At 39.7% G+C, this 72,089-nt stretch overlaps 1 protein-coding gene across 1 annotated transcript; it reads left to right on the forward strand.

Moving 5' to 3' along the window:
* The first annotated feature begins 376 nt into the window (after window positions 1-376).
* Window positions 377-59,068, forward strand: LOC134207694 (mitochondrial coenzyme A transporter SLC25A42). Its single transcript, XM_062683494.1, has 7 exons — window positions 377-975; window positions 36,187-37,220; window positions 56,580-56,814; window positions 56,878-57,063; window positions 57,133-57,398; window positions 57,684-57,870; window positions 57,935-59,068. The coding sequence occupies exons 2-7, from the start codon at window positions 37,049-37,051 to the stop codon at window positions 58,080-58,082; spliced, it is 1,194 nt and encodes a 397-aa protein (XP_062539478.1). The 5' UTR covers window positions 377-975; window positions 36,187-37,048; the 3' UTR covers window positions 58,083-59,068.
* Window positions 59,069-72,089: the final 13,021 nt, after the last annotated feature.

The following is a 72,089-nucleotide window of genomic DNA, read 5'->3' on the forward strand; positions in this document are numbered from 1 at the left end:
ACATTAGTGATTCAAATGCTTACCAAACACTTGAGAGATTGATGTACGCTGTCGCCATATTAAATCAAAGAAAACGACGTCGCTTCTGTGAAGTATTGAAACTCCCGTTTAGTATGGCCACCCGTTATTCGGGCCTTTACCCATTGCAATACAAATGTTGGGCCGGTCTAAAAGATCACGCAACAAAACATTTCCCATTTGACATCCATCATCAGCAGCAACACTTCGCGCAACACAACAAAACTTTCATTCAACACCTCGCCGACTGACGGCGGTCCACAAAAGTAGCGGTGGTAGTTGTAAACTCGGTGTAGGCGTTTCCGCGAATTCGCAAACAAAGCCAACCGTAAAAACGGCAAGGTATCAAAACAAAAATAGAACTGAGTCCTCGTACGAAATCCATTCCGAAGCGTAAAATTGCTGTTAGTCTATTTGTGTTTGTGTAAGGCTTTGTGTATTGAGGAAAATTTTATTATATTTTGCGACTTGTGCCGTTTCAGGCAATAATCACCCGTCACGCAATCAGCACGTACTGTGGCTTGTCTCGTCGTAGTAAATCGCAGACAGGTAGTGTGTCAGCAACATCGAATAGTAACGGGTCGTTTGGTGGATGGATTGTGATGAAGTGATTGTGATTTTTATTGATATCAACACACCAATGGTGGACGGATAGTGGAGTGAGACAATGGAATTAGCAGCACAAACAGCAGGTTCGAAACAGAGGGGACAGTGTGAATCTCGTTAGTTTTTTCCGTGCCCTTTGCTAAAGTGCCGAGGCGCCAGTGTGATTGAGAAGTGGAAGTCTGGGTTGTGAGAAGGGAGGTGTTCTACGTCGCGGAATTCATATATCCGACTCCGAGTCGGTTTCCTGTTGTTGGATATTGGGGCGAGTGTGTAGAGTTTGCTATACTGATCAGGTCCTTGGCCAGTCAGTCAATCCGTCAACAACGGCAGCAGTAGGTGATTATCTAAGAGGTAAGTCGCGCTTGCTTTTCTGACTTTTGCTCCTCAATAATTATGACACACAGATTTGCGAATATTATGAGGGGCAGTATATAGCTGCGAAAGTGGGTACCGTTAGGTCGACTGATAACATCATCTCGGTCTTCATCATCGAGCTTGATGAAGAGGCCTAAACTGCTAGTCAGAAGTCGAGTTTATGTAATCGACTAGCTCGGCATTGGCATGAGCGGCTGAAGGGTGGCAATGTTCAGTTTTTCCATTAGAATTTTATTAAATGTAACATAATTCTTTATTTGTAGATCAAGTGATGATAATGAGGAAAGGTCAAGTGGTGATGTCGTGAAAGTTTCACATACGAAAATTTCAAAAGTTTGACAGCACTTTCAAAATTATCTCCTAGCTACGTCAATGTTGCTCCTGGCGATAATGAAATCGGTGGCTGAGTTCAAGTTTGGCACTGTACCTACTAAAGCGCCAATCACCATCTCAAATCTTCGATTATTGTTTTTTTCCCGTGCAAGCCCATCTTTCATATAATAATCGCTTCGTTTCACGCTGATAAGCCAATATGTATGTAGCTGCACTTACTTGGCCGGACTCCGCTCCCGGTTCCAAAGGGCACCCATTTTCAGCGGTGTCACGTTTTACTGCCTTTCGTTGGATATCGCATAAATGCCGACTGGATATGGATTAATGGAATCAGATAGGCAGCAGTGGATTCAAATGTCGTTTTATTGTACGAGAGTTATTAGGACGCACGACGGAAGGTAATTTTTCAGTTATCTCGTTAGTGTTGCATAAAACGACAGTAAATAATACGTTGCTCGCCACAACAAGTGTAGGATGTGTCTCCAATTGTGGGATAATTTTGCAAGTTATTTTTAAAACCCGGTGTCGGTTGAAATGGAAAATGGAATGCTCTGTTTATCATTCTTTCCACTTTCGTTTAATTTCATAAAGTCTGTATTGACATTTGGTTTATTTTTGTTCTCATGGCAGAAATTTACGACAATGATTTTGCATAAATGAACTCTTCTTGACCTATGCTTATACAAAAGAGCATATAATCCTTTTTATCTTCCATTTCAATCTTGATTGAAAGCTTATAAAAAAGATCTAACTTAATCTAATCTTCATATTCTCGTTAACTTTTTTTACATTTATTTTTTTACGTGTGCATACGGTTCAAATTTTACGTAAAATGGTTAATGAATAATACATTTATCTTTTTTTTTTGTGAAATCAGTAGTATGGAGTATCTACATATAACCATTCATGTGCGATGTGTTATTGAAATATACGAGAAAGGCAAAAAATGTTGTTTTGTTTTATTTTTAAACATATTGAAGACACTGCAGTGCACTGACTATTTGAAACAATGTTGGCAAATGCTATTTTATAAAGGAAACTTCTATTTAGATTTGCTTCGATTAGATTTTTATTTTTTATTTTGCATTTGCATAACAAACAAAATTATATAATTAAGTAATCTAGAATGCCATGGAAGAAGCATAGTAAATGTCGTGGGTTCGATGTCGCACGCTGGTGATGAATTTCAGGAGAATGGAACGACAACGGATGTAGTAGGAAACGTTCATATTGGTGGAAGTTTGGTTATATTGGTGGCTATCAACGAGTTACGAGATAGGAAGAACTGTTTGCAGTTTGGTGTTGAATGCGACTGCAGCTGCACGTGAAAAAAATAGAATCGGCATTCCTTAACAACTGCATGAATAGAAAAAATGGGCTTTCTTTTCTTTAATTAAAACATTTAAAGATCCGGAAAGCAATTGTTTAGTACCGCGACCTGCCCTAATTCCGCGCATCGCCTCAGAATCAGAAAATCAGAACCTGGCTATCATGGACCTTACATTACTCAGGGTTGTTACGACTACGCGGATTTCGCGGTTTTCGCGGATTTGGCGCGGATTTACATAACTATTTTAGGGTTTCGCGCGGATTTGGCGCGGATTTAGTTTTAGGTCGAAATTTCTAAAAAAATCTAAGGAAGTTTGTTTGAAAATTAGTTTTATGCCTATATCTAGATGGGCTTAATTTCATTACAAAATGTTGTTGAGAATAAATTTACGTTTCAAGTTTATTAACATTATTTTTCGTATATGTCCAAGTCCTTATTTAATTACACTCTCAAGCATTATTTAAACAAATGTTATGAGGAGTGATACTCCACTTGTTGTCATTTTAATCCATTCTAAAACACGACGCACACAAACCATGCCTATTGAAGGACATGAACGCCCATTTTCATCTTGTCAATTTCTTCGTAATTCCAAGATATTTGTCAGTTTCTGATTGGTTGTTTCTTTTACGATGAACCTGAGTGGTTCATATCATTTTTCAATAGTCGTCAGGAATTCTTTTATAATATTGGAACAATTTATATTTGCTTTATAACTAGTACGAATAAAGGTTTATACAACAATTGAAAACATAAACATATTCTGTGATTTAATGCAGATGCCTAATTTTAATAAGTTCTTCCGCAGAAAGTCGATCAAAAATTAGAAGATAATTCTCAAAAGTTATTTCTGGCCTCTGGCGGGTTGATATTTTCGGTTAACTCCGGTGGTATTTCACAGGATTACCAACAGAAAACGAAGAAACTTCCTAAAGAAATTTCCACAAGGACCCCATGATGATCCTTGTATAAATTCCTTGCAAATAAATTTCCACAACGTAAAGAGGATTTCTGCAGCATTAAAAACCCGGAAAATTATAAAGACATTTTTGGAGGAATTTCCTGGAGCGGTGACCGCAGGAATGACTATAGAAAATCGGAAAGAATGCCGCCTTGAATTTACAAAAGAGTTATAGCGATGATCACAGATATGTCTTTAATAAGTGCTCAAAAATAGAACCGGGAGTTTTTCCGCAGGAAGTCACCAATCAATTTTTGCAAGAATTTCTTAAGCGATTTCCGTAGGATTTCATAAAGGGATTTCTGCAAGTAAGCTCTGTAGATATACCGCAGGTTATTTGTGGAGAATTTACTTGAACTCACGACAAAATTCACAAATGAATTTCAAAATAATTTCCCAGGGGAATTTTTGTAAGAATACTCGGAGGAATTCCCACAGATGTTCTCGAAAGAATTTCCACAGACAATTTGGAGCAACTTTTGAACGTCAGCAGATCCAAGGGCAGTTGGATTTCTGCAAACATTTCCATGAAAATTTCCGGGAGAATTTCCGGAGGATGACCCGCAGAAATCTTTGGGATGAATCGGCGCTCGAAAGATGGATTTCTACAGGAGTTCTCAGAGTTATTAAATGAAATTCCAGTAAGAATGGTCAAAAAAAATTCTGCGTGAATTTTTAGAAAAGCTTGTTACAAGAATTGAAGTAGAAATGACGGACTAATTTCTGTTGGAGTTTACGCAAAATATTCTGCATATTTCCAAAGAAATTTCTTCTGAAATTTCTAAAAATATTCCTCTGGAATTTTTGAAGGAATTTACGCTTGATTCTGGCTTAAAAATCAACGGAGCTTGAGCAACTATGTTAGATTTTGTATTATTTGTTTCTTGATATGAATTCAAATATTTGTTTCACAGAAGTTTTGTTTTAAAACGGAGCTTCATTGTCTAATTCCTCAATATCTAAGCAAGCAATTAATTACTTTAAAAGAAATTGCGGTTTTGGATATTTTAATATTTTTAATAAATTATGATCAAATCTGGCCTTAACATTCATTTGTAATCAACGTACTTTGTGCCGAATTTTATAAAGTATGTACTATCAACAAAAAAACTGATAATAACAAAACATGCCAAAGCCATCATCTAATCCAAAAAGCAATGCTTATGCAAATAGTTTTGATTGTTTTGTTCTTGTTCCCTTAGATTCAGTACTTCTAGTGGCCATTTAGATACTTACTGCCGGTTTATTAGTCCTATTAGCATTTTGATACAAACATATGTGGCAGTTTAAAATCATATTTGAAATCAGTAATAATTGTAAAAAAAGAACTAGAAGAGAAGACGCTCAATAAATTGTTATACAAAAATTGACTTTCAACGTGTATTTGCTTAGAATTTAGATCTGGATCGCGCGGATTTGGCGCGGAATGGATTTCATGTCGCGCGGAAATGGCGCGGATTTGATTTTAGTCGGCGCGGATTTGGCGCGGAAAATATTTCAGGATCTCCGTAACAACCCTGACTTGGTGAAATGTTCAAACATAATATGATTAAAAAATTTAAAATCCGACCGTCCGAACAAAATCAAAAATTTTATATCGAATTACTTCGGAATGGCTTCCTCTCCCTCGAAAAATGACCAATGTTTGTTCTGCTCAATGTCGGAGTCGATGTCGGAGGATGTGAATTGAGTTCAATGTGGGAAATGTAGGCAGTGGACTCATTTCTCCTGCGCTGGCGTAGACCAGGAAGTTGCGAAAGCCGATTGGTGCTGTCTAGTGTGTGTTTCCGCTGGTGCTCAGCAGTTGAAGGTTCCGGACACGAGGAGCAAACAGGGGGCGTGAAATCCATCGTATCTCGAAACGGCAGCTAGCCGCTCGCAAAGCGGTGTCTCAGCATCTTTCCGAAATTTCGTGGAGAACCAGAAGTCTGGCCGTTGTTCATCAGCAGTTTCGAGCACACGACAGCGGCGTGTGGGTTTTCGAACCTGGAAAATTTAAAACGGCTGCAAGACTGTCTGCAGGGTGATGCACTCGAAGCAGTCAGGAGTCGGCTCGTTCTGCCAAGCTCGGTACCAGATGTGATAAACGACCTTCGAAATCTATTCGGGAGGCCGGAGAATTTGCTAAAGACGCTTCTGACCAAAGTCAGAAGTGCCCCTGCACCGATAAGTGATCGGCTGGAGACCTTTATCAATTTTGGTATCACGGTGAAGCAATTGTGCGACCATCTTGAAGCTGCACAGCTCAGAGACCACCTCAACCAGACCAGTTGGTTGACAAGTTGCCACCGAGCTACAAACTGGACTGGGTCCGGTTCAAACGAGGAAAAGTGAACAGTCCGCTTAGGATGTTCACGAACTTTGCAGCTGAAATCGTTTCGGACGTGTCCGAGGTCACAGAGTTCAAATTACTATCCGTGAGCGATCGAGTGCGATTGGGGAAAGAAAATCGTCGGCAAGAGTTTGTACATGTGCATGAGAATGAAAAGGAACAAAGCGAAGCTTGCAGCAATGAGTCATTCGGCCGGAATTGTTGGATCTGCGGAAGGACGGATCATTTGATCAGTAATTGTAGACAATTTAAAGCAATGAACATTGTGCGTAGACTTAGGGAAATCAGAAGGAAAATAATTTGTGAGGTCTGTCTAACAGGGTTAGTGACAAAAGGTCGAAAGACAAAAGGTCGAAAGAACAAAAGGTCGAAAGACAAAAAGTCGAAAGACTAAAGGTCGAAGGGACAAATGGTCGAGAAGGACAAAAGGTCGAAAGGGACAAAAGGTCGAAAGGACAAAAGGTCGAAAGGGACAAAAGGTCGAAAGGACAAAACGTCAAACGTGACAAAAGGTCGAAAGAGACAAAAGGTCGAAATAAACAAAAGTTCGAAAGGGACAAAAGTTCAAAATAGACAAGAAACTGAGACAAGTTTAATCTATTTCTTGAATCAATAATCATTTTATCTCTAACAGAACTATCTAGATATTCATAATATTGTTTTATATTCATAGTAATTACTCCTTCTTTGAAAATTGCTCATTCTTCAACTTTGATTGATGAGATAAGTGTATTACTTCCGCTTGAAGTTGAAATGCATCACAAATTCCTTTGGAATACACTCAACTTGTTATCAACTTGTTCTTGATCGATCTTTTGTTTCTTTCGACCTTTTGTACTTTTCGACCTTTCGTCCTTTTCGACCTTTTGTCCCTTTTGACCTTTTGTCTTTTTCGACCTTTTGTCCCTTTCGACCTTTTGTCTCTTTCGACCTTTTGTCCCTTTCGACCTTTTGTCCTTTCGACCTTTTGTCCCTTTCGACCTTTTGTCTTTTCGACCTTTTGTCCCTTCGACCTTTTGTCATTTCGACCTTTTGTCCCTTCGACCTTTTGTCTTTCGACCTTTAAGGTTCTCCCAAACACACGCGACGCGACAGTCGCGACGCGATTCTATCGCTTGGCGACAGCGATTCTGTCGCCGTTGGTATGAAAGCGTAAATAGGACATTGCCTGCAGCGACCCAACGACAAAATCGCGGCGACTAGTTGTCGCCGTCGCGGCGATGAAATCGCTTAGGTCTGGGGGAGCCTTAAACACAAATCGTTTGCTAATGAATCGCTTGCTTTGAGCGTGCTTACAGCGGCACACTAGGAGTTAACTTTCTGAAATCAGTATGGCGAAAGGCATCTAAGGTTCGATTTCTCAATATTAAGCACCTCAATCGAAAAAATATTTGGTAGGCGTGGTAGTAGACACCATCCTTCATAACCGGTACCAAATAGTTTTTCGTGAAAAGTTCCTAATTATGAGAAAACCCGCGTTAGATGTCTTTCGCCATACAAATTTCTGGTGGTTAACTCATGCTGGCTATTTTCGCATGCATTCCAGGCGCTATATTACAGGGGATGTCCAAAATAACTGGGATAGGCAAATTTTGGACATAATTAGATGTGTTGCAACTATGTCAATTATTATCCGATTTGGACAATTCAGTGATGCCTGAACTAGGAATTTAATGTAGTTTCACCATATGTTGATGGTACCGACCGTGGCCATCGGATACCGGAAATATTCCGGGTTTTTGGAAAGCTGGTTCAGAACCGTAAATTTGTGGTGGGTATTAGGATAAGTTCTGATTGAAAACAGAATAATATTAGTAACCATAAATAAAGTAGGGCTCATTCTGATTGGAACCATATGTTGAAATTCGAAATCGGACCATAATCAAGTGAGATATGGCCATTTATTTAGAATCGGTGCCAAAAGGGAGTTTTAAAAGGGACCAGGCCACAAATTCATTTGAATCCAGCTTTTTGACCGATCTTCCATTATATTTACATTCCAGGAGTGTTCTGTCACGTTAAGAATGAAAAACCAACCAAAAAGACGGATTCTGAAGACGCTGGGGGCCCCCGGGGAACCCGTAGAGGGGACACTTCAGTTTTGGCACCAAAGCTAGCCATTCGACGGTTCGTTTTTCATGGTTTTCTATCAGGAAGTGAGGTATGAATATAAAATGGACCATGATGACTCTGACCGCTTCCGGGACCTACGGATTGCCCCCCCTAGTCATTCGACGACTCGTTCCTCATGGTTTTCGATCGAAAAGCGAGGTATGAATATAAAATTGATCAATGACGATTCTGACCGCCAGGAGAACCTTTAAAAAGGGACTTTTCGGATTCAGCGTCAAAACTAGTCAAACGATTAATCTTTTTACATAGTTTTCTATCAGGAAGCGAGGTAAGATTATAGAATGTATTATTAACAACTTTGTCCGCTCTCAGGACTTACGGATTGTTTCCGGGGAACCTGTAGAAGAGGACATTTCACATTCTGCGCCTGAAAAAGTCAAGGGACAATTCAGCTTTAGTGCAAAAATAAGTCATTCGACGTCCAGAAGTCATTCGAAAACCATGAAAAAAGAACCGTCGAATGACTAGATTTGAAGCCAAAACTTAAATGTCCCCTCTACGGGTTCCCCCGGGGACAATCCGTAGGTCGCGGAAGCGATCAAAGCCTTCAATGGTTCATTTTTCACTCACTCCTTGCTTCCTGACAGAGAACCATGAAAAACGAGCCGTCGAATGACCAGTTTTGGCGCCAAAACTAGAATGTCCGCTCTGCAGGTTCCCGGGGACAAATCCACAGGTTCCGGAAGCGGTCAAAGCCGTTAATTGTCCATTTTATACTCATACCACGCTTCCTGATAGAAAACCATGAAAAACGAACTGTCGAATGGCTAGCTTTGGTGCCAAAACTGGAATGTCCCCTTCTACAGGTTCCCCGGGGACAATCCGTAGGTCCCGGAAGCGGTGAGAGCCGTCAATGGTCCATTTTATAATCATACCTCGCTTCCTGATAGAAAACCATAAAAAACGAACCGTCGAATGGCTAGCTTTGGTGCCATAACTGGAATGTCCCCTTCTACATGTTCCCCGGGGACAATCCGTAGGTCCCGGAAGCGGTCAAAGGCGTCAATGGTTCATTTTATACTCATATCTCACTTCCTGATAGAAAACCATGAAAAACGAACCGTCGAATGGCTAGCTTTGGTGCCAAAACTGGAATGTCCCCTTCTACAGGTTCCCCGGGGACAATCCGTAGGTCCCGGAAGCGGTCAGAGCCGTCAATGGTCTATTTTATACTCATACCACGCTTCCTGATGGAAAACCATGAAAAACGAACCGTCGAATGGCTAGCTTTGGTGCCAAAACTGGAATGTCCCCTTCTACAGGTCCCCCGGGGACAATCCGTAGGTCCCGGAAGCGGTCAGAGCCGTCAATGGTCCATTTTATACTCATATCTCACTTCCTGATAGAAACCCATGAAAAACGAACCGTCGAATGGCTAGCTTTGGTGCCAAAACTGGAATGTCCCCTTCTACAGGTTCCCCGGGAACAATCCGTAGGTCCCGGAAGCGGTGAGAGCCGTCAATGGTCCATTTTATATTCATACCTTGCTTCCTGATAGAAAACCATGAAAAACGAACCGTCGAATGGCTAGCTTTGGTGCCATAACTGGAATGTCCCCTTCTACAGGTTCCCCGGGGACAATCCGTAGGTCCCGGAAGCGGTCAGAGCCGTCAATGGTCCATTTTATACTCATATCTCACTTCCTGATAGAAAACCATGAAAAACGAACCGTCGAATGGCTAGCTTTGGTGCCATAACTGGAATGTCCCCTTCTACAGGTTCCCCGGGGACAATCCGTAGGTCCCGGAAGCGGTCAGAGCTGTCAATGGTCCATTTTATACTCATATCTCACTTCCTGATAGAAAAACCATGAAAAACGAACCGTCGAATGGCTAGCTTTGGTGCCAAAACTGAAGTGTCATTTGGCATAACGCCATTTGGCATAAGGTCATTTGGCATAAAGGCCATTTGACATAAAGGCCATTTGGCATAATGGTCATTGGCATAATTTTGAACTGTAAGAAAAGAGTGGGTCATTTGGCATAACGGACATTTGGCATAATTTCGAGCTGTGAAAGCGAAAGGGATATTTCATGTAATCTTTAGCGTAGATAAAGTAGGTCGAGGCTGTTTTCTGATGAATTTAGATTGATGGTAGACATTTTCCGGAAGAACGAAATAACAAAACGGCAAAATTAATTCCGAGAGAGGGATCACATCCATCAATGACTTATTCCGGCCACATGCCTACTTTTAAAGTAGAGATTCGCCCACCATTGCTTCAATCCGAGCATGCGCCGTAAGACTAGATCAAATCCACCATTGCCTTAATCCGGGTAAGCGCCTAGCCTAACTTTAAAAACTCAAGCAACACACTTGTCGTAGACGAGTTACTAAATCCAATCAAGTCACATATGAGTTATTGCAACCAAATCAATCTGATTTGTGCTTTTCGGGGAAGAGATCACATCTACCATTGATTTATTCCCGACAAGCGCCTACTTATAAAGAAGGAGTCACATTTACCATTGCCTTAATCCAAGAAAGCGCCTACTTTCAAAGAAGGGATCACATCCACCATTGCATTGCCACAATTCAGGCCACACACCTGCTTTTAAAGAAGGGATTACATCCACCATTGCTTCAATCCGGACAAGCGCCTATTTTTAAAGAACAAATCAAATCCTCCATTGCCATAATCCGTACAAGCGCTTATTTTTAAAGAAGGGATCACATCCACCATTGTCTCAATCCGGGCAAGCGCCTTCTTTTAAAGAAGGAATCACATCCACCATTATCATAACCCGGGCAAACGCCTTCTTTTAAAGAAGGAATCACATCCACCATTATCATAATCCGGGAAAGCGCCTTTTTTAAAGAAGGAATCACATCCACCATTGTCATAATCCGTGCAAGCGCCTATTTTTAAAGAAGGGATCACATCCACCATTGCCTCAATCCGGGCAAGCACCTTTTTTTTAAAGAAAGAATCACATCCACCATTGTCATAATCCGGGCAAGTGCATTCTTTTAAAGAAGGGATCGCATCCACCATGGCCTTAATCCGGGCATGCGCTTACTTTTAAAGAAGGGATCACTTCCACCATTGCCTCAAACCAGGCAAGCGCCTTCTTTTAAAGAAGGAATCACATCCACCATTGTCATAATCCGGACAAGCGCCTAATTTTAAAGAAGGGATCACATCATCCATTGCCATAACCCATGCAAGCGCCTACCTTTAAAGAATGGATCGGATCCACGATGACCTTAATCCGGGCAAGCACCTACTTTTAAAGAAGGGATCTCATCCTTCATTGCCATAATCCGGCAACACGCCTTCTTTTAAAGAGTGGATTATATCCACCACTGCTCTAGTCCGGGCATGCGCCTACTTTTGCATTGCATTGCAAATGCATTCTTTCCACGAGAGGACAATGTCTTTTTAATATTGTTATTGACGGGTGTTATACTTACTATTCCGGGGTGTTTCCCGCACCACTTAGTCACCATTTAGCGAACGCAAAGAAAAATTATGCCAAATGTCCGTTGGCCCAAAAGACCCTCACTTTTGACGTTGTTTACAATTATGCCAAATGTCCGTTATGCCAAATGACCATTATGCTAAATGGCCTTTATGCCAATTGACCTTATGATGCCAAATGGCCCGCTCCCCCGGGGGCACCCCAGCGTCTTCAGAATCCGTCTTTTTGGTTGGTTTTTCATTTTTAACGTGACAGAACACTTCTGGAATGTAAATATAATGGAAGATCGGTCAAAAAGCTGGATTCAAATGAATTTGTGGCCTGGTCCCTTTTAAAACTCCCTTTTGGCACCGATTCTAAATAAATGGCCATATCTCACTTGATTATGGTCCGATTTCGAATTTCAACATATGGTTCCAATCAGAATGAGCCCTACTTTATTTATGATTACTAATATTATTCTGTTTTCAACCACAACTTATCCTAATACCCACCACAAATTTACGGTTCTGAACCTACCTTCCAAAAACCCGGAATATCTCCGGTATCCGATGACCACGGTCGGTACCATCAACATATGGTGAAACAACATTAAATTCCTAGTTCAGGCATCCCTGAATTGTCCAAATTGGATAATAATTGACATAGTTACAACACATCTAATTATGTCCAAAATTTGCCTATCCCAGTTATTTTGGACATCCCCTGTACTATAGCGCCTGGAAGTGGCAGCGGCGGGTCAGCCACTGCCAATAATTCATTGCGTGAAACCAAGGTGCTTCAAGACGCTATCCAGTTTTTGATTCCATACGTATCCCGCTTGATTGAGGCTCTTCTGCAGCAAACATACGGCGCCACCATTTCCAACTTCGTAGCCGGGTGGTTGCCGCACATAAATCGTCTTTTCTAGATCGCCGTTCATAAGCTTGCGCGCCATCCCGTTGGTCTCCCGAAATCGAACTGGCATTTGCCCCATTGTACTTCGAGTTGACCGCGTCATTACTTCATCATCATTTTCTTCTTCGTTGTCATCTTCGACTGCTTCACAAGTTGAATCATATGAAGATGCATCTGATTCATACTCACGTTCGTTCTCCTCCTGAACCGATGAACCATCATCGGATTCATTTCCATCAGCGGGTGGCGAAAGTTTCGATTCATATTCCACCATCGTGCTTGGATTCGTCGAAAGCCTGTTCTGGACGTCATCTTCCATCTCCACGAAACGAACATCACGACTGATAACTATTTTCTTCGTTGGTGTATCGATTAACCGGTATGTCTTATGACAGTCGGAGTAACCAACGAATGTGAACTTCTGAGCATGCACCGAGCAATCTCAACGACAGAACGGTTTTTCTTTCCCGCGACACCGTTTTTTTCCGGTGCATATCCGGCTGTATATTCAGGAGCGATCCCATTTGCTTTATAGAATCGTCCCAATCGCTTCGATTTATATTCGCCACCTTGATCGGAACGAATAACTGTCGGACACCGCCCAAAGCGATTTTTCACCATACTCACGTATTCTTCTATTATTTCCACAGCGTCCGACTTCTTCTTGAGGAAATATACTTGAGTGTATCGACTGAAGTCGTCGATCATCGACAGAAAGTATCGCGCACCACCTGGCGACACCGTGTTCATCGGCCCACAGATGTCCGTGTGAACGATGTCAAGAATTTTGGACGATTGTCTATCCAATTTCCTGGAGAAAGGCAGTCGAGCAATTTTTCCTTCAACACAACACTCACATGTCTTCGATACGCCACACTTCTGGATGCTGACGTTGGTTGCCAAATCATAACGCACTGTCTGCTGTATCGCTTCTACGTCACGGTGACCTAATTTTCGATGCCAGTGGTGTATACAGTTCTTCTTGTGGTACGATGCCAACATACCGTGATCTTTGCAAATCTTCAATTGGTACAGCCCACCAATTTTCTTCGCTACTGCCGCTACGACTCCGTCACGTTGGATCACGCAATCCCTAAGATTGGAGAATATTACTTCTACTCCATCGGTTGCCAACAATCTTCCAACCGATATCAAGTTTGAATCCAAATTTGGGACGTAGTACCTAGACGTCTGAAAGAGTAACCACTTGTTGGTCTCCATTCTCGTTTTGGCAAAACAGACGTCCCAAACCAACTCCTTTCACCAACGTTTCATTTCCATCCGCCAACGTAATGAAAACCCCCGAGCTTGGCTTCAAGTCATCGAAAACCGAATGGTCAGAACACATGTGCGATGTTGCACCCGAATCGACGATCCATGACTTAGAAGAATTTTTCGTTGCAGCAACCATGAATGCAAAATACGTTGCCTTGCCAACCGTTGCTTTGGATTTCGAATTTTCCTTCGACACGCGGCTTGGCGCTTCATCGTTTGCATCCCTTCCAGTTCTTAAAACTGGGCACTCGCGCTTCACGTGTCCCGGTTTGTGACAGTTGTGGCAGACAATAGACTTTTGTCCCCACCGCACGCAGAATAGACTCACCTTCATGGTTTTTCTCTGCTCGCTTTTGTGCTTCATCTAATAGCTTCCGCTTCACCAGCTCCATGGTGAGCTCATTGTCGGATCGGCTTTCCAACGCTGTAGTTATGGTATCGAACAAGTCAGGAATACTCTTCAACACCATCGCTACCTTCAAACTGGATTCAAGCTCCTGTCCTGCGTTCGCGAGGCATGCAAACAGCTCCTCCATGTGGAACAAATGGCCCTCCATGTCCCCGTCGTCGGTGTACTCTGCTTTACACAACTTTTTCAAATACGACACGCGTCGTCTTGTGGTGGTGTTTTATCAAATCTTCCCAGGTTTCCTTAGCGGTCTTGCAGTTTCGGATCAGCGGGTGTTGGCTGTCGTCAACGAGCAGAACAATAGTGACCCGCGCTTTGGTATCTACTTCCTTCCACGCGTCCGTCGGAGGTACCTACTGGGGTGGCCTCCGCCTCGTGTTTCCAGAGATTTTCACGCACCGACAGCACCTCCATTTTAAATTGCCAGCATTCGTATCCGCCACTCTTCAGCTCTTCCAAGCCAAACTTGCTTCCGTCCATACTGGGAACATGAAATAGGCTTGATAGAAACGATGAAAAAAATTATTTTTCTTGATCTTCTAGAATTTTCTTCAAAAATGGCCCATAACCTATGGGAAGTGGCCGTAGCTCGGACCGAAAGCAATAAAACGACTTTGTTGCTAGACGATCAAATCATAAGCAAATTAAATTAAATTAAATTAATTAAATTAATTTTTTTTTTAAATTAAATTTTTTTTTACTAAATTTTGTGGCACGTCTCAAAGTCATGGCATGCTGGGGTTTGTAGTCGCATCGCATCATCTTCAATAGTTTTATACAATAGAAGGTTATGGTGGAAAATTCGAAAATTCTCGCAAAAAGTGAGTGAGTCATAAAAATGATGAAACGAAAAAGGAATTTCATCAAGTAAGCACGATTTTTGTTTATCTTCCAGGTACGTTCTAGATAAAGTAGTAGGGAAAGTAGTTTTTTCACCATAAACTGCGAAAACAGATGTCTCCTTCCACCTGAAAATCGCTTGATTTCGGCTCCTGGAACCAAAAAGTACGAATCATGCTTTGATTTTATTCAAAAACAAAAATGCGCTTTCATTATGGTCGAGAAAGAATATTTAGATTATTGTCAAGAAATGAGCCAGTCCCGGGCTGAAAATCTCTTTAATATTATCTTATCTTATTCTTATCTTATATACATAAAAATGAATTTCTGTCTGTCTGAACCTTATAGACTCCGAAACTACTGAACCGATCGACGTGAAAATTTGTATGCAGAGGTTTTTGGGTCCGGGGAAGGTTCTTTAGATGGTTCGAGACCCCTTCCCCTTTGGAAAGGGGGGCTCCCATACAAATGAAACATCAATTTCTTCATAAATCGAGAATTGATCGGAGAATAAATCAATTCCAGGCGAAACGAAGTTCGTCGGGTGTGCTAGTGAAGAATAAAAATAAAATATAATATTTAGTTAAGAAAATTATTTTGAGCTTTTAGTGGAATGTCTTCACTTGTCATAAGACGAGTTTGTACCTTCCCATTTAATTCCACCACTTGATTGTAAGTCGAGTCAAGTACGAGACACTGAAGACGACCTTACTGTTGAGGTCGAAATACGTATCTGTCAAGGTACAATCAAGTGGTGGAATTAAATGGGAAGGTACAAACTCGTCTTATGACAAGTGATAATATTTAGATTATGATATCATTCCCTATCTTTAGTTCTATCCGGAGAACGGAAAATAGTGAAAACCGCAAAATTAATCGATAATTAAATCAAAATATCGCAAGTCACCTCAGGCAAGCCTCATTCCAGCAGCCAATCGAAAGAAACGACAGCCAAAAATTAACACCCCAGAATCCAATGGGCGATGGACGAGGACGAAGATGATAACCGTTGACCGTGGCTCTCTTAACCAGCGTCAGCCGGTGGTGGTGGCACCTAAATGAGCAACACCAGCCAAAAATGATGCAAAGCATGACAATGATCAATCAAAATAAAGAAGGCAGAATTCCACGCAGTAGTACCCATCGCATCGCTATCAGCGAAAGTGATAACGAGGAAGCACTGACTTTTTTATGTTTCTCGTGCACCCTGATAGCGAGCCGAAGTCCGCCTATCAGCCACCTGTGGTGGCAGGTCATTAAAGAGAGAAAATCAATCAACAGGTTCTAGGAATTGATACTTATCTTGAGTTGAGCAAACAATTTCTACTGGCTTTCACCAAATGGATATATGTACATAATAAGCTGTTTACATCTGTTCAAAATCACAGGTTAAAATGAACTTCGTGACAATAATGAGAATTTTTATGACAACGTCAACGGAAACTGGTAAAAAGAATTAACTTCTCGTTAGTGCTATGAGCGACTTTTGATGGGCATATTTATTCTACTTGGTAATGCTATGACAGATTTTGAACGACTTCTACATTGACATAAAAAATCGTTCTTTGTATTCTATTTCCATTTCTTGAAGGTAGTGAACTTATTTTAGGTCAGCAGTTTTAAACTGTCATATTGCTCGAAGTTGTTGACTAAAATTGGCTCACCCTGCCTAGACCAATTATAATTATTGGTGTGATTAGTTTCGGTGCAGTTATTTAACTTCCCGACAGTCTTTCACTCCATTAGCGAGCAGACTGCTTTGGTCTCTCAATGTTTCACAGCTTGATGGCTGCATCATGTGGACTACTAGCGTCTAATCTGTTAAACAAACAAGGAGTTAACCAAAGCGCCTCAGCAGGTTTATCGAGTTTCTGTCCGACGTGTTAAATGTTGTTCGAATGTATAATCCACCTAATTCTTTTCATCTTCTTTAGACTTTTTTTCCCCGACAATTTCCCCCGACGGACAGTTATGGTTACTCAGCCAGTTTTAATTCACTGTGACAAATCAATCTAGTTATCAAACCAAACAACCACCAATCTACAAATCTTTTGAAAGGGGCATTCATATCTACATTGGTGTTTTTCCTCACGCAACAATTAAACTGAATTTTTATTGCGTCCCGTTTCACAATATATTATTAAATAAACAAAAAGCAAATATACTTACTACTGGATTCGAACCGAGGCTCATCTCGAGTCTCGTTCAATGCACCCTTGCACCGGCAACTGAGTCTAATTGATATAAATTATAGAAGAAATGTTTCCAATGAGATGTCTATTAATAATAATCGCTAAACTTGAATTATTCATGGCGGCATCAGCGAAAGCACACCCTACATTCTATTGTTTAAGAATGTTTCCTAAAGAAAGTGGTTTCGTTTAACATCATAGTGCCTTTCCCAAGTATGTTAATATCGACCAGCGGGTGTGTCTGTTTGGAAATTCTCACCCTAGCTGGTGATATCGCGTGGCAATCGTTTAAAGCTCTGTGAATTGGTTCTAATCACTTTTACGTCGCCCCTTACATCATGAATCAAAGTTCGAATTTTGCCCATTGATTTACACAATGATTTTTGTTTCTGCATCAGAATCACGATTAACGCTAACAAATGCTAATTATTGTTGAAAACTGTTTTTTTATGCATGTTTGCGTTCGGAATCCCATATGCAATCACCGGCTTGTACATATTGCTTTAGAATTCTATTTTTTTAATTTTCAATTTATAAAACTCCACGTTTTTTTTCCAAATTTTTAAATCTTTTTATTTTCTAATTTTTATACTTTACTAGTCGACCCGGCAGACGTTGTACTGCATAGTAGGCGAAAATGCGCGTTGTGTACTGCTTATGCGAAATTTCCATACGATTCTTAGTTTTAGGTTTTCCTAATTAACTCAACCTTACTCGTGATTTTCCTAGAGGAAATATCATATAAACCCGTCGGAAACGATAACGAACATATTTGCTGAAGGAATGAAGGAAATCCATTCAGCCGTTTTCGAGTTATGCGGATACGAACACAGACCATTTCATTTTTATATATAGAGACTAGGCGAACCTGCCCAATCTCGCTCGGGTATTATTTTTGATCTGTCAATCATTTCCTTGATTGCAGCGTCGCACTCTAGATCGATTTCAGTTCGAGCTGTTCGGCTTTCTTCAGAACACATGAAACCGTTGCATTTTGATAATTTTCCCTTCCCCCTCTTGATCTACTTCCAGTATGTACAGTAACACAGCCGAGCTTAAGACGAATCGATTAGTGAGAAAATCTTGCAAATCGGTCCGTACGTTCGTAAGTTATATTGCTTCAAAGGAAATGCAAACTCATTTTTATATTTATATATAGAGATTAGGTATTATAAAAGTTTTGATCCTTAAATTTGGAAATGAAACAAAATAATTTTTATCTTTAAATTTCAAAATTTGAAAACTATAATAGGGGAACTGTTCCGATTTCCATCTCACTGAACACATATTAATCTCATCGTAAAACAGAGAAATACAGCACCAATCGTGTCGCTTCTTTTTGCTAAAATGCGTGCTCACTGCTGAAAAAAATCACAAAAATAAATAACAAATCAAATACCTTTTCATTGCTTTGTTTTTGATGGGATGGAAATGGGAGCTAAGAGATGAAGTGCCGAACCGTTCCCCTATGTTTATTTATCATCAGACTAAGGCCGGAGTGGCCTGTGCTGCACATAAAAGACTTCTCCATTCAGCTCGGTTCATGGCTGCACTTCGCCAACCACGCAGTCTGCGGAGGGTCCGCAAGTCGTCCTCCACCTGATCGATCCACCTTGCCCGCTGTGCACCTCGCCTTCTTGTTCCCGTCGGATCGTTGTCGAGAACCATTTTCACCGGATTACTGTCCGACATTCTGGCTACGTGCCCGGCCCACCGCAGTCTCCAGATTTTCGCGGTGTGAACGATGGATGGTTCTCCCAACAGCTGATGCAACTCGTGGTTCATTCGCCTCCTTCACGTACCGTCCACCATCTGCAACCCACCATAGATGGTACGCAACCCTTTCCTTTCGAAAACTCCCAGTGCGCGTTGGTCCTCCACGAGCATCGTCCAGGTCTCGTGTCCGTAGAGAACTACCGGTCTTATAAGCGTTTTGTAGATAGTCAGTTTGGTACGGCGGCGAACTCTATTCGATCGGAGCGTCTTGCGGAGTCCAAAGTACGTACGATTTCCAGCCACTATGCGTCTCCGAATTTCTCTGCTGGTATCGTTATCGGCGGTCACCAGTGAGCCCAAGTACACGAATTCTTCAACCACTTCGATTTCGTCACCACCGATAGAAACTCGTGGTGGGTGGCTCACATTGACCTCTCTTGAGCCTCTTCCTATCATGTACTTCGTCTTCGACGTGTTGATGACTAGTCCAATCCGTTTAGCTTCGCTTTTCAGTCTGATGTAGGCTTCCTCCATCCTCTCAAAGTTACGTGCCATGATATCAATGTCGTCGGCGAAACCAAATAACTGGACGGACTTCGTGAAAATCGTACCACTCGTGTCAATCCCTGCCCTTCGTATTACTCCCTCCAAAGCGATGTTGAATAGCAGACACGAAAGACCATCACCTTGCCGTAACCCTCTGCGGGTTTCGAAGGGACTCGAGAATGCCCCTGAAACTCGAACTACGCACATCACCCGATCCATCGTCGCTTTGATCAACCGTGTCAGTTTATCCGGAAATCCGTTTTCGTGCATTAGCTGCCATAGCTGGTCCCGATAGATTGTATCATATGCGGCTTTGAAGTCGATGAATAGATGATGTGTGGGCACGTTGTATTCGCGGCACTTCTGCAGTACTTGGCGAATGGCGAACACCTGGTCCGTGGTGGAGCGTTCGCCCATAAAACCCGCCTGGTACTGCCCCACGAACTCCCTTGCAATTGGTGCTAGTCGACGGCATAAAATTTGGGAGAGTACCTTGTAGGCGGCGTTCAGCAATGTGATTGCGCGGTAGTTGCTACAATCCAGCTTATCGCCCTTTTTGTAGATGGGACACACGACACCTTCCATCCACTCCTGCGGCAAAACTTCCTCCTCCCAAATCTTGGTAATGACACAGTGCAGCGCTCTAGCCAGTGCCTCACCACTGTGTTTAAATAGCTATCCTGGTAGTTGGTCAACTCCAGGGGCTTTGTTGTTCTTCAGCCGGCCAATCTCCTCCTGGATTTCCTGGAGATCCGGGGCCGGTAGAATTATGTCCTGCGCGCGTTTCCCTATGTCCATCACCATATCGCCATCTTCGTCTGCCACATCGCCATTCAGGTGCTCTTCGTAGTGCTGCTGCCACCTTTGGATCACCTCACGCTCGTTCGTAAGAAGGTTCCCGTTTATGTCCTTGCACATATCAGGCTGTGGCACGTGGCCCTTACGTGAACGGTTCAACTTCTCATAGAACTTTCGTGTGTTATTAGTGCGGTACAGTTGCTCCGTCTCTTCACGGTCTCGATCTTCCTGCTGACGCTTTTTCCTCCGGAAAATCGAGTTTTGTCTGTTCCGCGCCTGTTTATATCGTGCCTCATTCGCCCTCGTGCGGTGTTGCAGCAATCTCGCCCATGCTGCATTCTTCTCTTCTACTAACTGCTCACATTCGCCGTTATACCAGTCGTTTCTCCGATCCGGGGGCACCGTGCCAAGTGCAGCGGTTGCGGTGCTACCAATGGCGGATCGAATATCTCTCCAGCCATCTTCAAGAGACGCTGCGCCTAGCTGCTCTTCCGTTGGGAGTGCCACTTCCAGCTGCTGCGCGTATTCTTGGGCTAGTCTACAATTAAAATCTATATATCAGAAAACAAGAAAATAAAAAAATGGCCAAAAAATTAAAGGTTTTTAAAATGTAAAAAATTAAAATTGAAATGAAAAAAACCAAAAAAAAAATACTAAAATGATCTCTAAAAACTAAAAACGGATTTCTTTAATAATGTTTATAAACTCCTCAAAACTTACCGATTTTTTGTTGCCTCCCCACCAAATATTATTTTCGGAAAAAAACAAGGGGGGAGGGGGGCATAATTGTTTTTGCCTTTCTCGTACAACAAAGTTGTAACAGAAGGCTATAATTTCACTCCAAAAGCCAAATTTTGATAGAAGGCTCGGAGACCCATAGTGTTATATACCAATCGACTCAGCTCGAAAAACTGAGCACATGTCTGACTGTGTGTGTGTGTGTGTGTGTGTGTAGCCAGGAATTTTTATTGTTAAACACGTTTCATATAGAAGGATTTGACCGATTCGAGTGCAACTAGTTTCATTCGACGGAGAAACTTTCCTAGTTGGACACTATTGTTTTTGTTTGCTAATATCTCATGCGATTTGAATAATATTTCTATTTTTCTTTTATCAAATACGCTGTGTACATGCACATTTTAAATCATTAATCAATTTAGCCGTGACGCAATCCATTACTATCATAGTTGAGTTATTTTAAGCAGCGTGATATAATCGCATCAAAGCTATTAACCGCCTAAATGTAGGCAATTTACGTTGCATTTACCATACTAATTCGAATTCAACACATTGAATCGAGAAAGGCATAATCACCACTGGGGGATAAATTTGTTTTTTTTTTTAATATTTGTATCGGCCTTTAGTTTTAATATTTTTTTTTTAGTTTTGTGACCAAAAGCACAAAAATTTAAAACAGGAAAATTATGTTTTTTAATTTCTGAATTTTTAGTTTGTTTGCCAAAAAAATTTAAAAATTGTAAATATGAAGATATTTATATTTTTGGTTTTTGATTTTTCAATTTTAATATTTTTTCAATTGAAAAATTTTGAAAAAAAAGAGAAATATAAAGTTATTTAGCTTTAAATTTTTTAAATTTGTTGACCATTCTCGAAAAATTTTAAATGTATAATTAGAGGAAAAATTAAAATCCTTCTATTAAATAGAAAACAAAAAATTAAAAAAATATGAAAAATAACGGAGTTTTCCCCATCAAAATCTTACAATTTGATACATTCATTACATACAATTTTCTGGAAATTTGTTGGCGAAGAATTAAAACCATTCAACAAATAAATTTTTAAAATGTGAAAAATTCTAATCTGAAAAATTAAAATATTGAGAAATAAAAAAAATTGTAATAAAAAAAATTAAAATCCTAAATATAAAAATCTAATATAGTTAAAAAAAAAACTAAAAAACAATCAAATTGTTTGAATTTTAAAGCCAGAAAATTTCAAATTTCAGAAAATAAAAATATTATTAAATATTATTTAATATCAAATATTTAAGAAAATTTAAACTTGTTGGCCAAGAATTTGCAAATTTTAAATTTGAAGAAATAGAAATAGGTTTCAAAAATTTAAAAATTCAAAAATTTAAATGAAAAAATTATAAAATGCTAAATATCAAAATTCAACAACTTGAATTGTGTTCCCGTAGTGGCCTGTGGCAATAGAATGGCGAACCTCTGGTCGTTTCTATCAGCGAATTACAACGCACGTAGGTTTTGTTGCAATGTAGCTTTAGCTGTAGGTTTATTCGTGAAGTTAGTTTTACGATAACTGTGTTTACTGTTTAATTGCGTACTTACAAAATCGGTTGGCAAAGGTAATTCTAGCACAATTCTAGCCGTACGACACTCTACAACGATGACACGTGTAACCTGAACGTAGTCACTTTAATTTAGGTTAGGTTTAAACAATTATATTAGATTCTTACAATTCGTTTGGATGTTTGTGCCGAGAACAACACTTTTTAGTTTTATGTAATAATTCAATTAGCTTTAAGTACTATCTGTAAGTTCAAATTAGTGTAAGTTAATCAATTCAATAGCTATAGATTTCACCTGTTACAAAGGGCTACTTCACTGGGTTGAGTTTAGCTAACAATGACGAATAAAGGGAAAACAATTCGTTACATTTGACCGATGCTTTGACGTTTGAGCAGTCACCTTGACGTCTTCCGTGACATTTATATTAGAACGTCATCAATCTTGATCAGCAGTGCTGCCAGTACCAACACTCTCTCCCCCGTAATACTGGCCACCAGGTTCAGTGTTACCACCTGCATCAACCTCTAGTACAGCTAACCGAGCCACAGGCCTACGTATTATCCCCTCACAGTTTGTATGATAGCTTGTCGCACCCTACCATCTGTCCCCTTGATTGCTTCTACAATTCGCCCTCTAATCCACTCATTCCGCTTACCTTCTCCGACTACCACCACTAGCTGTCCTTCAGAGATCGGCTTCACTTCGTTGCACCACTTCGTTCGTTTAGTCAACGTGGGAAGATATTCCTTAATCCATCTTCGCCAGAAAACATCGAGCTGTAGTTGTGCTTGACTCCACGATGACCTCAGTGCCGTTGTCGGATCAGTTGCTTCAACCGCCGGCTGGCGGACGCCACTGAGTTTCCCAATAAGAAATGGTTCGGTGTAAGCGCCTCTTGCTCCTCGGCTGTGAGCGGTAAATAGCATAGCGGTCGACTGTTAACGATGGCTTCGGCTTCCACTACGAATGTTTCTAACGCCTCATCATCAAGCTTGCGGTTGTTGTTGTACGCAGTTTCCACAGCATTTTTGATGGAGCGGACCATTCTCTCTCAGGCCCCACCCATGTGCGGAGTGCTAGGACGATTGAAAACCCATTTAGTAGCGGTTCCTGTGAATGTAACAGCTAACTGTTAGATCTGTTTACTTTATGGCACCCTGAATATTAGTGCCGTTATCCGAGTAAATCTCTGCTGGTGAACCTCTGCGGCATATGAATCGTCGGATACATTTAATGCAGGAGTCTGTAGTCAAATTGTGTGCAACTTCTACATGCACTGCCCGTATGGTCAAGCAGGTGAATAAGGCTATCCAGCGCTTAGCGTTGCTCCTTCCGATCTTCACTGTCAATGGCCCAAAAAAATCTAGGCCGGTGTGCGTGAAAGGTCGTACAAAAGATGCCATTCTTGCTAAGGGCAACGGTGCCATACGGGGAACTTTCGGAGAACTCTTGTATACTCGACACCATTGACACGCTTTAGCTGTCTTGGTCACTGCTGTTCTGAGTCTTGGGACGTGGTAAAGCTGGCGAATTTCATTCACTACGGTTTCTGTATTTCCGTGCAAATATCTACGGTGATAGCGGTCCAAGATTAGAGCTGTCAAAGGATGCTTTCTAGGAAGGATCACTGGAAACTTAGTATTATTATCCACATTCAGCGCAGCTGAGATTCTGCTATCAACGCGTAGAATATTCCGTTCATCCAAGAACGGACACAGCTGGTAGATAGAACTACTTTTCATCAAGGAAGTCTGCTCGTCTACCGGTTTCGACGCATTGCGTTTCAGAACCATTATCTCGTCTGGAAACCCCTGCCACTGTGCTTCTCGGATGAGAAGACTTTCTGCTTTCTGGAGCTCTTCTGAAGTTAATGGACCAACTAATCTTTCCTCTCGTGAGATGTTTCGCTTGAGGTTATGAAGATAACGAAACACGTAGGCAACAGCGCGTATTGCTCTGTCGAGTTGAGAAAATCGCTCCAACTTTTACAAGAGGTCCTGGAACATAAAACACCCCGAGGGCGTAGCATGGTCGCGGGTCTTCTTCCGTAGGGGATGATAGTATTCTTTGAGCTGGCCATTCTTCCTCCGGTAACTGTAGGAATAAAGGACCCTTGAACCAGATACTATTTGCATCCAGCTTCAGGCCGCTTCCCCATTTCGTCGCGATGTCTGCTGGATTTTGCTTAGAGGGAACCCAGCGCCAGGCGTCAGCATCGGTAATTGTTATCAGTTCTCAATTCTGCAGGCCACAAATTGTGTATACCTTCGATGATTGGCCCGGAGCCAGGATGGAACTGTGGTTGAATCGCTCCAGAATACCTTTCTTGTGATGTGTACCGTATGACTTTCTTCGATGAATCTGTGATAGACGAGCACCGAGTACTGCTGCTAGTAGCTCTAAACGTGGTATCGAAAGCGTCTTTAGAGGGGCCACCTTTGTTTTGGCTGCAATAAGCGCGCATTCTGGTAATTCATCTGTGTTCAATGTCCGGAAGTAAGCCAACACACAGTATGCAGGTTCGATGGCATCTACAAATATGTGGAGTTGGAGATTTCTGTAGCGCTCTTTGGTTGCTTCCCAAGAAGTAACAACGGGAAGTTTGATGGCGCGTACCTCCTAGAGCAAGTTTGTCCAATTTTTCCATCTTCGGTGCAGATCTTCGTTTATTCTATCATCCCAATGTATCCCTTCTCTCCAGACTTCTTGAAGGAGGATCTTACCATGCACCACAAAAAGACTCAGCAGGCCCAACGGATCAAAGAGCGACATTAGAATTTTCAGCATTTGCCTTTTTGTAGGGCGTTGGTTGCCCTTCATCGAATCAGCGACATCCGGCTTTACTTCAGTAGAAAAACAGAAAACGTCCTCGTGTGTTACCCACAACAGTCCGAGTACCCGCTCAGAATCGCTTTGTTTGTCTGCGGTAAGTCTCTTGTCTTCCATTGGCTGGGCCTCGCCTAACGCGACCAAGACATCGTTGCTATTAGACAGCCAATTCCTCAGTTCAAACCCGCCTTGCTCATGGACGAGACGCATTTCCATGGATACTCTAATTGCTTCTTCTGTGGACTCGTAGCTCTCTAAGGAGTCGTCCACGTAATGGTTGTTCATTATGCCTTCGACTGCGCGGGGATACAAATCTTGGAATTCCTTAGCGTTCCTGTTTTTATATATTGGGCTGAAGCCGGAGAGCATGTTGAGCCAAAGGTGGCTACGTCCATGATATACACATCGGGTTTTCACAGGGATTGTTACGCCAGAGGAACCGCTGAGAGTGGCGATCCGCTTTACGTATATGGATTTGGTGGAACATTTCTTTTATATCGGAGGAAACTCCCACGTTAAATTGGCGAAACCGAACTAAGACACCGGGAAGAGATGTTAGGTGATCCGGACCTTTCAGCAATACGGAATTTAAGGAGATCCCGTTCACAGCCGCTTTTTCGTCCCCTTATCATCCGAACCTTATTGGGTTTGCGAGGGTTGACTACTGCCCCTAGGGGCAGATACCATGCACGTCGAATGTCACAGTTGCCCAGTTCCTCCTCGGTTGCGCGATGTGCATAACCTTTTAATTGATAATCTTCAAGTTGCCGTCGAAGGACTTGTTTCAACTCTGGATTCCGATTCATTCGTTTCTCTAAGCATTCTAGCCGACGAAGCGCCATGTTATAGCTATCAGGGAGCTCTACGTGGTCGAACTTCCAAAGCAGACCAGTTTCGAAATGGTTGCCGACTCGAATGGTTGTATCCTCAAGGATTCGTTGAGCTCGTTGATCTGCCTCCGACAGAAGTGGTTGTATTGTTTGAATTCTTATATCTTCCGTTGTGAAGAACTCCTTGATGAGCTCGTGCAACGATTGATCGGATGCACACCCACAAGCATGACAGTTGAGCGATGGGTTCTGATCAGTACTCGGTGAGCCACCGTATACACACCAGCCAAGCCTCGTTTTCGCGGCCACTGGTTCGCGTTTACCTCCTTCCCGTATTTTCAGCGGCACCATTACATCTAGATTGTTGACCCCAATTAAGAGTTTGGGGACCGCCTTTGTGTAACTCACGACAGGAAGCCCTTTCAGGTATGGAAACTGTTCCGATAGATGCTCAAAGGGAAGTGTTTGGGAAGGTAGAGACAACTCCTTTACCGTTTGGACTTCATCTAAAGAATACTTCTTTCCTTCAGATGACAGAAATTATTGGTGACAGTTGCTTCGATCCATTTTCCACTCTGCTCCACGTTCCCGGTCCATATTAAACATAATGGCATATTTTTCCTCCAACACCGAGTTCCTTTGCAAGGCTTTCTTCCAGGAGTGTTAAAGATGATCCGTCATCCAGGAATGCGAAAGTATTCACGATTCCCTTTGGTCCATGCAGAGTCACTGGCAGTATCCTGAAAAGCAGGGACTGTTTCATTTGTCGATGAGTGTTGTTCTGCGCAACATTTAATACGGTTTGAGTTTTCGATTCTGGGTTGCTTCGCTGCGAGTGTAGAAGCGGATGATGGCGATACTCACAGCCATTAATGCCGCAGTTGCCAGGTTTTCGGCAGCTTCTTCTTCCGTGTGTGTTTAAACAATTTCAGCATAGCCCATTAGACTGCACGCACTTCCAACGTCCATCCACCGAAAGAGATTTGAAGAATAGACAGTCCGGGATACGATGACCGGTCTTCCTGCAAGCTGAACATGATTTCACTTCCTCCAAGCTGTTAGACGATTTCGAATTTACGTTCAATTTATGGTCACTGTGATGAGTATTAACACTTCCTCTGGTTTTAGAACTGACGTTTCTTCACGAAAGCACTGCTGCTGACAAACACGGTCACTTTACTTACTGCTCTCACTACACTGGACATAAAGGAACCGAAGGTTTTAAGATTCACCTCCGAGAATCCCTGGAGGTATGATCCCCACTCCATCTGTAGATGTGGTGGTAGTTTGGCGACGAGTTCCGCGAGAAGCGAAGGGTTTGACAGATGAACTGATTGACCAGCAACTTCCAAATGGTCACATAAACTTTGTATTGACATTCCAGTACCAATCTGGTCAATATGAATACGATTCCAGAAAAATCCATTCCTGAGATGCACGGAAACATCACATCACACATCGTACACACGCTCGACGAACAGCGGTCAGATTGCGTAAAGTGCGATCGTATCAACGGTGAGGAAAGCATGGTACAATGTGATATTTGCCAAACTTGGTGGCACTTCGCATGTGCTGGAGTATCCGATTCGATTGAGAATCGTGCCTGGTCGTGTGCCAACTGCCAGGTAGACGAAATAGCCAGCGTCGCGTCTGGTTCACGTGCATCCCACACCTCCGGTAAATCCGGAAACTCAGCCAGGATAAATCTGCAGCTTGAGAAGCTGGAGGAGCTCCAAGCAATGCAGAAACGGTTCATCGAGGATAAATACAAACTGCTGGAGTCTCAACTGGAGTTGGACGAAGAAAACGTTAGTGTTCGTGGCAAGAGTAGCCGAGTCAGTAAGCGCTCTAAAATCGCCAAGGTCGTACAATGGGTCAACAACTGTGCAGAGCAGTCGGAGACACCCCCAGAAAAATCAACGGAAGCACGTCTCTCAACCATGCCGCCAGCATCGTCCAATCGTACCGCACCTGCGACTACTACTGCGATCGCCCCTGGGGTTCAGAATTTAATGCAGCCACCAAGCTCCAGCCTCCTGAGCCCATTGAAACACCCTGCTCTGTCCAACCAACGATCAGCAACAATACGATGCTTTGACGTTTGAGCAGTCACCTTGACGTCTTCCGTGACATTTATATTAGAACGTCATCAATCTTGATCAGCAGTGCTGCCAGTACCAACAAATTGTTTTATTCAAAAATTAAAAAAAAAGAATACAGCAAAAAACTATTTTTTTGTTAAATATCTTGGCTGTGCATATGCACAGCATATGTTTCGAAATGGACAAATTGATATGAAATTTGCGAAAAAGAATCCACGTGTCTTGGAGGGACTCGAACCCTCAACCTCCTACTCTCTAGATAGGCGTGATAACCCCTACACAACAAGACCACTTAAAGGTCACGTTTGCGGAAAAGCCATCAGAATCCGAGTACCAACCTCCACCGCGGTTAGCTCTCTTTTTTTCAAATTGAATATCTTTCGGATGCTTGATTTGTCCAATCTCCACATGTGCTTTACTATTGTATACCCACAGCCAAGCGAGTGCACATTGTTTATTAAACGAGAGGATCGCACTCCATGCCCCCCAGTAACTGTCTGGGCGGGACGGTATAGAATGCGAATTCAATCGCACTCTGCTGTGCCAAAGGCTTGCTTGGCTAAAGCATTTGATGAGTTTGATTGCCTTAACGTAAGCGGTCGCGTGTACTCTGTACTTCTGATGGCTTTTCCGCAAACGTGACCTTTAAGTGGTCTTGTTGTGTAGGGGTTATCACGCCTATCTAGAGAGTAGGAGGTTGAGGGTTCGAGTCCCTCCAAGACACGTGGATTCTTTTTCGCAAATTTCATATCAATTTGTCCATTTCGAAACATATGCTGTGCATATGCACAGCCAAGATATTTAACATTCTTCTTAGATTAGTTTTCTCTTATATGCAATTAAATGTAATCAAGTGTCGGTCTTTCACCGTCATTAGTCGTCTGAGTACACGCGACCGCTTACGTTAAGGCAATCAAACTCATCAAATGCTTTAGCCAAGCAAGCCTTTGGCACAGCAGAGTGCGATTGAATTCGCATTCTATACCGTCCCGCAGACAGTTACTGGGGGCATGGAGTGCTGATCCTCTCGTTTAATAAACAATGTGCACTCGCTTGGCTGTGGGTATACAATAGTAAAGCACATGTGGAGATTGGACAAATCAAGCATCCGAAAGATATTCAATTTGCAAAAAGAGAGCTAACCGCGGTGGAGGTTGGTACTCGGATTCTGATGGCTTTTCCGCAAACGTGACCTTTAAGTGGTCTTGTTGTGTAAAGGTTATCACGCCTATCTAGAGTAGGAGGTTGAGGGTTCGAGTCCTCCAAGACACGTGGATTCTTTTCGCAAATTTCATATCAATTTGTCCATTTCGAAACATATGCTGTGCATATGCACAGCCAAGATATTTAACAAAAAAATAGTTTTCGTACGGCCGAGTTGCCGAATAATATGCAATTAAACAGCAAAAAACTGTTTATTTCACGGAATTCCAAAATCATAAAAATAAAAAATAAATAGATTTCGGAAAATTCCCAAGTATTGAAAATTTTTAGAATTTGTTAAAAAAAAAAAATTTCTTGGATAATAAAAAAAATGAAAAATCGAATTCTTGAATATTTATAAATTGAAATTTTTTTTTACAAATTTTAAAATAAGAAAAAATAATAAAATTCTAAACATCCAAACCATCCAAAAATTTTAAATTCTATCCTAAACTGAATAAAATTGTATTTTTTTTCTTAATGTCAAGATTACTTTTTTAAATTTCAATTTTACAACTAAATTTTTAATTCCAAAAAATGAAAATTTTAAACTTGTGTGCCAAAATCAAAATTTAAAAAAATAAAATATTGAAAAAAAAAAATCAAAGTTTGATAGCATGCAAAAATTAAAAATTAAATTGTTTGAATTTTAATGCCACAAATTTTCAGAAATTAAAAATATGAATACTTGAATATTTAGAAAAATAATAATAATTTTGTAAATCGAAGAAATAAAATAAAAGTCGGTTACTAAATTTTAAAAAATTAAAAGCTAAAAAATTGAAAATTTTAAAACTTAGTAATGCAAAAATAACATAATTTTAATTTAGAAAATTAGAACCTTTAGTTCTCAAGTAAAATTCTAAAATTTGTTGAAAAAATAAAAAAGTTTAGAATAATAAAAAAAATTAAAAATTGGGGGTTTTAAACTTGAAAAATTAATTATTTAATAAAATCTAAAATATTCAAAAATTGAATTTTCTTTTTAGAAATTTTAAATATATGAAAAAATAGTAAAATTCTAAATATCCAAATCAAAAATTTCACAATTTTTTTCCTAAACTGAATAAAATTCAAATTGAATTTTTTTCTTAATGTCAAGACTACTTTTTTTCAATTTAAATTTCAAAACAAAATTCTAATTTCAGAAAATTTCATGTTTTTTGGTAACCGAATTGGATCGAAAACGTGATAAAATCAGGTCGTGAATTGTATGAATTGTATGGACGTGACGTGTATTTAAATGTTTGATTTTGAGATCTGGGCGAGAAATCTGTAGCCATTTAGCTTTTATAATTCACATTCTTTTAATTTGGTGGTCGAACACTGTGTGTGTGTGTGTGTAGCCCCGGGAATTTTTTATTGTTAAACACGTTTCATATAGAAGGACTTGACCGATTCGAGTGCAACTAGTTTCATTCGACGGAGAAACTTTCCTAGTTGGACACTATTGTTTTTGTTTGCTAATATCTCATGCGATTTGAATAATATTTCTATTTTTATTTTATCAAATACGCTGTGTACATGCACATTTTAAATCATTAATCAATTTAGCCGTGACGCAATCCATTACTATCATAGTTGAGTTATTTTTAAGCAGCGTGATATAATCGCATCAAAGCTATTAACCGCCTAAATGTAGGCAATTTACGTTGCATTTACCATACTAATTCGAATTCAACACATTGAATCGAGAAAGGCATAATCACCACTGGGGGATAAATTTGTTTTTTTTTTTTAATATTTGTATCGGCCTTTAGTTTTAATATTTTTTTTTTAGTTTTGTGACCAAAAGCACAAAAATTTAAAACAGGAAAATTATGTTTTTTAATTTCTGAATTTTTAGTTTGTTTTGCCAAAAAATTTAAAAATTGTAAATATGAAGATATTTATATTTTTGGTTTTTGATTTTTCAATTTTAATATTTTTTCAATTGAAAAATTTTGAAAAAAAAGAGAAATATAAAGTTATTTAGCTTTAAATTTTTTAAATTTGTTGACCATTCTCGAAAAATTTTAAATGTATTATTAGAGGAAAAATTAAAATCCTTCTATTAAATAGAAAACAAAAAATTAAAAAAAATATGAGATATAACAGAATTTTCCACATCAAAATCTTAGAATTTAAAACATTCATTACATTTTTTTTTTAATTTGTTGGCGAAGAATTAAAACCATTCAAAAATTAAAAGGTTTTCAAAATGTGAAAAATTCTAATCTGAAAAATTAAAATATTGAGAAATAAAAAAAAATTTAAATCCTAAATATAAAAATCTAATATATTTAAAAAACTAAAAACAATCAAATTGTTTGAATTTTAATGCCAGAAAATTTCAAATTTCAGAAAATAAAAATATTAATAAATATTATTTAATATCAAATATTTAAGAACATTTAAACTTGTTGGCCAAGAATTTGCAAATTTTAAATTTGAAGAAATAAAAATAGGTTTCAAAAATTTAAAAATTCAAAAATTTAAATGAAAAAATTATAAAATGCTAAATATCAAAATTCAACAACTTGAATTGTTTTATTCAAAAATTTAAAAAAAAGAATACAGCAAAAAACTGTTTATTTCACGGAATTCCAAAATCATAAAAATAAAAAATAAATAGATTTCGGAAAATTCCCAAGTATTGAAAATTTTTAGAATTTGTTAAAAAAAAAATTTCTTGGATAATAAAAAAAATGAAAAATCGAATTCTTGAATATTTATAAATTGAAATTTTTTTTTACAAATTTTAAAATAAGAAAAAATAATAAAATTCTAAACATCCAAACCATCCAAAAATTTTAAATTCTATCCTAAACTGAATAAAATTGTATTTTTTTTCTTAATGTCAAGATTACTTTTTTAAATTTCAATTTTACAACTAAATTTTTAATTTCAAAAAATGAAAATTTTAAACTTGTGTGCCAAAATCAAAATTTAAAAAAATAAAATATTGAAAAAAAAAAATCAAGGTTGGATAGCATGCAAAAATTAAAAATTAAATTGTTTGAATTTTAATGCCACAAATTTTCAGAAATTAAAAATATGAATACTTGAATATTTAGAAAAATAATAATAATTTTGTAAATCGAAGAAATAAAATAAAAGTCGGTTACTAAATTTTAAAAAATTAAAAGCTAAAAAATTGAAAATTTTAAAACTTAGTAATGCAAAAATAACATAATTTTAATTTAGAAAATTAGAACCTTTAGTTCTCAAGTAAAATTCTAAAATTTGTTGAAAAAAATAAAAAGTTTAGAATAATAAAAAAAATTAAAAATTTGAGGTTTTTAAACTTGAAAAATTAATATTTAAATAAAATAAAATATTTAAAAATTGATTTTTTTTTAGAAATTTTAAATATATGAAAAAATAATAAAATTCTAAATATCCAAATAAAAAATTCCAATTTTTTTTTCCTAAACTGAATAAAATTCAAATTGTATTTTTTTTTAATGTCAAGATTACTTTTTTTTAATTGAATTTCAAAACAAAATTTTTAATTTAAAAAAATTTCAATTTTTTTTTTTGGTTACAAAATTTGGTCGAAAACGTGATAAAATCAGGACGTGAATTGTATGAATTGTATGGACGTGACGTGTATTTAAATGTTTGATTTTGAGATCTGGGCGAGAAATCTGTAGCCATTTAGCTTTTATAATTCACATTCTTTTAATTTGGTGGTCGAACACTCAGTTGAATTTTTGGTGTCAGAACATTTGGCCGAATGCCGTTTGGCCGAACGCCATTTGGCCGAATGGCGTTTGGCCGAACGGGTCGTTTGGCCGAAATTAACCTCAAATTACGAGTAGCGAAGAGTGAGAAATGAGACGTGAGTAATGAGAAGTAAGTAGTCAGATGTCCTTCTTCCTTCTAATTTCTTCCTTCTAACTTCTTCCTTCAACCTTCTGTCTAATTTCTTCTTCATTGTTTCTTGTTTTTCTTTTTTATTCCTTGATTCTTTCTTCTTTCTCTTTCTTTCTTCTTTGTTTATTCTTCATTCAGAGAATTTCAACTATTCGGCCAAACGGCATTCGGCCAGATGGCGTTCGGCCAAATGACCCTTTCGGCCAAATGGAATTCGGCCAAACGGCATTCGGTCAAATGACCCTGAACCGAATTTTTAATTTGTTTGCTAACAAGTTTTAAAAATTGTAAATATTCAGAATATTTCAACAATAGATCAACCAACTGGTCGCAGTGGAAATGTACCCAACAACTTAACTCAACGCTTAACTTTTCAAAAGGACCTAAGTAACATTTTTTTCATGAATTTATTTGAATATAGTAGCCTTCATGTTGTTCTGTTGATTGCGCTATTCAAATTAATTCATGAAAAAAATGTTACTTCGGTCCCTTTGAAAAGTTAAGCGAGATTAAGATTTTTAATTTTTCAAAATTAATACAATTCCGATTTTCCCCCCCCCCCCCCCCCTCTCCTGGCTATTTCATGTCGAAAATCCTTTAAAAATCCTTCATTGGTACTGGAAGTCATTCATAATGAACCACGGGCGGTAAGAGTTATTTAATGAAAATCATTGTTGTTTGCGGAGTTATTTGCAAAAATAAAAAGAACCGCTAAAATTTTCAATTTTTTTAGGTGACAAAATTGGGTCGGAAACGTGATAAAATTGGATTGAAAACGTGATGAAATCGAGGGTAGACAAAATCAGGGAGTGAGAAAATCGGATCAACACTGTATTAGAAAACAAGTAAATTAAAAAATGTAAAAAATAACATAATTTTCTACATCCAAATCTAAGAATGTAAAACATTCATTGCATTCAAATGTTTGAAAATTTTAAAACTTGTTTGCCAAAAAATAAAAAAATATGTATTAAATTTCCAAATTCTTAAAAATTAATAAAATCAAATTACTTGAATTTTAATGCCACAAAATTTTAAATTTATGAAAATAAAAATATGAACACTCAAACATTTGAAATCATTTAAACTTGTTGGCCAAAAATTTAGTAATTTTAAAATTGAAGAAATAGAAAAATTGAGGTTTTTTCAATTTGAAAAATCAAAATCTTAAAATTTAAATATTAAAAAATTTGAAAATTTAAACTTGATAATAAAAAAATAACAAAATTCCAAATATCAAAATTTAACATTTTAAATTGTTTTTTTTTTCAAAAATAAATTTTTTTTAGAAATAACAAAAAAATCAAATTAGAAGATCTTAAAATTTTGAATTTAAAAATAACAAAATTTTGATTTTGGAAAAATAAAATCTTCAATTCTCAAGTACCAACATATACATATAAATTTGAGATATATTAAAAAAATTGAAAAAAAATAGTTTTTAAAACTTGAAAAATTGCAATCTAAAATATTTAAGCACAGATTTTTTTTAATTTTAAAAATAAAGTTTAAAACATCAAAGTGGGCTTCATGGCCATGCGTTTAGCGACGTCAAACGTGGAGCGTGGGTTTGATTCCCGCCCCGGTAAGGAGGGAACTTTTCGTGTTCAAAAAATTCTCCACCGGTCCACTGGGTGTTATGTGTCCGGTCCGTTGTCTAGGTGTTAGGTGTTCAGTTCGTACGACCTCTGCTCGAAGACGGTGTAAACTCTCTTCTATATATATCAGACAAAGTTAGAATTTGTACGGTTGCCCATCGCTCAAGAATAGTTTTTTTATAAACACCTAAACACAAAAATTTTAAAATCTAATTTCTTACTTAAACTGAATAAATTCAATTTGTATTTTTTTTTTATTAACAAAAATTTTTAATTTCAAGAAATGAAAATGTCTAAACTTGTTTGCCGTAAATATAGAAATTTAAATATTGAAAAAACAAAAAATTGGGTTTCAATTTTTCTTAAAATTATATTTATTGTCTATTAAATCCATCATCCTGCTCTGGAAATTTCTATTTAAGAATTTGAAATCTAAAGGTTCAAAATTTTTATGTCAACAAGTTTAAGAAGATTCAAACTTTAAAAATTAAAAAAAAAAACGGTTTCAATGTTTAAATGATATATTTTATATCAAATATTGGCAAATATATATATTTTGTTTTACGCCGGTGCTGGGATCCGACCAGTTTTTATGCGGATTATGAGATGTTATAAGCAGTTTCAAAAACAAGAAAAAAAATTGTAGCTAAAATCAAATGGTTTTGTTGCCAAAATCGAATGATGCTAAAACTGAATGAAGTGCGTAATTTTAAAATAAAAATAAAATTCTGATGTTTTGAAACATAAAATTAAAAAAAAAATCTTTTTATTTCCAAGATTTTTAAGTTCACATTTTTTTAAATTTTTTAGTTTTTACATTTCTTACTTTTACATTTCCTTATGTAATATTTTTCAATAATTTCCATATAAACTTTGGAAAAAAAATAAAAACTACAAAATTTGAAAATTAGGAGTTTCAAAAATGAAAAGAAATCTATGTTTTTGAAACACTCAAAATAATTTTTGTTTTTTTAATTTTAAAATTTCATTAGTATTAGTATTCTAATAATAGAATTTAATAAGGATTAAACTCTGACTAGACTGGAACTGCACTGATGAATGCTAATGTTTTAATATTAAAAAAGTTGATAAATTTTGAACAATATTGCAGAAAACCTTGATCTTAATGCCTTAAGTCCCAACAGATCTTGTCTACTGCTAATAGCTCTTTGTCGGCATGGTACATATAGGTATTAAAGAGAGTCTCGCACCAGAGAGGTTCTTATAAACAATACAATAGATCGCTTGACTGAAAAGGCGAAGAAATCAAATTAACTCATTCTTATCTTTTATCTTCTCTCTTATTTCAGATAAGTACATCACCAACGACAAAACTGACCCAAGTACGAAACGAAGAACAACAAATTCGTCGTCGCCCGGCTCGACGACGTTCTTTGTGGGTATGTAAAGGGCGTTGAACGATCAATGTTCGGCGACATTGAAACTCTGCGCGAAACAAGTCTACGCTGTCGCTGCTGTTTGCACTCTGTACGGCAGGCAGCGATGTAAACAGATGAAGGCAATAAAGGGATAACCGAGAGAACGACCTAAACAAAATCTCAACAGCGCGCACACAGCACTCACTCTTGTGCGTGGCTTAATATAGAGAGCCGAAGAAAAACAAGTCTGCGGATATTGCTAGCAGTCGTCGTCGAAAATACGACACACAGTATCCGAAACGCTGAGAATAACTATCGAGGTCAGAACCGTTTGGACTACAATCCGAAATGCTGAAAGGGAAACACATCAGCGCTACGGGATCGTCCAATGAATAAAAGGGAAATTATTCTGGTGTTTTGTTTTTATTCGTTCGTTTTGGCGGTTGCCGAAAATAGTGCTGCGGCCTGACGCGTTGTGCGTTGTGGTGATGTAATGAGGAAGGAAAACTCGTTTAGCGCCGACGTCTAAGTGACATCACTCACAGCGAACGGTGATAAATTTATTAATATTGGAGGCAACGCAACGTGGTGCCGAAATTAATCGCGAAGTGCTGTCGCGGCCTACTGCGGTATGTGTGTGCGCGCGCGTGCGATAAGAATGATAAGGCGGAAAAAGGGAGGCGTAGCAAGTGAATGAGATTAGTTCGGGTTCGGATTATTTTTTACAGAACGACGTTTTTAAACTCATCTAACTAAGTTAGCGAGATTATCGTACGAATATTGCGGGGTGTGGATGGCCAGCAATTTGAAGGGCCTGTTCGGTGGAGGTGGTGCGGCGGAAGCTTCAGGGATGGCTGTCGTCGTAGGAAGCAGTGTCGGTTCGGGTGGCAGTAGCAGTGGTCAGTTACAGCAGGATAAGCCGGTGCCGATTCCACGGGAGAAACCCGACCGATCAACCGTAGAATGTGAGTATGATGGGCGATTATAATGTTGGCGGGTGATAACGTTGTTTAGATTGTTTCCGAGATTGTTGATTGAAAGATTATATTAGTGGCAGAGGTGCTTATCATTTACACTTGTTGCGAGATTAATATAAATAGAGATTCAGCACAGTGCGAAGTCGGAATCAAGTGGATTGTTGTCAGCTGGAAATGTTAGCGGTGCGACAGTAGCTGCTGATGGACTCAATTGAGTGTTTACATTTGGTATCAGCACACACGTGTTTGCTTACACACAGTATTCAAATCTAGTCATTGAATGGCAATGCCATTTTATTGTGCTAAAGCAAAAAATCAACAGATCTTACATCCGAACTTTTCCGGAATGCAACATCGTTAAGAGCAAACACGTTTAGCATTAGGAACCTATTTCAAAACAGCCCCGCATCAATAGATGCATATAGTGATATGGCAATTCGCTCAACCAGCAACGTGCACTTTGAGCTCAGACGGAAACCGAGTTGTTTACCATCCATTAGTTACATATGCGCTAAAGTAAACAGCCTCGGAGAGGCGAATGCAAAACGACATGTCTAAGCAAATCAGACAGAAATACGAGATGCACCTGAGGTCAGCTGAATTGATGGTTAATTGATATGGCATGTTGAAAAATACTTGTCTGTCTCTATTATGATACGGAGAAATGTTACATGATTTAGGTAGATCAAAGAAATGTGATAGAAGGACCCACTTTTAAAGTTAGGAAGATCTTAGTTTACTCTGAAGTGATCGACCAACAATGTTCCGATGTGACAAAATATATTGTAAGCAGCATGTTTTTGGATTACAAAATTGTGACATGTTGAGTCTTTATGTAACAATGGCCATATTCTACGTATTTTCTGCAAATACCAATGAGTTTTTAAAAGTAGCATTATCTTCGTAGCGGAAAAGTGTGGCAAAACGGATTCCGAGAAAACTTGGATACCTAAAGAAAACAACTTGAGTTGAATAAGCTAGTTTTTTTTTCTGAAGAAGCTTATTTTTTCGGAATAACCCTTTATCAGCTTTTAATGGGGATTCTGACTACGATAGGTGAACGTCAACGCTCTCAATAGTTTGCTCAGATGTTGTAATATCGAACATATTAGTTAGTCCATACATATTACATAATCCATCCAGCAAGCACTTAGGAGCACCGGTATGTGGATTGTGTTGATCATAGTACCATTAATAAAATATCAGCATAGGTTATTCAATCGTTGGAACCACACGTGTATTCTTTTTTGTGGCTCCGACAATGAATAGAACAATAGAAGAAACATCTTGACAGAGTGCAGAATTAGTTGATAAATCATACTACCTATGCTTTGCGTGATGGTTGTGGAGGATTTCGCTTATATCGGCCGAAACGACGTGACGCAGATATTTGATAGTGCACTTGTTGTGTACCAGAATCGACCAATATTATTCTAAATATTCAAACATCTCGAGTAGGAGATGTTCTTATCGCTTTTGCACATTACATCAATAGTTGTGCTGATCATACATCAGTTACAGACTCAGTTCAACAGATAAGAGTTAAGTTAAAGCTAACAGATTGTTGAATAAGCAGCTATATATATAGCCCCTGGTTTGAAAATTAGACTCGAATGGCATCAACTGACATATTGAGTCAATTGGGGCTATCTTGTCTTGTCTAATATCAGCGATTGCAATCACGCTATTTCGCTCGATGATTACAATCAATTTGGTCTAGTTGGGGCCAGACCGCCATACGGAGCAAGCCCAGTCAACACAAAATCGTGTATGATGCAACATAAGATGCAAAAGTGGAGGCGATATACGTACATTTTGTATGGGGAAGTACCTATATCGCCTCCACTTTAGCATCTTATGTGACATCATATACGATCTTGTGTTGACTGGGAGATCACCAACGACGATTGTAGCATCAGTGAGCATTATTTCCACTGACATTGATGTTCAATACCTCACTACGGCAGTGCAATTTTCTCACAAGGTTGAAGACCTCTGTAATGTTCTCGATTCATAAATTGAAATATTGAGAATTATCGGAATCACTTCCCTGTGTGCACTTTAAGGTTTTTTAAATCATTATCAACGACGCATTGTTCGCGAGCGTCAAGAGCTGTATCGGCATAGATTTTTCGCACAATTCCATTTAATTCCATTACTTGATTGTACTTTTGACACCAAAATAATTTTCTTATAGATTTTTCTACAAATGATTCACCGAGTTTACATCATTTTGCCTGCGCAATCTAGACGTCGGAGCAGAAATAGATTCAGTTTACTTACTTGATACTTGATGGGCTACAGTTCTTCGATGAAGAACCTCAGGCCCTCAGGTCCTCTTCAACTGCAGAAAGCCATCGTGTACGCGGCCTTCCACGAAGCCTGCGGCCTCTTCCGGGTTCTCTACTAAATATTATCTTCGCTTGACGTTCTTCCGGCATACGAACACCGTGACCAGCCCACCGTGGTCTTCCGTGTTGAATAAGATTAATAATATCCAGTCCTTTATACACCTGGTACAACTCGTGATTCATGCGACGCCGCCAGATACCGTTTTCCTGTTTACTGCCGAGTATTGTCCGCAGCACCTTACGCTCAAACACTCCGAAAGCTCTCCGATCAGACTTCTTTAACCTCCATGTTTCATGGCCGTATAAAGCCACCGGAGGAATCAGATTAGTATACAGTGCGAGTTTTGTTTTCGTTTGCAGACTTATTACGGACTTCGTAACCAGCTTAAGTCTCGCTTAAGCTGGTTACGAAGTCCGTAATAAGCCCTATTTGCAGCTGCAATACGCCTTTTCACCTCACGGGTAACATCATTATCGCACGTCACTAATGTTCCAAGGTACACAAATTCTTCTACCACTTCAAATTTGTCACCATCTAGCACCATTTCGCTATCACCACCACCAATGAACCCACGTTGATTGCCAGCGACCATGTACTTCGTTTTGCTGGTATTGATCGTGAGTCCAATCCTCGCTGCCTCTCTCTTAAAAGGCACGAAAGCCTCTTCCACGGCACGGCGATCAATCCCGATAATATCGATATCGTCCGAAAATCCCAGGAGCATATGCGATCTTGTGATAATGGTACCGCTTCTTTGCACACCAGCTCTCCTAATCGCTCTTTCGAGCGCTATATTGAACAGTAGATTCGAGAGTTCATCACCCTGCTTTAATCCATCTAAGGTAACAAATGACGTCGATATTTCATCCGCACCCCTTACACTTGATTTCGATCCGTCCAACGTTATACGAATCAGCCGTATCAGTTTCGCCGGAAAACCATGTTCAAGCATAATTTGCCATAATTTATTCCGTTTCACTGAATCGTACGCCGCCTTGAAATCAATAAACAGATAATGTGTCTGCAAGTTGTACTCCCGATATTTATCAAGGATTTGTCTCAGGGTAAACATCTGATCCGTCGTTGATCGGCCCTCACGAAAACCTGCTTGGTATTCGCCGACGAAGGACTCTTCAAGAGGTCTCAATCTGTTGAACAGAATACGGGACATAATTTTGTACGTCGAATTAAGGAGGGTTATTCCTCGGTAATTGGCGCTCTCCAGTCTGTGCCCCTTCTTAAAGAGAAGGCAAATGAGGCTGTCCAACCAACTAGCAGGCATTTCCTCGTCTTTCCATATTTTCGACATAATATGGTGCAGAACTTCATAAAGCTGCTCACTGCCATGTTTGAGAAGTTCAACCGGGAGCTGGTCCTTCCTCGCAGCTTTATTGTTTTTCAGCTCTTTAACAGCTTATTCTATTCACCGATGCACCACTATTCAACAAAGTCTCGAAGTGTTGCTTCCACCTGGCAACCACTTCGGTTTTATCTGTCACGGATTGTTGGTCGTTGCACATAACGGGAGATGGCGCTGTCTTTCTCCGCACGCCATTGACAGACTCATAAAACCTCCGCATATCGTTCTGCTCCATTTTTTCCTGCGCCTAATCACTTGTTCTTCATGTTCTTTGTTCTTCCTGCGGTGGGTTCGTTTTTCGGCTGCTCTTGCTTTCTTGTACCGATCTCTATTCGATCGGGTACCCGACACCAACATCCGGCTTCTGGCAACGTTCTTCTCGTCTGTCACTCTCTGACACTCCACATCGAACCAACCCGTCCTGGGTCGCCTCTGTGCAGTGCCTACCACTTCTCGTGCTGTTGTGCTCACCGCTCCATGAATCGTTGATGTTGTCGCTAACGTAGATTGCACTTATCCGTTCGTCGAGCTTCTGGCGGTACTCAGCCGATACTCCTTCCGCCGACAATCGCTGAATATGGTAACGCATCGTTCGCTGTGATCTTTCGTTCGATACAGTTGACAACCGTGATCGAATTTTACTGACAACGAGGTAGTAATCAGAGTCAATGTTCGGACCTCTGAATGTCCGCACATCAATAACATCCGAGAAATGGCGCCCATCCACCAGAACATGGTCTATCTGGTTGCAAGTTTCACCATTTGGGTGTCTCCAGGTGTGCTTTCGGATGTTCTTACATGCAAAGTAGGTGCTACTGATGGCCATCCCTCTGGCAGCAGCGAAATTTACTAGCCGTAGGCCGTTGTCATTGGTAGCGGAGTCAAGGCTCTCCCTACCGATTATGGAACGGAAAAAGTCCTCTTTACCGACCTGAGCGTTAGCGTTTCCGATAACAATTTTCACGTAGTGCTTTGGGCACTCTCTATAGGCTTTATCAAGACATTCATAAAACGTGTCCTTCACGTCGTCTGATTTATCGTTTGTCGGTGCGTAAACGTTGATAAGGCTGTAATTGAAAAATTTTCCCCGTGTCCCCAACACACAGATTCGTTCGCTAATGGGTTTCCAACGCATCACTTGCTTCATCTGCTTGCCCATCACTACGAAACCAACGAAATGCTCTGCTTTTCCGCCGCGGCTGTGATAGATGTTACATTTGAATGCAGTGTTGGTCGTGGGGTCCACGGCTCAGAATTCACGTTCTCCGGATCTAGGCCATAGGACTTCTTGAATAGCGGCCACGTTCACTCCAACCTTCTGCAGTTCACGAGCCAGAAGGCTCACTCGTCCAGGTTTATTTAGGGTCCTGACATTCCTGGTACCGAGTTTCCAATCATAGTCCTTATTTCGTAGCCGGGTCGGTTGCCAAAAATAACATTCTCTTTTTCTTCTATCTCCATTTTTCGTGGTATATGAGAGGCTTCAGTAAGCTACCTTACTGGGGTTGTGTTACCTACATCGCGCTGGTGGGGCTGCCACCTTAGGTATAGCTGATGCGATACAGCATTTCGTTGATCAGCCGCTGGGATCCAGGCAGAGGCTGTTTTAGCCGCACCTCCTGGTGAACAGACGCTCGAGGCGTGCCTTCTCACTATAGCTGATGTCAGAAGGGCAACAGTGCCCAGGCTACACTACCAGCTGAGTACGCAACCCTTAGCTGGCGGTCTTTTGTCATCGGACGACCCGTGGAAGCGTGAGATAGGAACTTGTGGGGACCAGAGCTCTGTTGGGCGCTCCTTCCTTGATGTCAACTCACCATTTTGCAGCCCACCGTGTGCGCACATAACCATTTACTATCCCAGGACGCACTTAAAACAAATTAGTGTAATACATATCATTAGCATCCGCACATATTTTTCATTAGCGTAAAACGATTTTTTTTAGCCAAATGAATTAATGTTGAATTAGCCAAATGAATGAATTATTAGCCAATGAATCACAAATGCGCGGTAAACTTTTTTTTTGTGTCTTTATTAGGGAGACTTTCAGCCCGAGGCTGGCTCGTCTCCCGCGCGTGGTTAACTGATCACAATCAATTAGTGCACACATATTTATTACGTGCAGATTATTCTGAGTGTAGATATCCTACCAAAGTCTGAAAACATAATGAGAGCATAAAAATAGAATATTTTGATTTTGACATCAAATTGATTCATAATTTGTTTTCAAATATGTATAAATCATCATAATTGATTACATATTTTGATCTCATGTTGCAGTAGATTACTAAATTGAATGATATGACATCAAACTATGTATTTATTTTGCTATCGGAAACCAATATCAAATTTAATTTTCGATTTGCTCTCATCGACAGCAGAAATCGTTTTCGATTTGATGTCACAGTAAGATAATTCTGCTATGCGTTTTGTTATTTTAACCGTTAAAACGACCAAAAAGATATTAAATTAAGAAAACATAATCGATGATTTCACAACATTAAATCAAGTTATCAATTTGCTCTTAAGCTTTGCTCGGGTAGGCTTCTATCAAATAGTCTTTTCGGTTAAACGATTCGGCCTAACAACTTTCAGCCTTGTGACTTTCTGCCGAACAACTCTTTTCTGTTCGAAAATTCAATTTCAAACAAATTTTTTTTATTTCAACGTGAACTCCTCCGCAATTTTCACGCTTGGTTTTTACGGAGAGTTCTACGAAAGGTTAACAAGATATTGTATGGAAATAATTGATATCTTCACGAAAAATTCTCTGGAATTTCAACGTAATGTTGTACAGATCTGTCAGGAAATTATACGGAAAATCCAATGAATCTTAGGAGTTTCCACTGAAAATTTTAATCGGCGCGGAAAATTATAGATCAGCGGCGTAACAAATTTTAAACGGCGGCGCGCTGATGCAAAAATATCGGCTGCGGTGTGCCAAAAACTGTCGGCGGCGGCGGCGTGGCGCGGCGGCACACAGCTCTATCTGGTTATAGTTGGTTCTCCCTTGATGAGAACATTGTGAAATCATTCACTTGGTGAGTCGTCCCAAAGCAACCAAAACGTTTGTTTCTGACTTGCTAGTTTTCTACGAGCCTCGATGCTAATTTTTTTAACTTTTCACCTTCAAAATATGTTTGCTTCTCTCCTCTGCACACACACAAAACATTTAAATTTTGCCTCGTTATCGTGGACATTCACTCTGGTTTTCCTTTTCCAATGTTTGTGCTAGAGGTTTGATCCAATCTTTCAGGTCCTCTAGCGTTTTATATTCGGCACTCCCACGTAGTATCTTCTGCAGGCGGTTTAGGTTTTCTAGGGTCGTTGGGTCGCTCCTACTGCCGTAGTCTCTACGAACTGTTTCTTAAATCTTGGCCAATCCTTGGCCGATCCGTCAAACTTCAGCAAATCTGCTAGAGTTTGCAATTACCTTGGTTGGACCCAGTCACCCCGGTTTGACTTGTTCCAGGGTCCGACTCATTATTAATCCCTTGTATGGATTTCACGAGAGCCTCCATGGTATCTCGCTGCATTTTTAGCATTTCCTTAGCTGTGCCGGTCGTCCTGTCGGAGGACTCCGTTCTTTTAGTGCTCCTAACTTCTTCTTTTTTTAATTTTTTCTTCTTGTTCAGAACATGCAATATGCGTCACTGTACTTTCATTGTTTTGGGTGCATCGGCGCGCGCCAGCGTCGTTCGTTTGGGATCAGATTTCTGCTGTGATTGTCGCGTCGGTAACAGGTACCTGTAGAGAATGATATTCATTTGCCTTTGTACCACTACAGCATATCTGGCAACCCTTAACGTTTCGCCTCGGTAGAGCATAGAGTAGATGAGAGTGGAAACCGTTGGCGTGAAAAGTGGTTGCCTATACGTTCGGTTTGTTGAATAAAGTTTATATCTAAAACCCACTGTTAGTTCTTGAAGTTTATTATTAGTTAAGTCCGTTAAGATCCTACAGTACCCATCTCTTTTTTTTTTTTTTTTTTTTTTTTTAACTAATTTTATTTGCTAATTATCTAATACATGCATTCATCTCTTAGACTAGGTGTTCCGTGTTTTCTTAACACTATCATGCTTATTTGCTATGTTACTTTTTAGTTATTATTAATACATTTCAATTGCCTCTGGCAGTTAGAATTTTTCCTCTGGTTAATCGAACCATGTAGGAATTACAATGTTTTCAACTTAAACTAAACTTAACCTATTTTATACTAAGGGTACAAGGAGTTAATCGTTGCAATAGAAGATTGCAACGATTTTTGTCTAAAATTGGAAATTATTTTGTTGGACATTTGTTGCAATGTCTCAATATTAGAAATTCTATGAAGTTCATTGGTACTATACCACGGAGGCAACTTCAGAATCATTTTCAGAATTTTATTTTGAATCCTCTGAAGTGCCTTCTTTCTGGTATTGCAGCAACTAGTCCATATTGGCACAGCATACAACATGGCAGGTCTAAAAATTTGTTTGTAAATCAAAAGTTTGTTCCTAAGACAAAGTTTTGATTTTCTGTTTATAAGTGGATATAGACACTTAATATATTTGTTACATTTGGCTTGAAGGCCTTCAATGTGATTTTTAAAAGTTAATTTTTGATCTAGCAGAAGTCCTAAATATTTAGCTTCGCTAGACCAATTAATTGGAACCCCATTCATAGTGACAATATGTCTGCTAGAAGGTTTCAAATAAGAAGCTCTCGGCTTATGTGGGAAAATTATAAGCTGAGTTTTGGAAGCATTCGGGGAAATTTTCCATTTTTGCAAGTAAGTGGAGAAAATATCCAAACTTTTTGCAATCTACTACAAATGACACGAAGGCTTCGCCCTTTGGCTGAAAGGCCCGTTTTTGACACCCTGGTGGTAAATCAGGTAAGTCAGAAGTAAAAATGTTATACAAAATGGGCCCCAGTATGCTGCCTTTGGGGAACACTAGCTCTTACAAGTAATCTATCGGATTTCGTATTCTGATAGTTTACCTGCAGTGAGCGATCTGATAAATAATTTTGGATCAGTTTAATAATGTACAGAGGAAAATTAAAATTCAACAATTTTACAATCAAACCTTCATGCCAAACACTGTCAAATGCTTTCTCTATATCAAGAAGAGCAACTCCAGTCGAATATCCTTCAGATTTGTTGAGCCGAATTGAATTCGTTACTCTTAATAACTGATGGGTGGTTGAATGCCCATGGCGAAAACCAAATTGTTCATCAGCAAAAATAGAATTGTCATTAATATGAACCATCATTCTATTTAAAATAATCTTTTCAAACAGTTTGCTTATTGAAGAAAGCAAACTGATTGGGCGATAACTAGAAGCATCAGCTGGATTTTTGTCCGGCTTCAAAATTGGAACAACTTTGGCGTTTTTCCATTTATCTGGAAAGTATGCCAATTGAAAACATTTGTTAAATAAATTAACTAAAAAGGATAAAAGAGCTCTCAGGAAGTTTTTTGATAAGTATGTAGAAAATACCATCATCACCAGGGCTTTCTATATTTTAAATTTTCTAGTAATAGATCTCACTTCATCCAAATTAGTTCCCAACGAAGGGTCAAAAACATTCTCTTGACTGAGAATGTCTTCGAAGCTCCGTGTAACCTGATCCTCAATTGGACTAGTGAGACCTAGACTAAAATTATGGGCACTCTCGAACTGCTGGAGCAAGTTTTTGAGCCTTTACGCCATTTGTTAATAAAATTTTATTTCCCTCTTTAAGCGCTGGAATTGGCTTTTGAGGTTTTTAAGAATTTTGTTAATTTCCAAAAGGGTTTCGAACTGGGATCCAACTTCGAGACATTATTCTCAAAGTTGGTATTTCTCAGAATAGCGAAACGTTTTTTAATTTCATTTTGCAAATCTCGCCAAATAACTTTCAACGCGGGATCGCGAGTTCTTTGGTATTGCCTTCTTCTCACATTTTTAAGACGGATCAGTAGCTGAAGATCGTCGTCAATAATAATGGAGTTGAGTTTAATTTCACATTTAGGAATTGCAATGCCTCTGGCTTCGACAATTAAATTTGTCAAAGATACGAGAGCATTATCAATATCACTTTTGGTATCGAGAGGAATATCAACATCAAAATTCCTATCGATATACGTTTTATATAAATCCCAATCAGCTCTATGATAATTAAAAGTAGAGCTGATTGGATTATAAATGGCTTCTTGTGATATTTCAAATGTCACAGGAAGATGATCAGAGTCAAAGTCAGCATGAGTTACCAATTGGCCACACAGCTGACTTGAATCCGTTAAGGTGAAGGTGGGTTGAGTACCAAAACAAAGCTTTGATAGTATTGGTACAGTAAAAACTTTCATATACTGTAGTAGTATTGGTGTTGTATTTATAAAAAACAAAGAATATTAGTAGGGTGGTTCAAAAAACGACCCAGCACCATCACGCTCACTCGATTCCGTCCCATGCTCCGAGTGTCCTAAAAAAACCGATTTGAACAAAAACTGGTTGAGCGCAAGCCGGTTCAAGTTTGTATGAAAACTAGAATGGGAAACTATAGCTTTATTACACTGATTACGGCGCTTTCCCTCCAAACGCTGGCGAAAAGAGAACCCACATTGCTGAAAGCAACATATCAGAGACTTCAGTGAACGAAAACCGCACCGCAGGAAAGATCCTTTGATTACGTAACGCAAATATAGCATTTTATACTCACCCTTATGTCACACTTTTTGTATGAAGTATCTGCCCCTGGTACGATAGTGTAGACTAGACTAGACTAGAAGTATCTGCCCCTGATGCGATAGATATCACATACAAATTCTGGGTATTTTGTTGAATTGCACGTTCACTGATGCCTTCTGAGAAGCCTAATTATCATGCGAAAGAATCGCAACCTCGATTAAAATCGACTCCCAACCAGGCTTGTAAAATGTCATCTGCATGTCATTTGACTAATTTGTACATAACTTTCTTTAGAAGCCAAATTTATTCCATAATTTTTAATCTACTCATAACGCTTGAGTAGGGCTATATTTTTATCCAAGGGTACATTGCTCTAAATACAACATCTGAGGCTGGAGGGTGAAGACTCTACAAAATGTCACGTGTCATTTGACATAATGTCATTTGAATGACATTTTGCCTCCCACGCCCCAGATTACATATTTACAGCAATGTCTTGTTAGACAAAGTTGTAGGTAAATTAAAGCGCTATAAGTTCGTCATACATCATGAACTGATAGCTACCTTCTGGAAAAAGTACTGGGAAAATTATACAAACGAATGCAAATGACATTTTACAACACTGCTCCCAACTATTGGAACGACCATTCAATATGAATTGTCTATGGAGTTGAAGCTCTTAAATATTTCATCCCGTCATATGGTCTCCCCCCTCGCCATCGCCCAATGACGGAGTGCCAGAATCAGAATAATGTTAAATTCAACCTCGCCATATCAACTGTCATACAAACCTGAAACGACCTGCGCACGGTAAGCCTATTCAAACCAGCCCAAACCATTGGATGACACCCAAATTATAAATCATAATCAACTGAGCGTGGCGAAGCAAAGTTATTTTTTGAGCCACCCTACTTATTAGTTTGCTGCTGCCGGTGCCGGTGCACCGCGGTGTTTACATTCGCTCGGCGATCAGTTTTTAATCGTTTTTTTCGGGCAAATCTAGCAGTTTATACTAAGTTTTCGGTTCAAATAAGTGACTGATTTCAAAAAGTGGTGTTTAATTTGCATTCTATCAACATTTCGGGCTGCTCATGTGCGGAGAAGTGAGTAAAAACTTGATTTTCCAATGCCCTTTGAGAAGAAGTGAAGTGCAGTGATGAACCCAACAAATCGCGGACGGCTATTAAATTGGCACGAAACTGCTAATTTATGCTACAATTCGAGCCGGAATACATAGGATTCATTGAAGAAACATGTTCATTATCACGGGAAGTAAGGAAATATGCTGTGAACAGGTTAGTAATTTGAATAATTAACTTTTGTTCGATGCTGTTCGATGCATTCGAATGTTGGTGGGAGAGGAGTGCGGGAGGTGTGGGGTTGGCCCGTGGAAGGTCCGGTGCCATATTGGCTGCCATCTTGGTACTCTTCCAACTATGTCCTTAAAACTAAATCAATTGTAGAAGGATTTCGACTGGAAGAAAAACAAGTTGGTCCATTGGGATATTGAATAGTATAATATCCCGCAGAACAATCTTCAAATAAAATTTTACCATTGGAATTGCTTTGAGCATTATTCCATGAACGGTGTTTGGCATTGAAGTCACCAATTACAAAGAATTTTGATTTGTTGCGAGTCAGAATTTGAAGATCAGCTTTCAACAAATTCTTTTGCTGCCCAATGCATTGAAAAGGTAAGTAGGCAGCAATGAAGGAAAATTGTCCAAAATTTGTTTCAACAGAAACTCCCAAGGTTTCAAAAACTTTGGTTTCAAACGAAGAATATAATTTATGTTTGATACGTCTATTAATGACAATGGCGACCCCACCACAGGCGCTGTCAAGACGATCATTTCTGTAGATAAAATAGTTTGGATCTCTTTTAATGGAGAGTCCTGGTTTTAAATACGTTTCAGTTATAATGGCAATATGCACATTATGAACTGAAAGGAAGTTGAATAATTCATCTTCCTTACCCTTTAGAGAGCGGGCATTCCAATTTAGAACTTTCACACAATTATTTGGATCCATTGAAACGGAGTCCGATAACAATTTTTTGTGTGTACTTTATACCAACCTGAACAGCTTCAGGAATGGTATTTGCTTTGAACATTGCATCAATCATGTGATGCAATTGTTCAGTTAAGAAATCAAAGTCGGAAGCAGTCATGCTACCTGAATCGGCAACATGACCATTATTTTCCGTTGGGACATGGGTATAAACCTCATTTTGAGAAGAGAAATTTTGTCTACCAGCAGCGATGTTTGCATACGTAGGTACATTCGAAAAATTGGAATTTACTGAAGTGCTTGCTACCCGTTGACGAGCGGCAAAATTTATTTGTGAATAGTGGAGGGTATGAATTTCTCGACCGGTAACCGGTTTAAAAATTTGAACGTTTGAAAAATTTCTACCCTTCGAATCCTGGATCCGATTGGAATTTCCGTCATCAATTTTGCACGGAATTCAAAACTTTTTGCGTGAAGGGCATTCCAGAAATTGGATTTATGATTGCCCCTACAATTTGCACATTTAAATTTATTGAATCTTCTCTCACAGGACATGCGTCCTTGGCGTGAGAGGTTCCACCACAAATCATGCATTTAGCATCCATGTGACAATGTTTGGTTCCATGACCCCACTTTTGGCACTTACGGCACTGGGTGGGGTTTTGAAATTTCCAGGCCTGCGGAAATGTTCCCATGTAACACGGACATGAGACATAATACAGGCCTTTTCCAACTTTTCATATTATTTAGTTCACTTGTTAAAATGAACTAAATAAAATTCTTGAGAAATGCCCCTCTGGGAAGTACCAGAATGGGATTTCTTTTTCATCATAATTACTTGGACTGGTGAAAATCCAAGTAATTGAGAAATTTCAATTTTAATCTCATCCAGTGATTTGTCATCACTGGGGAGACCTTTCAAGACGACTTTGAACAATCGCTCAGTTTTGTCGTCGTATGTGAAGAATTTATGGCGCTTCTCAGTTAAATACTGAAGAAGACGTTTGAGATCGTAAAAGGATCCCGGAAAACGCGGCAGTCACCCTTCCTAGCAATCTGAAATGAAACCTTGATCCCCTGAAGGTTACTCAAAATCTCATTCCTAAAGCCAGAAAACTCGGCAACAGATACCACAATCGGCGGAATCCTTTGCTTTTTCGCATGAATCGAATCACCTGGGCTAGATTCGATTTGCTCAATACCATCATTAATCAAATCGAACTGATTGCTCAGTTCGATAGGAGAAAAATTATTTCCGACATTAGAGTTAGAAGGAATATCTGAATTCTCCAGCTTCCTTCTATTTTTTCCGCGCTTTGGCAGGACGGTCTTGAAACCTTGTTTCTTAGAAGGAAGTGGAGAATTCAAAGACTCCCCCTTCCTCTTGTTTTTATTAATACTCATTGCTGAGCGTGGAGACGTGACCTTCTAAGAGGTTTTTTCCCAGAACGGTGTCCCTGCAGGATTACCACCGCTTGTCGGAATTTTACTTCCGCAAACGGGTCCAACGTAAAACGAAGGCACGGGTCCTTGCAAAGATCGTAACGGGATCAGTGGGTACAAATAGCGCTAAGAAGCACCGTTGAAATTAAAATAGCTTCGGGTAGTATTAAAAACTTCCTTCCGCGAAGAGAGAAAGAACCGCACAGTACGAAAGCACGATGCGGTCTGAGTACCCATCTCTAATCTTCTACATTGGTCAACGTTTGAAGTTCTTCGGCGTCTAATGGATTTAGGGTTGCCACTTTAGTTTTCGCGGCAACAAGACTGCATTCTTCATTTCCTCGGGCGTTTGTAATGCGAAAATATGCCGCCGCTGAATCACTCGCGTCTTGGGACTCCGCGAAATGGAATTCCACGGAATGATATTCCTCAGTTCGTCATACAATCCTTCAAGTTGACTTCCGGGAACTGCTGAAGATAAGTGCCCCACTGCATTTTGATATGTCCGGGTAATTTACCTACCAATCCCGAGAGCAATGATGGATTAGACGGTGTACGCGCTGATCTGCTGTCTCCAAGTGATCGCACAAGCATTGAATGGCCATGCTAAAATCGATCAGAGTCTCTAGTTTCTCGATTTTGGATGCTGGAACCAATCTAACCTTTTCGAGCAGAGCGTTGATCAATATTTCTGGTCTGCCATACAACAAATTCAAGGTGTCGATGACATACGGAACTGAATCTGGTAATAGCAGTCGACTAGCCAGTGTTGAATTCTTGAAGCTACTAGGCCATTTGGTCGGGATTCCCGAGAATGTGGGTAGGTCACGAGACATAAATTGTCTGACGGTCAACTGTGAACAGGGTTTAAACCCATGGAAGTTTCTTTTGGTAGTTCACTAGTAGGAAAGAACTGTCCACTGGGAGCCAGATTTGAGTTTATGAAATTTTGTTGGGAAATTTCACAAAATGGCGGGTTAGGGTTTTCAATTTTGGTGTCCCTGAATTATCTACATAGAAAGTTCATATCAACGTGTTTCGATTTATTTCGTTTTTCATCGGATCATAAGGTGACTTACCTGAACGGGGAGAATCGGAACATTATGACCTGCATTCTGCCTTCCGATCTTGCCTTCCACAAACGTCAGCCTTCTTGGTTTCGGGATCAGTGTTGGCCCTATTCTGGTAGACTGGTAGTCGTGGGATAGAGTGGGACCAGTTGGCTGCATCGGATTAAACGGGAGTGACGTCTCCTGTTCAATTTGGTGCTGGTTTACATCCGCCTCCTTGTATCGTCCAGCTCCTTCGATCAAGATTCGTTTTTCGTTGCCAAGATTGCGTGTCGTATGCATCATCATCGACGGATCTTCGATTTGACGTGTCAATCCAGTGTCTCACCTTGTAACAATTAGCTGCTGACTTCCGTTATGTCACAGTCCATATCGAAAAGTTTGTATTTCTCCTACATTTTCCGCTCCAGAGCATGTTGCACTTCTAGTTTGCTAACTGTAGTTCCAAACGAGATGATTTAGATGAGGCCGTATGCGTAACTGACCGAATGCTGCTGAATTTATTGACGTTATGCAATGCTTTTAGCTGTAATTCAAATTTTATTTAGGAACTTTACATAGAAAATAGTTTATAGTCTTACATCAATCGGTGCTGCCAATCATCCTCGATAAAGCCGCAATAGTTGTTGAAGCTTTCTGGCAGTCGTAATCGACGTGGCTGTCGAAGGTCAGCTTGTCAATCATTAACACCAAGAGTTTTAGGTCCCACGTGAATTACTACTTCTTGTACCGGCATAGATCGTTAACGACGACCACCTCCGTCTTATGATGAGTAAGTTCCAACTTTTAAAAAGCGATTCTGGAAATTGCTCTTCAAAATTGTGTTTAGTTGGCCGGCACCCTAAGCCGGAGTAACGAGAGCGCGATGGCATCCCAGCTAACGCTTTTGAACATCACGACTGCGTAGTACCGAATACCCGAAGGTCAGCAATTTCGTACTCCACCGGGCGCCTTCCGGTTCTTGGTAGAATCATCCTCGGCATCGTAGCGTCGCAGAATGCAGTTGTTTGAATGATTATGGGTCTAGGGAGACTCTGCCACACTGGGAGAAGTATCGCGTGTATAACGACGCCGATGGAACATAAATGTTGGACATACCGCTTCAAAAACGGATGCAAACCATGAATACAGAAATATGGGGGTTTCTTTTTTTTAATCATCTGAGGCTTTAAAACCTTTCTTGAGTTCAAATCTTGATGATCTACATAAACAACAAAGCGTTTTACGGGGCCTCAATCCTTATTAAAAGTTGGCAATGCTACACTTGAAACAGAGATAAACTATTTTTATCATAGTGTTGTCGAATCATCGTATAGGATATGTGGTGGGCGTGGTGGGGCCTTATTTAATATCTGGATTCGATAGCACTTTCTTACGGCAGTTTACATTATTTGATCGTGTCACTCCTGATTGCACCAATTTTGAAGAAACATTTTACCTTTTAAGGTCTCATTAAAAGATTAAGCAAGATCTGTTCATATATTGACAATAATAATCTTGTACATAAACTCATCAATCTTGGCTGAATTTGATTTGGATTTTGATGCTAAAAGCTTGTTCAGAAATTCTACGTATGTTTGCGCAGTACATAAATCGAAAATTGACGAGCAGAGAATCTATTATTTATTTATTGGCTGTTGATTCGACATTATATAAATTCACAATTATTCTTATGCAGAGATTTGTTACACTTACAGCTGCGATTAATGCTGTGGCTTATTTAGAAAATTGATAGTTCATTGGCGAGATAGTTCACAAGGGAGAAAAATATTTAAAAAAACCCTGAATTCAACTTAGATGCTTATACTAATTTTATCACAGATATGCTTATGGGAAAATGTCCAGTATTAATGGATTAGCAGACGATTCACACGATATTCTAAATCTTGCTGAAACTTTCTCTACAAAACAATTTATTGTTTCCACTTCCGCTATTTGGTGGAGGTCTTCAGTAGGAAACCAGGGATTTAGATTTAACATCATCTTCAAAAGCTTATTTTGTTTCACTTGTAGTCGTCTAAGATGCGATAGGGCACATTGTTGCCACACCGGGCAACCATAAGTGAGAACAGGTCTGAACACACATTTGTAGAGAAGGAGCTTGTTGGATAACTGGAGGGACGCTCTTCGGTGGATCAGCGAGTAAAGCGAGCGTGATAAACCGTTGATTTTAGCAATTGTTCGATTGATGTGCTTGTCAAAAAGTAGTTTTCTGTCTAGAGTAAGTCCAAGGTAATTTACTTCTTCATTCCAAGGGACGTTGTTCCCATTGATGGCGATTTCATCTGATGGAAAGTATCTCGGTGAGCGCTTTCGACTGAAGAAAATAGCTTGGGTTTTAGAAGCATTGATTTTGATGCGCCACTTCTGCTGAAATTCTTGGAGTTTATCCTGAGCATGCTGAAGTTTACAGGTGATGGTTTGGGGATCTTCGTCGGTTGAAAGGTAAGCAGTATCGTCGGCGAAAAAGGCATAGGTGACTCCGTCTACCATTAGCACGTCACTGGTGAATATATTGTAGAGTGTGGGGCTCAGCACAGAACCCTGAGGGACGCCGCAAGGTATTTTGAGGAACTCCGACTTGCAGCCATTGACATGCACGGCGAAAGTTCTATCAAGAAGAAATGATTTCACTAGCTGCACTATGTACAGAGGGCAGTTAGCTTTGTGTAGTTTGAAAATTATCGCTTCTTGCCAAACAGAATCATACGCCTTTTCCACGTCCAATAAAATCATGCCAGTAGATTTTTGTGTGTTGAACCCTTGTTTCACAAGTTTTGTAATACGGGCAAGCTGATGATTCGTTGAGTGGCCAGTCTTGAATCCGAATTGTTCATTGGGGATCACAGGGTTGACTTCTAGATGACGTTCCAAGCGGTTGAGGATCAATCGCTCAAGAATTTTACTCAAACTGCTCAAAAGACTAATCGGGCGGTAGTTTGTAGGGAGAGTGACGTCTTTGTTAGATTTTGGGATAACTATTACTTTTCCGTGTTTCCATTTGTCGGGGAAATACATTAGTTTGATGCACGCATTGAAAAGTTTCGTTAGGTAGACCAGTCCTTTACGAGGTAGCCTTTTCAGCATGACGTTCCGAATCCCATCCTGTCCTGGTGCTTTCCTTCCTTTCAATCGATGTATGATTTTCTTGACTTCGCTGGGTTTTGTGTATGTAGCAGGGTCGATGTTGATGGTCTTCCATCGAGCGCCGTACCTCAAGAGTTGTTTCGGGATCACTAACCAGTTGATTGTTGTGTGCTCGTGCAAAACTTTCCGCCAGAGTATTTGCCTTTTCTGTGTCGGTAACAACCAGTCGATTATCGTTACGAAGAGGGGGTTGGTATTTGATTTTATTTCGAAGATTTTTGCTAATTTTCCAGAACTTAGAACTGCCGTTTGTTAAATTGTGGATGGTGGTTCCAAAGTTTTTGAATTTGTGTGCCGCACAATCGTTTCGAATCCGGATATTAAGATTGTCTACGATTCCTTTCAGTAATGGATCTTTTGAACGACAAAACTGTCTTCGTCGCAAATTCCTTAATCGAATAATAAGTTTCGTTTGATCTGGGAGCTGATATTTGCGAGGAGTAACGATTTCGACAGGAACTGCATCGTTCTCGGCGGTATTTAGTGCAGATTCAAGGTACTCGAGAGCAGCATCGACTTTCTCCGTTGAATTCAGACTGAGAGAATCTATTAAGGTCACTCCTGACGGAATCCAAGGTTAAAAGTGCATTGATGTTCACATTTCAGTACCAAAGTGCGACGGTTTCTGGCGGGATCGCTAGCGGGAATCACCTCGCAATCGTTGACCTACCCGTTGGATTTGGCACGGGCGCGAATGGCTGTGACAGATAAGTACTCCGGCTACCGGACGCTGCGGGAGGTGTTCGTTAAGATTTAGCAGTGCTCTCCTGACGGAATCCAAGTTTAAAAGTGCTCGCGTTTTCGGGGGCACACCACTCGACTAGGAGGCGGTTCACAACTGTCATTTTTGTCGATTTAGCTTTGCTGCGTCGCAGCATGCGTGAAATAATCCCCCGCAATAAATAAGCCCCCGAAAACGCGAGCACTTTTAAACTTGGATTCCGTCAGGAGTGACCTTAAAGATTCTTTCTCTTCAAAAATGCCATCTTAATTTGATATTCAGTCTTATTCGATATCCGGTTTGGAGATTTTATCCAGAGCTTTATCCAAATCTCCCCCAGATATTCTTATGTAGATTCAGATTCTCAAACAATATCAAGATTAATCAAGATCCCGTTTCGTCAGAAAACGTCGTTGAGGGACTATGTCCTTGAAGAGCCTTGTTTAGATGTTTTTCGTCAAATAAGATGATATATCAGAATATTGCCCAGGAAATTATTCTGGCTTTCATTTCTATCCATAGCTCACAGTTGAAGCACGTATAAATTAACCAACGCACTAACAATTTTCATCGTCTATCCTTTGTTCTAGACTCATCCTTCGGCAGTACACCAAAGATTTCACAAAATCCGATCGGCAACAGTAGTAGTAATAGTGCTGCTGCCAGCGGAAGCAACAACACTGGCAGTACCGTCGCCGACCCGCACCAACGACTCAACAATCGGGATGTGGTCCTCACCAGTCTGGTTGCGGGAGCGATCGCCGGAGCACTGGCCAAAACCACGATCGCACCACTCGACCGGACGAAGATCAACTTTCAAATCAAGTAGGTCCCATATCGGTGCAGTGCGTCTTACCCATAGTTGCTAAACCATTTAAAATTTTCCAGCAAGGAAATTCCCTACTCGTTTCGGGCGGCGTTGGCATTTCTGCGCAATACCTACACCAAGGAGGGCTTCGCGGCCCTGTGGCGGGGCAACTCGGCCACGATGGCCCGCATCATTCCCTACTCGGCGATCCAGTTTACGGCGCACGAACAGTGGAAGAAGCTGCTGCAGGTCGATCGAAATGAAGAGTAAGTCCTCATCAGCACCGATTTCCGATGGTTTCGAATCTTTCTACGCCATTGATGTTCACATTTCAGTACCAAAGTGCGACGGTTTCTGGCGGGATCGCTGGCGGGAATCACATCGCAATCGTTGACCTACCCGTTGGATTTGGCACGGGCGCGAATGGCTGTGACCGATAAGTACTCCGGCTACCGGACGCTGCGGGAGGTGTTCGTTAAGATTTGGCAGTGCGAGGGACCCCGGACGTTCTACCGGGGTTACTGGGCGACCATCCTGGGGGTCATTCCGTACGCCGGAATGTCCTTCTTCACGTACGATACTCTCAAGAAGGAGTATTACAGTAAGTATAAGTGGCGGCGTTACTTCAGGTTCGAAGTTATGTCGAGATGCTTTCATACATTAGTAAAAAAGTTTTATGCATTTGCGGAAAAGCTTAAGAGAGAAGGTTCTCCAGGGTAGCTATCAGGCTTCTGCATATTTTTCTTTCTTTACCTGGGCTATCGTTCAAAAGCTTTGGAACAAGGCATTATTTGTACCGCAGACGAAAGGGTTTCAATAAATAATTGTCAAAAATCGAATATTGCAACACTGAAACAAACAACTGTGTCCTTTCTTCCAACTATAGTACTCACAGGTGACACCAGCCCAAACACTGTGATATCGCTGGTTTTCGGTGCGACGGCCGGCGTAATCGGTCAATCCTCAAGCTACCCGCTGGACATTGTTCGCCGGCGAATGCAGACCACAGGTGTTACGGCACACTGCGTCGATCGGTATCTGACAATCGGCACTACACTGGCCAAAATCTACAGGTTAGTATCGTTAGGCTTTCCAGCTGTTTTTGTGACATTTTTTTGAACCTGTCGCCCATTGCAGGGAGGAGGGTATCGTCCGGGGCTTCTACAAGGGGCTCAGCATGAACTGGATCAAGGGGCCCATCGCCGTCGGGATCAGCTTCGCGACGTACGACCACATCAAGCACTTCTTGAGGGAACTTATCCATCTGCGGGATCCGGTGCGGTAGAGGCAGGAGCTGCCCTCGAAAACAAAAATCGACTGCACGCGTTCACAATACAGAGATTGCACAAACAATAGCAAAAAAACACGAACACAACATGTTCGAATCTGTTGAATCTGGTTGTCGTTAGTGGCATTTTTATTTGCGATTAGGTTTCAGAATGTTTGGTGGTTAGATGATAGTGATGTGTGAATGGACAGAAAAGTGTTAATATAAGTAATTCTGTATTCGTTTAATATAAATGTGTGTGTCGCTTTGTTTCACCCCACGGTCATTAATTAAGCATAAAAACTGGTGCAATTAGAAAGTATATACACAAAAATGAGATAACTAATTAACAGATTTCGTCATAAAACACAAGTGCATTGCTTATACTTAAAAACCTATATATGGAAACTGTTTCCAAAAGCACTAATTTTTTTATGGTGAAAAAATGTTCTAGTGAAAATCAGAAATGAGGTTACGTAACCCTTAGAACCAACTTCTGACGTTATTTATAACAGAGATCACTAACAATGCTGAGTCAGACTGTAGTATCGTCCGAAAAGCGAAACAAACGAGGTTCAGTACAACTCGAACCAAAGCCCTCCTAAGTCAAATCGTCGTGAAGTCTGATGTATGACAATAATTTTCAATTCTGTGACAAATCTTCGTCAATTGTAGTTCTACGAACCGTTCACAAGGTGCAACTCTTCGTTTTCTAATATTAATTGCTCTGGAAATTGCTTCCGGCACCATCGGTTAGATTAGGATTTGCGTACGAAAATAGTGGAGTTAGATTTGATGACGAAAAAAAAACGTCGTTTTTAGTAGGAGAAGATTGTATAAAATATAAATTAATTATCTCTGTTTATGAAATAATTCCTGCTATCGGCATTCGAATTTAAAAAAGTCTTTTGTGAATTATACTGTTTCATGGAAACGGTTCATTAGTCCCCTGTGAGGTCAGTTCTCTCGGAAAATATGGTTAATAAATATATATGTCAAGTTGATACATAGGTTTCTTTCTGAAAGAATTATCCCTGTAGGTTTTCCAGAAACGTTTACGCCGGATTAGTTTTATAGACCAATGCAAACTCTAATGTCGTTTTCGGTTTTAAACCTGGTATTAGTGAGAACTCAATCCCTATCATCTGTTTTGTTTTCAATTCGCCTTTTATCAGCTGGCAGAAACAGACATATTTTATCCATTGAATTTTGTTATTAGTATTATTTTTTTCTTGTTTTATGAATTATGGGGGAAATCAGACGTTTTTTCTGTTAATTGTTTAATGATTCAAATGACTATTATTCCATCAATAAATTAATGTGATTAGGAGCTTGTGATGAATGACGACGGCAATGTGGATTACCGTGAAAAAATTCATGCCAATCCGTGTTTCCCGATAAACTATTATGCTGATTCTATATGGCTTTTTGGGTAACAGTGATTGTGTTACAGTAGATTTGAATTATCAATTATGTCATTGAAATGGAAGAAAATATGGAAACACTTTGAAAAAAATCCAATACAAATTTTTTTGAGATTTGGGGCCTTTTATTTTGAAACAAAGAATCAAATCGTACAAGAGTTGAACAGCATTCTTTTTTGCTATTTGCATTATTTCTGCTATTTTTCCCTCAAGAGGGGACCCTTTGGGATAAATTGCGATTTCGTCAGAACTGCAAGACCAAATATACAAAAGAGGCAAATAATTTTTCACTACAAAACATAATAAATATCAATGGGATAAAATATGTCTTTGTCGTTTTTTAACGAATTATAATTAAAAACCTTTCTTCCACTTAAAAATTATGCACAATTCGTATGAAAACTGTTCCTAAATAAACATTTGATTTTATTTATAAATAATCATTTATAAATAATTACAATAAATTTGTTGATGGCAATATAGTTGCTAAACCCTTATAAATGGTTAATGCCAAAGTTAATACATTATGTGTATGTTCTTCAAATCCGTAACCTTGAACAAATTATGCACAGAATTGCAATAATGAATAAAATAATGGTATGAACATTATGGTATAAATAACTTCATAGCGGCAGATACTCTGGTACGCTATTTTCCCATTGATAGAGCAATTATACCTAAAGTATATGTACGAATACACAACGTAATAGTGAATAAATAGCAGCTACCTTCTCGTCACTGCATTTTATAAATCACATTTTCAACAAAATGTTCAACCCCCATTTTGTTTATAATGGAGCTACCATCTGAGGTAATCAGCGAAAAATATGTCGTTATCTGAATCCGATTCACCATCAGAGAAGCTTGAAGACAGCACACAATTAAAATTCCATTTTTACGTGGAAGACAGCAACAAAATTGATAAATTTAACAAATGAAACAAATAAAATCAAATACCCATCCGTGTCCTTCACGTTTTCATTTTCCTTTAGCGTAAACATAAACACCACAGTTTGACAGTTTGTGTTCGAATGTATTGGTGAACCTAGGTTGGATCTCGATAAATCAGCAGAGCGAACCTCATTCATTTTGGGTCGGATCTGGTGCGGATCGCGATCCAACCTGAACGAATAACCGAACGTTTTGACAGCTGTTAGAGCGGATCCAGTGCAGAACTAGGTTCGACCCAGCAATAACCGAAAACGACATAACTTAACCTCACTTATTTTGACAGTTCACAGAGCTTGTTTACAAGATTGTTTTATCTATGCAATTATAGGATCTTTCGTCGGAAAATAATAAGAACTACCGTTCAAGTTAATAGTCTAAAAGGAACTGTTTATTCAACCGTATATCACGAAAGCAGAGCCCTGCTTCAAGCTAAACTGTACACTGAAAATAATTGAAACGCTCGATTAAAGAATTCTTGCACATGAATGTCAATGTAGGCCCACTGTTTGATTCAAAAAGTATATCTTTTCAGATTAAAGTGTTTTACCCTTTGAATTCAAGTCCTGAAACACTTGGGAACTCAATTACCAGTCACTCTCCGATATCAAGTGTGTTAATTATTCCTTTGAAGTGGAATACACTTGGGTTCGCCCTACTGGTCAGCAACAGTGACTTCGAAGTGTAAAACACTTTCGATTCGATTGTTTTGGATTTGGAAATAAAGAGAATTCTGGCAGAGTCGTCAAAGTAAAATCCATACAATCGAAAGTGCTTTACACTTTATTAAAGCATGTTCTGCTTTGAGAAAAAATTGAATTTGCAAGGTGTGACATTATTGAAGAACTTGAAGGGTGATGGGCGATCAACGTTCTCAGTAAAAAAAAATGTTTTCAGAAGGTAAGTGAAATTGATAAAATGTATAAATATATATATATATATAACTTATTGTGCATTTTTGTCCATTATATTGCTTATCATTATTATTGTTTCTAGGAGAAATCAGGTGCTACGACCTAAAACATTCACCATTTTGTAAGGGAGCAGAGGAACATGGCCGGTGTATAAGGTACTTGAAAATTCACTTCAATATACAATTACTATATAAATCATACATTTAAGATCTGTTTACAGTGCGCTGCAAATATTTTCCTATACCTGAGGAATCATCGAGAACAACAAGAGCCGACCGTTCCGAGAACATATTGAAAATATGTATCTTCATATGCAGAAAAAATTAAATAAACAATAAAAATGTAATTATTGTACCGAAAACGTATTTTTATATTATTATTGATAAAACTATGAATAACAATATTAAAAACAGTGGATTTGATCAGCTAAAACATTCATTTTCAAAGCATTTTCTGTTTCAAACAAAGAACAATACTTTTTGATTTCAATACCATAGCATTTTAAATACAATGTAGAAAACTGTTGTTATCAAGTATAAGAACACTTGTTCCGAAAGTGTTTTGCTGTTCAAACTAATATGTTGCGTGGTGAGTTACTGAAAGTGTTTCACACTCGAGTATCACATGCTTGACCAGTAGGACAAATCAAAGGGCGAAACACTTTATAGTCGCGTGTGTATTTTTTTGAGTGTAACTCTTCTCTGAGCACCCAATCAGTGGGTTGCGTCGGTTTAACCGAACGCCTAGTTACTACAACTTCTCTTTCCTTGAGATTGTTCTTAAACATTTCGAACTTTCAATCAGAAATCTTATTCTGTCGACAATAAAATTATACTCAGAATCAAATTAGAAATTTGCATTTAACAATCCACTCGATTTAGATTTCTTTTTATATACTATGTAAAATTCGAACGAACTTATGTTCTAAAATTATTCAATTCAATAATACATATAATCTTCTATTTTACGCTTCTTCGCGATTCTTTTACTTCGCCTATTTGCAGGTTTGCCTTCGGTACAGAGAATCTTTTCCGACTCACGAACTGCATTACGTGCGGGTGACACGGCATCATGCTTTGACCAAAAATCTCTCGCAGAGGTATTCTCCTCCCCGAATAAGAAGGAATCGGCCGCATAACCGTAAAAGTCGGAGTCGGAATTCTCTGACTCATCGTCATCAGTTCTTTTGCGCTTGTTGCTGTTGGATTTGTTGCTTTTGCTGTTACAGGGCTGATCTGGTGTGCTGGGACTCTCTCCGGTGAAAACAAAACGCTTAGTCGGTTGTCGGCGAGAGTCCGTGGGGATCTTGAGCTGGCGCTTATGAGCCGATACGATACGACCACCCAAGGAAATGTTTCACATCCATAATGGCTTCCTCACGCACTCTATCCACCGCTAATGCATTGACAAATTGATTCGGTATTATTGATGGCCGCGTAAAAGTATTCCTCCATCCGTCATAAAAGATGTCCAGCCAGCTTCGACCCATCAACGGTACAAAACTCTTTTCACATTGTAGCACGACCAAATAAACATTCTCCGTCATTCCATTCAACTGCACAGACACTCTCACCTTGCCTAAAATATTCAGCTTGTTTCCATCAATCACGTATAGCTTCTTGCGACTATGCTCGATGGGGTATCTGCTAAAATTTTGAATAAAAAATTTCTCAGAAATTACGCTTTCTGCAGAACCGCAGTCCACCTCCATCGCAAATCTTCGTTTCTGAACAATTACTTCCACATAACAGGGTTCATTTATCTTATTTTTAGCTGCAATCATCATACATGGAGATTCCTCATCATCGGAATCAGCGGACATTTCCGCTTTAAGCCTTTTAAAAAGTCCCGATGTGTGAGAAGTGGAGGGTTTAGGTGAGTCAATAAACTTCACTCCTTGTCTGTTTTTACGAGGACTTTTTCTTTTTAGCCTGTAGCAAATTTTTTTTGTATGACCTGTTTTGTGGCAGAAGGAACATGTGAAAATTCTGTCAGTTTCCCTATCATCCTGCCTTCTACCATTGCTCCTGCTTCTGGAATGATATTGCCGGTTTCTATCAAAACTTCTACTTCTGTCCCGATACACACGCTGAGATGGTCCGCGTTCGATTCGCCTACCCAACCTGGCCACAACACTGCTTCTTTGTTCATCATCTCGGTTAACTAAACGCGTTCTATCCGATGATAACTCCTGATTCACTATCAGCTTCTCTGCCTTAGCAGCTGTCAAATCGTCCTCGTCAAACAATTTCCTTTGCAATTGCCTGTCATTAGTTCCTATCACTAGAGCATCTCGGATGGCGCGATCCTTAAAATCGCCAAAATTGCACAACTCAGCTAGCTGCTTGATAGCAAGCACAAAATCTTCCGATTTTTCATGCTGTGCTTGCCTGCGAGTCCAAAACCGGTATGTGTGTATGACATCAGAATCCTTTTTATCATACCTTCGCTTGAGCTCATCAGTAATTTGCTTATATGTTAAATCCCTCACATTTTGGCCCGGAAACAAAAGTTTGACCTGATTGTAGACTTCTATGCCACAAACAGCTAAAAACGAAATTTTATATTTATCTGCAGAGTAGTTGTTATGTTCGAACAAAAACTCTAACTGCTCTAAATATTGTGAAAAGGGTATCGTCCCCGGCACGTATTTTCTCGTTTGTCGGGTGAAGATCACTGCGTCCAGATTTTAGGACTATTGTGATATACCCTTTTGCTGTGAAATACGCAAGTTATCTCAGTAACATGTTTGTCACTGAGATACCTTGGTATCGACTGAACTCAAGACCATCTATTATTGATGAATAGAGATCCTGAGTTACAGTATGTGACTCCCCCATTCTGGCGAGACTAGCTTTATGAAGCCAACCACGTCCTTGGGGGATAAGATCCATATGTCAGCAGGCCCTAAAAGGGCTTGCTGAGAACTTAGAACCTACGTTGGGTGAGTGCACTGCAATAGCAGAGGATGTGTTCTGATGTTTCTCTCTCCTCGTCACAGAAGCGGCAATTTGAGGTTTGGATTGCTCCGATCTTTGTCCAGTGTCCAGTTATTAGACCGGTGTAGATGTTGAGATCCCTTTTGTTGAGACCTAATAGTTGTTGGGTTTTCTTGTTAATCGTTACGAGCCTTTTGGATTGGCTCGTATGGGGAAGATGCATTCCAGTTTGATGTGATTTGACTGACCATATATTTGTTCAGTTCCATTTTTACAGAGCAGTCTGAGATCCGCAGAAGGGCTCAGGGCCAATGAACCTTTCATTAGATCCATTCCTGGCTAGCTCATCAGCAATCTCGTTTCCCTCTAGACCCGTATGTCCTGGGATCCAATATAGGTAGACTCGATTGCGTATGGATAAGTTTTTCAAAGCCAGAATGCATTCCCACACTAGCTTTGAGTTACAAGTGTAGTTATTAAGCGACTTAAGTGCGCTTGGCTGTCAGAGAAAATACATATTTTTGCAAATCTATACTTTCTCCTCAGGCATAATAACACGCATTCTAATATTGCATATATTTCCGCCTGAAATACTGTGGGCCACTGTCCTAAGTGGACAGAAATTTTTGTTGTAGGGCCATAGATTCCGGATCCTGTCAGATTATTCATTTCGAACCATCTGTGAAGAAATTTATAGAGCCTGTTGGAACGCTGGGTCCACCTCCTTCCCACTCCTGGCGGGAAGGAATGAACACATCGTAAGGTAAGTCATAATTGACTACCGTTTCCATCCAGTCACTACAAATTCCTATTGCGGGATTTATGGCAAATTCATTTAATATGCTGAGGTGACCCGTAAGGTCTCCCGACAGCAGTGTTTTTGTTCTTTTTAACCTTAGAGCACTTTTTTCCGCTTCCAGCTTTATGAATTGATCTAACCGGGGCAGGTGAAGCATTGCGTCTAGGGCCAAAGTGGGTGTACTACGAACTGCACCAGTGATGGCTATGCAAGCGGTGCGTTGGATTTTGTTGAGCTTAGCCCTTGCAGCAGCCTCATTAGTTTTAGGCCACCAGACAAGGGAAGCGTAAGTTGTCCTGGGACGGACAATGGTTTTATATATCCACATGATCATACTTGGTTTTAGGCCCCATCTTTTACCAAGGGTTTTTGAACAAACCCAAAGTGTATTGAGACCTTTCTGCACAACTGATTGGAGATGAGAGTTCCAATTAAGCTTTGCGTCGAGTATGACACCTAGATATTTTACTTCACTTGAATAAACTAATTGTGTTTGATTCAAGAAAAGGGGTTTCAGTTGTACCTTTCTCCGTTTGGTGAAAGGGATAATGGAAGTTTTTGTAGGATTTATGCCTAGTTGATACTTTTGACACCAGGAAAAAGTGTGATTTAGGGCAGATTGCATTCTTTCCACGAACACTTTCGAATTTGCCTCGTACAATAATGACAACGTCATCAGCATATCCAACCACTTCGAAGCCTCTTCTCTCTAAGCTGTCTAGAAGCTCATCCACCACCAGTGACCACAACAAAGGAGAAAGCACTCCGCCTTGCAGACACCCCTTGTTGCTTTAACAGTGATGTATGAACCGCTAAGCTCAGAGGAGATTTTCCGATTAGCTAGCATAGCATGTACCCAGGTAACAATGCATGGGTCGAATTTTCTCCTCAACATTGCTGACCCTATAGACGAATAAGAAGCGTTATCGAATGCGCCCTCAATATCAAGAAATGCTACAAGAGCAATTTCTTTTGCATTAAGTGTTTTTTCGATTTTTTGAACTACCGTATGTGGTGCCGAGATCGTAGATTTTCCACTTTGATAAGCGAATTGGTTTTTTGAAAAGGCATTGCTTTCATAAATTTGTGATTTATGTACTCGCATAGCACCTTTTCCATAATTTTGAGCATTACAGAGGATAAACTTATCGGCCTGAATGCTTTGGGGTTGGTTTTATCTCTCTTGCCTGCCTTCGGAATGAAGACAGCCCGGATTTGACGCCAATCGTTAGGTATGTGCCCCAAAATCAGACTCGCCTTAAAAATCTCAACCAAGGGTGGAACCAGTGTTTTCTCCTCTTTTTGGATCAACGCTGGGAATATTCCATCCATGCCAGGAGACTTAAATGGCTCGAAAGATCTCACAGCCCTTTCAACCCTGGCCCGAGTGAAAGCTTCCTTTGCAACCTTTATTGCGTCTTTTTTAGATCCAGAAACCCATGATTGGATCTCTTGTGGATCTGAGACAGCAATTCCAGTGCCTTGGTCGCCGATGCTCGACTCAGGGATTGAATCAGGGAAGTGGATCTTTAACAATTCGCTCAGTGTATCGCTAGGCTCTACAGTGAGCGAACCATCCGTCTTTCGGAGGCTACCCACACCATTGGAGTGGTCTTTTGAAAGAGTTTGTTGGAGTCTGGCCACTACGGGTGTATTCTCTATGCTTTCACACATTAGAATCCACGATTTCCGTTTGGCTGACCTTATTTCTTTGTTGTAGTTCGTCAGGGCCTTTCTGTATAGGCTCCAATCGCCGGTTCGCTTAGCACGGTTGAACTCCCTACGCGCAGTTTTCCTAAGCTTCTCAAGAGTTTTATTCCACCATGGAACGTCTCTACTCGAACTAGTTGATTTAGTTGGACAGCTCTCTTGGTAGGCGTTAAGGATTTTCAATGATATGGAAATGCTAATATCATCTTCCAAACTTGGACGTACATGTTCATGATAGCATTAGAGGCGAAAGTATAGAATTGATAGTTCCGTTAGGATACGGCAGGCATGAAGAATGTTTTTATAGAAGTCGATTTGAAAGCGAGCGGAGGGCAATATTTGTGATGGCACATATCGCACGACCTTCCTTCTGCCAAGCTCCCGTATGAAGGGGAACAGAAGAATATCAGTGTGAAAGCTGATATATCTCCACTGGCAAAGGAAGGTGGTTTGACTTGCTCATATGCCATCGCGTGCGGAAGGATTTGCTATCGACGAGTACTGTCTCCAAATTTCTAATATGACATCAGCATTTAGTCGAATAGGATTTTTATTGCACAGTTCTGTTTTCTCATTGCGTCCGTCTCGTCGCAACCAACTTGGCTGCCTCGGAGAGAACAAAGCAGAGAAAGGCACTGCTGCTGTACCGTCGACCAATAACAGCTGGGTTGATGGATGCCCCCACCAAGGGTAGTACACTAAATTAATGATTTCGTGTGTGTTACTTCTACGTGAAGTTAAACGATTTACAATGATATGGAAATGCTAATATCATCTTCCAAACTTGGACGTACATGTTCATGATAGCATTAGAGGCGAAAGTATAGAATTGGACGCAATGAGAAAACAGAACTGTGCAATAAAAATCCTATTCGACTAAATGCTGATGTCATATTAGAAATTTGGAGACAGTACTCGTCGATAGCAAATCCTTCCGCACGCGATGGCATATGAGCAAGTCAAACCACCTTCCTTTTGCCAGTGGAGATATATCAGCTTCCACACTGATATTCTTCCCTCCCCCTTCATACGGGAGCTTGGCAGAAGGAAGGTCGTGCGATATGTGCCATCACAAATATTGCCCTCCGCTCGCTTTCAAATCGACTTCTATAAAAACATTCTTCATGCCTGCCGTCTCCTAACGGAACTATCAATTCTATACTTTCGCCTCTAATGCTATCATGAACATGTACGTCCAAGTTTGGAAGATGATATTAGCATTTCCATATCATTGTAAATCGTTTAACTTCACGTAGAAGTAACACACACGAAATCATTAATTTAGTTAAGGATTTTGTTTTTAATGGATTTGGACGCATCTTCCAATTGTGTTATGGACTTGATGTGACTTTCTATGATGTACTCTTCGGATCGTAGGATAGCTGAGTAGGATTCCCAATCAGTTTTCTTAGGATCTTTAAACGTTTTTTCCATCGTTAGACCCCGGCACGTATGGTTCGGTAGTTGTAGTCAACGACATTCTGAAGACCAAAAAAAAAATTGTCGTTGAACGAAAATTCAGAAAACCGTAATGATAAACAATGTATAAAAAACAAAATAACCACGTACCTGCAGTTACACTCTCTTCGAGCACACAGATGAAAAGCTCACTCCAAAACAGATACCAAAAAGCAGCTCAGGTAAACAAAAGCATGCACGGCGTCGAAATTCGATGCAAAATCCACAAGCACCTCCAATCACAACAACAGCAGCAAATAAAACCAACAACAACAGCAGAAACAGCAACAAGTTCTTCAGCTTCAAAAGTAACACTTATCCGCAGGTAAGATCGCAGGACAGCAACTATTATACACAGGTGCTCACGGTGATTGTCACCAATATAAACAAGGTCGATGAACTACGCGGGCCAAGGCATCAACAGCAGCAAAAATGCACTTTGGTCCACCTCAGGCTCAGACTAGACCACTAGACCAGTGACACAGAATGCACTTTTCTGTATCTTCCTCCGACGTTGTTCACTTCCTATGTTTGGGCTACGGTCTGTCAAAGTGGTATTAGTCGTTGAACCGGTTTTACCGCCTCACTTATAATCACAGTATATACCGACAATGCTGATACCAACACACTTAAAATAGATCGCAGATTTCTGTGATTTTTTTTACCGAAAGCTATCTGTGAACGGAATTTTTACAGATTTCTCTGTAATATTTGAAGAATTCAAAAGTGACAGATCAAAATACACCGAATGTTCGGTAACATAGGCAGGTTTACAAAAATCTGCGAAATTATCACAGAAACTTCGGTGAAAATGAATATTGTTATGGATTTCTATGATTTTACCGGTACTTTTGTAAAACCGTTGCTGTCAAACACTTGTCATTCATATTGAAACCATCAAGAAACATCACACGGTGTAGATAACGAAAAATTCAATCAGTCGAAAAAAAAAAAAAAAAAAAAAATCGGAGACGAGCCAGCCTTGGGCTGAAAGTCTCTTTAATAAAGACACAAAAAAAAAAAAAAAAAAATCTGTCGAAAAATGGACGTAAAAAATCGAAGATATCGATGATAGGCATTTTCCGTAAGTACGACGAAAACCAATTAAACACTTTTTTCTTTTCAATCGTTTTTCTAATTCTTTTTATGCCGGGTCAACAATTAATCACCATGTATCGACCCGCATGCAACCAAAGTGCCCGAAGAACAAGTGCCTGCACAAAATTTAAATTAATTCCCATCTGCTTCAATATTACATTTTCATTTAAAATCATCCGAATAACATACATATTTTTTCTTATCTGATTTTTATAGCACCAAAGCAGAAAACAATTCAATATTGGTGTTTTATAGGGGCGAAAGTCGCAACATTGAGTTTTTTTTAAGTTTCTCCTTAATTAGGACCGCTCTGAGCTAATTCTTACTCATACCTTATAAAGCACCGCGCCTTCTATCGAATAGAAATAGAAAACAGGTCCCAATCTTTTTGAAATCAGCTGAAAAGTTTATTACTTTTGTCATAATGAAACAACGTCAAGTTGTTCTGTAAAATCACCGAACCATACGGCGGAACAACGAGAAATTTACAGAAAATTTGCGAAAAAGTACCGAAACGTTCGGTGATATCTGTCACAAAACAAGAACAAAATCACAGAAAATCTGTAAAAAAATACAGAACATTTCGGTACATTTGACAGGTGACTTTTCTTGAATTTAACAAATTGTTCGGTGATTTGAAAAATCACCGAACTTTTTACCGAAACTTCTGCTGTTGAGATTTCGGTGAAATTTCACCGAAATCTGTGAAATATTTTAAGTGTGAACCTTTACCGTAGTCACTTTCACGCCAAAAGTACTTAAATATTACCGGTGGTCGTTAAAAAAAAAGGAAACGGAGAAAAAAGTTGAACAAAATTTATCCTCGTCGTCACTGTTTTATCTATGCAATTATAGGATCTTTCGTCGGAAAATAATAAGAACTACCGTTCAAGTTCATAGTCTAAAAGGAACTGTTTATTCAACCGTATATCACGAAAGCAGAGCCCTGCTTCAAGCTAAACTGTAACTCTTCTCTGAGCACCCAATCAGTGGGTTGCGTCGGTTTAACCGAACGCCTAGTTACTACAAAGATGTTAGAAGAAAAATTGATGAGAGGAAAATTAAAATTCATATTTTTAGTTTAAAATTGCTGTGATCCGAGTATTTCAGTGATATTCTTTGCATTCAGCATGAAATCAATCGCAAAGGACAACTACATGCGAATAAGATGATCAAACAATTTTATCGGATGCTTCGCCGGAGACTAAGTCCTGGTAAAATAGCTCTGTGAACTGTCAACCTACGTCATCATGCAAATACAGATTAGTGCTGTCCAATGAGAGCTTGAAGTAGCTCGAAGTTTCTCCCTGTCCTGCTCATGCCCATTTGTTGACAAAAAAGAACGAGCAGGACATGAACAATTTCGAGCTGCTCATTGGACAGCACTATTGGTTCTGCGTCAGATATCATCCTCATCAACCTCATCAATCTTCTTAGCGTCATCCACTTCTTTGCATCCACTGACAGTAGAAACCATAGAGTAGCATGGTTGTTCAAAGGGGCCAACGCATCGTAATCGACGATCCGCGCCTAACAGCGAACCACATCGTTGGACTTGGCTTTTTTGTTTTTTTTTTAACCCAACTTTCTTGCCTTTCGAAAGTGGTACTAACCCTCACGTCCCGTTTTGCTTGTGTGACTAAATTTCGCTATCTATTGCCGCCTTTCATGAACCTCGCCATTGACTGGACACTGCTTGACGTGTGTTCCTCGTGCTTCTGTCTGGCGACGCCTACCGCTACCACATAATCCGACAATCGGTTGGAAAGGACTCCAGTCCAGGTGCGACGCCATAACTGACAACGTACACCGTTCAACGTTCACTTCTTCATCGTCATTCTCCAGCTTCACAGTGGGATTATCACATTCAGCATCTTCTAGTTCAAAATAGTTCTATTTTCTGTTTCATCACTCACTGTTTCTTCAATTTCTTAGCCGTCGGAAGCTGTTCCTTCTTTCGCAGCATGCGACTTCGTGTGCGTACTATCGGTAGAGGCCATGCCATTTCAGTAATAGACGAGCTTTCAGCTCGCTTACTCCAATTCCGCCCCGTGAGACAACCCGTTGCCCAGCTATAGCTATAGCTCAGCTTTAGAAACTCTGCGTCCGGCACAATTCATGAACGCTCATTGATATCAATTCTATAATGTATCACAAACAGCATTGATTGAAAAAGGCCAATATTGAAAAACAGCCTTTTTTTTATTTTTTGTTTTAAATTTCAAAAATACTTTGGAAAAATTGACATTGAATAAAATAAAGAATCGACTGAGCGAATAAAATTTTTTTGACAGGAAAGCTCAATTCTTGGATGAACTGGGATGCAACGACTGTTGAAGGCATATCCATTGTTTTTCTATATGGATCACAAGGGCATCATGACATGGAATGGAACATTTGATGAAGGGTTTTCCAATTTGGCTGTATGAATCAAAAAGAACATAAACCATTCTTCAAAGAGACAAACGGCCTTCAGTTACGCGTGTTGATCTTAAAGCATATACCTCCAGGGAATATTGGATAATATGGAATGAAATAGTTATTGATGGCGTATCCTATTCGCTTTTATGGATCAAAAGGTCGTGAACCATTTTTAATAAGAATTATCAGCCTTTTTGGCGTGGGGATTCCAGGGAATTCTTGGATAACCTGAAACGGAACAGTTATTTAAGGCGTATCCAATTCGATTTCATATATTGGAAAGGGCTGGAAAAGTGGAAAATTCATATCCAGTT

The sequence above is a fragment of the Armigeres subalbatus genome, chromosome 1 (genome assembly GCF_024139115.2).
Source record: "Armigeres subalbatus isolate Guangzhou_Male chromosome 1, GZ_Asu_2, whole genome shotgun sequence".
Taxonomy (NCBI): Eukaryota; Metazoa; Arthropoda; class Insecta; order Diptera; family Culicidae; genus Armigeres; species Armigeres subalbatus.

Coding starts and splice junctions, on each gene's coding strand:
- LOC134207694 (XM_062683494.1), top strand. CDS start 37,049: ATGGCCAGCAATTTGAAGGGCCTGTTCGGTGGAGGTGGTGCGGCGGAA. Junction 56,815..56,877: donor AAGATCAACTTTCAAATCAA/GTAGGTCCCATA, acceptor AAAATTTTCCAG/CAAGGAAATTCCCTACTCGT. Junction 57,399..57,683: donor TCTCAAGAAGGAGTATTACA/GTAAGTATAAGT, acceptor TTCCAACTATAG/TACTCACAGGTGACACCAGC.